The sequence below is a fragment of the Mauremys mutica genome, chromosome 2 (genome assembly GCF_020497125.1).
Source record: "Mauremys mutica isolate MM-2020 ecotype Southern chromosome 2, ASM2049712v1, whole genome shotgun sequence".
NCBI lineage: Eukaryota > Metazoa > Chordata > Testudines > Geoemydidae > Mauremys > Mauremys mutica.
Genome location: NC_059073.1, coordinates 138,255,741 through 138,327,829, shown reverse-complemented (window position 1 = coordinate 138,327,829; position 72,089 = coordinate 138,255,741). Strand labels below are relative to the sequence as shown.

At 43.0% G+C, this 72,089-nt stretch overlaps 1 protein-coding gene across 1 annotated transcript; it reads right to left on the bottom strand.

Annotated features, from left to right (window-relative positions):
- Positions 1-20,683: 20,683 nt before the first annotated feature.
- On the bottom strand, positions 20,684-65,039 carry LOC123365104 (zinc metalloproteinase-disintegrin-like NaMP). The gene is made up of 25 exons (XM_045007746.1): positions 64,912-65,039; positions 57,241-57,353; positions 55,998-56,074; positions 53,801-53,879; positions 51,615-51,691; positions 50,251-50,443; positions 48,834-48,896; positions 44,342-44,413; positions 42,374-42,543; positions 41,358-41,442; positions 39,740-39,870; positions 38,036-38,213; positions 36,367-36,456; positions 34,838-35,033; positions 32,416-32,518; positions 31,690-31,846; positions 30,325-30,405; positions 29,372-29,450; positions 27,674-27,776; positions 27,216-27,306; positions 26,633-26,698; positions 25,363-25,419; positions 25,089-25,166; positions 23,917-23,979; positions 20,684-22,966 (listed from the first exon to the last, which is right to left on the bottom strand). Exons 1-25 carry the CDS (start codon positions 64,961-64,963, stop codon positions 22,934-22,936), a joined length of 2,487 nt encoding a protein of 828 aa, XP_044863681.1. The 5' UTR covers positions 64,964-65,039; the 3' UTR covers positions 20,684-22,933.
- Positions 65,040-72,089: the final 7,050 nt, after the last annotated feature.

Here is a 72,089-nt window from a genome sequence, read left to right as displayed (position 1 = left end):
TTTTTGGGCAAATTTACTATCCATTGAAAAATTTTGCCCAGCTTTAATGAGAGCATGTAGCTTTAAAAAAAAAAACCAACAACCCACCACTTTGTTTTTTGTTTTGTTTTTTAAATTCAAGAGTCTTTCAGGGGATACAAGTCCTCATGCTTGAAGTCATGAGCCAAGCTTTAACTAATGCAAGTTAGGAAGAAACTTCCTCTGGGAGCAGCTTACTCCACCACTGCCCACTACAGACTTTCTTGCATCTTTTGCTGAAGAAACTGGCACTGTCCACTGCAAAAGGCAGGATACAGGACATGATGTTCTGATCCAGTATGGCAATTCCTATGTTACATCCCATAGTGTCACTCAATGAAATGAATGGATGGGAAAGCTTAGATCAGATGAAAGCAACTATTGCCTTGCAGAGTATAGAGTTAACCTGTGGAATTCATTTCTGCATGAAGATAAGTACAATACTGACTAATTTTAAGATCCTTAGAAACTCTTCTTATGCATTCTAAGATGAGGATAAGCTCATTTCATGCTTCAGTTAACATCCTTATCACAAGCAAGGATCAGAAAGTGATCCCTCATCCCCTTCAGGAACAGCATTGCACAGATGGCCAGGTGCATTATTTTTTGATACCTTCCTCTCAATTATTGTGTATTGGCTACTTTTGGCTGTAGCATCCTGGACTTGAGGGACCAAAGCTCTAATCTATGGCAAATCTTGTATTGCTAAACCATCTGTTAAGGGTCATTTCCCTCCCTTCTTTGACTTGCATGCAATTTCTGTAAAGCTCTAAATCTCTGCCAACATAGAAATGAGAGCTTGACTGTGTGACCTCTATGTTCAGGTCTCAACGAACAAAGTGCTTTTGGTAGACCAACCTACTCATTCTAAGTTTGTTCAGCTACCAATACTCCTCTTTATGATCTTGTCAATAAAGGGGTGGGATGAAGTCATTAGAGCTAGTCAAAAATTTTCTGGGGGATCTCTTTTTCCCATTGCAGATGCTAATTCTACAGAATCAAAACTTTCTATGGGAATATGCCAGTTTTGTCAAAATGTTTATCAGAAACCAGGCATTTACCTGGCTGCCTGACTCTTCAGGGGACTGGCTGCCTGTGGGGTCAGGCAGCTGCTCAAGGAGCCAGACAGTCAGGAGCAAGTCAAAAAATTGCATATCAGATTTCCCCAAAATGGATTTTTTTGGAATTTTTCTTCTAGTGAAAATTTGTTTTTTTTACTTTGTCCCAAATCAGATTATTTCCTCCAAAAGTATTGTAATTTTTCATGGGATGGAAATTCCATTTTCCAGCTGTTGGAATTCCCTCTGACCTATTCCAGTCTTTAATCCAGAACACTTTATCCAGTTCTCTGGAATACAAAAACTCTGTTCAAATCTGACCTTATCACTGAGGTTTCTTTATTGGCATTTCAATAAAGCTACACCTGTGGCTCAGGTGGGGGGTGGGTTAGGGTGTGCCTCAACTCCAAAATACATAATTATAAAGCAAATTGTATACACGTTCTAAAACAAACGAACATATGTGCATTACATTCAGTGCCTATATAGATAATGAGCTGTCCACGCACTACAGTGTGCTAGTAAACAAAGCTGTAGTTGCAAGCTTATCTCCTATTACTCTTTATCTATTAGCTACATATTATTTACAAGATCACTTATGAATTCATGCTTTATCCATTGCTCATGTCTTGTCTGTCTTCTGTTTTCTTGTTTATGCAAGGCCTACACCAGCTAGCTCTAGAAGTAATCTCCAATCATGCTTTAATAGAATAATGTTGAACAAGCTGTGAAGCAGATTAATGGAACCCTTCAGAAGAAAGTGTCCTGTCGTGCAAAATAGGATTGCCTGCCTGGTGCTGGAGCCACTCATTAGAATCCAGGATGGCACGTAACTCAGGGGGAGTTTGGTTTTTGTCAAGCAAGGGCTGGTCTATACTAAAAGCTAAGTTGGCTTAACTACATCACTCAGGCCTGTGAAAATTTAAATTGATTTTAAGCCCCAGTGTAGACACTGCTAGGTTGATGGAAGGATTCTTCCAGGGGCCTAGCTCCCGCCCCTTAGAGAGGCTGATTTTCTACAGTGGTAGAAGAACCTCTCCTGTTGCTCTAGCAAGTGTTTACGATACAGTGCTGCAACTGTAACATTCATACTATAGACATACCCTAACAAACAATGCAAACTGTACTGCGTGTTAATCGAGAACTACCTCAGTATTAGGTTTATGCTTGTGAGCACTTACCTGAAAGAAATGAATGGCTCTGTTTCTTAAAGCGCTCACCAATGTGAATACAGATAGACAATCTAGTGCTATGTAAACAATAATTTATGTCCATTCAGCAAAGCATTTATACACGTGCGCAAGTGCATCCCTATATTGCTAAACACTTAAGCATGTGCTTAAACTCCACTGAAGTCAAAGTTGAGCAAATGCTTGACTGCTTTGCTGAATATACCTGGTTTGCTTGAAGGGGCCATTGGTAGGTCTGATATTCTTAAATCCGTTCTAATCCCAAACACGTAAGAAGACTTTTTAGGTGTGTGTCTTCCAATCAGGGCTGGTGCTACCATTTAGGCCAACTAGGCAATTGTCTAGGGTGCCAACATTTTGGGGTGCCAAAAAGCAGCGCCCCCAATTTTTTTTAAAGCCTTTCAGCGGCCGCTGCTCTGAGAGGGAGTCTGAGCCGCCGGCAGGCTGCCCAGGGGTTCCCCTGGGTCAGCGCGCCGCCGCGGGCGGGGAACCCCTGGCTGCCTGCCGGCGGCTCAGACTTTCTCTCCCTCCCAGCGCAGCGGCTGCTCCATCCCATGTAATTCTTCTTCTCATTGCCAGCAGTGGTGCCGGTGGCTGGGCAGAGCTCTGCAGCTCTGCTTAGCACACGTGACACGAGCCCGGCGACGGGCGCAACAGCAGGGCTTCTGGAGCAGAGGGGAGCTGGGGTGGGAAGGTGCCGGATGGCTCCCCAGGAAGGGGCGCCTCAGGGTGGGGGGGGAGCTGCCACAGGGGGGCGCCTCAGGGCGGAGCTGCCACAGGGCTTGGGGTGGGGGCGCAAGGTGGCAATTTCGCCTAGGGCGCAAAACTTCCTTGCACCAGCCCTGCTCCCAATAAAGTGTTGAGTGCTGTTCACTTAAAATTGTATCCACAGGGTACAAGGCAATAGTTTTATTCTTGTAATTCCGTGTATGGATGCTTTGATTCAAAATGACTTAATTGAAAGGGCATGCAGCAGGATCAGACTTAGAATGCATGTTCATTTGTTTGAAGGTGGACAGTATTTGAAATCAGGTTCTCCGAAATCATCTTTAACTTGCAATATTTTCTGTGTGATTTGGAATAAGGAACTAAATTCAGAATGTACCAGTTCTATTTGCTACCCAGACTGTAACTAGATTATAAAAGACAAAGCTCTGTATTCAAATATAAAGCTGGCTCCAAAGTCCACTGAAGGAAATGGGAGTCTTTCCATTCAATTCAAAGCCATTGGTCACGCCCATGTAGAGGCACATTTTTCCCCCCACTGTCAAGAAAACTCTGCTGACATCATCTTGAAAACTAATGTCACCGAAAGAGCCCCATAATTGACATCACAGACAGCTTGGATATTTAATTACTGGTTTGAAAGCTCGTGCTAGTGCTATTCTGTAACTCAGCATTTCTTCTGACAGCTGACCTTTCTGAAAAACACCCTCCCGTCCTATGAACACAGAGGTGGTGAACACACAACTCGGCATTTCTGCACTGCAAAGCCGGGAGATAATGCTGTAACTATAAACACCAAGATAAACATAAGCAAAAAGCCAGAGCAACAGAAAATTCCACCAGCTTGGGGTTCAGTCCAGTTAATATGCTCCTGGGTGTGGAGATTTACCCCCAGACAGGAGTGCCTTGGTGTAGGAATTGCCTATGTAAGAGGAGAGGAAGCAGTACAGTCTGGCAGCATAAGCCACTTTAATTTACACAGTTTAGGGTGAAATTCACTGCAAAGCGGAGTGCTGGCCTCATGGCCTACACCTCTAATTGTTTGGATTTAAGCAGTGTATGCTCCTTATGATGTGTGCACAGGACTTGGAAACATAAACACCTGGATTTTAATATTGGCTCTAAGACTAACCTATGCTAGCTAGATTTAAACTATCCATGCTACAATCATGCTTTCACTTGCAATGTAGACATACCCTGAGTGTGTATGTGTGTCCCAGCAAGCACTGATTGAAAGAGATTGCAAGTGAGTGACAGTCCAAGGCTGCACAATAAATGTTTGTCCTGAGCTTGTGCAGAAACATATTAGAGACCAGCCAGGGACAGAATCCCAGATCTGAGTGCCCCTTGTAAGGGATCCAGGTGCTGCAGACAGCATGGACAAGTATACAAACCACAGCACAGAGGGTAAGAACAGAAGAACGGCCATACTGGGTCAGACCAAAGGTCTATTTAGCCCAGTATCCTGTCTTCCAACAGTGGCCAGTGTCAGGTGCCCCAGAGGGAATGAACAGAACAGTTAATCATAAAGTGATCCATCCCCTGTCACCCATTCCCAGCTTCTGGCAAACAGAAGCTAGGGACACCATCCCTGCCCATCCAGGCTAATAGCCATTGATGGAAATTCTCCATTAACTTACCTAGTTCTTTTTTTGAACTCTGTTATAATCTTGGTCTTCACAACATCCTCTGGCAAGGAATTCCACAGGTTGACTGGGCGTTGTATGAAGAAATACTTCCTCTTGTTTGTTTTTAAACCTGCTGCCTATTAATTTCATTCGGGTGGAGTTCTTCCTTCTGCAGCGGCCAGTGCATTGTCTATGCACCACCAATCTCCCACTTAAACCCTCACCACAGGAACTAGAAGTCCTCTCCTTTAGCTCCAGAAGTATAGTCCTCTACCAGGCTTTTAGCTACACTAACAGTGTGGCCCGTGATTAGAACTGCATGAAAATTTTCCACTGAAACTTTTTCCTGCAGAAAACAACTTTTCAACCAAATAGAATTTTTCATGGGAAAATGTCAATTTTCATTGAAAAGTTGGGTTCCCTCACCCCCATGAAACCCAAAACAACCCAAATTTGTGAGGGTCTTATTTGTTTTGGAGGGTTCACTGGTGTCTCTTTTGTTTTTTTGTGTGTTCTTCAGCACCACCACAGTCGGATCTTTGGATTTCAGTTGTTCAGATGAAACCCTAAAAAATTTAAAAGAAAATTTGAGGAAAACAAACAAAAAATGATGTTGACATGTTTTGTGGGGTTAAAATGAGTTCACTGACTCTGCCATGATCTCTTTGTAGGCCCAGCTGCAGGAAGGCAGAATTCATCACTTACACATGCATGATAAACTTGACTTTGGGGCTTTTCGGAGCTGGAACCAAACTTTGTCCCAGGCTCATCTCTTTGCAGATATTGTCCCAGACCTGGACAATACACGCAGCTCCTGCATGCTAGCTATGTCGGGGAATGTAAAGAAGGTGGAAAAGGCCACCTTGGAATCTGCTGGCTTCTCTGGGCTAGGTAAGGCTGGCAGAGCAGTCCTGTCCCACCCCAGTGTAGGGATGTGGCAGGGTCATGGCTAGTGGAGGAGAAGGAATAAGGCTATTGTGGGCGGCTGCCTTGACTTGTGACAGCTGCCATAAGTTAGAGCAGTTCATGAGGCTGCTCTACTGCATGTGCTCAGAGAAAAGGTGGCGCTGCACGTTCTCCACTTTTAGGGCTGGCTCCTTCTTGGCTTACCCAGTCAGTGGGAGTCCTTGCGTGAGACCAGCCAGCAGCATTCCATTTCTGTCCTGCCCTGCTTTTTGAAACGTGCTTTGCCACGTTATGCTGCTAACACCGCATCAAGTTGCGGCAAGTCTTCATGCAAGGCTGTGCCTCCTGACAACAGGGGCCACAGCACATGTGAATGGAACGTGACAAGCTGGCTCAGACTGAAAGGAAAGCTTTCCTACAACAAGGTGACAGCTTGTATTCTATTACAGGGAAGAGTTAGATCAGGTGATTGCATAGGGGACAGTACCTTGCATTCATGAAAAGCAGCTGTTTAAATTCTAGTTAAAGTTACGGAGCCCATTTAAAGCAATTTGAAAGGAAAAAATAACACCATGCTGTGATATAGCAATGTACTTCCCAGGGTCTGAAAATATCTAATAGGAATTAATTGATGAAAACCCAGATTGTCCCTGATCAGGGTAGCTGGGGATGTGCTGTGTGGGGAAGGGCAGGGATCTAAGGCTATAAGGAGCCTGTCTTGGTGTCCCTCTGACAATAGGGAAGGGAGGAAGCAGAGCTGAGTCTAAGGCCTGGTCTACACTTGGGGGGGGTCGAACTAAGGTACGCAAGTTCAGCTATGCGAATAGCGTAGCTGAAGTCGAACTACCTTAGTTCGAACTACTTACAGCGCGGGATCCTCACAGCGCGGGATCGACGTCCGCGGCTCCCCCGTCAACTCCGCCACCGCCGTTCGCGGTGGTGTAGTTCCGGAGTCGACAGGAGTGCGTTCGGAGTTCGAGATATCACGTCTAGATGAGACGCGAACTGATGATATATCGAACTCCGAGAAGTCGATTGCTACCCGCCGACCCGGCGGGTAGTATGGACGTACCCTAAGGGAAATGCACACTTCCCCTGCCTACTGAAACAGGAGCATAACCCCTTCCTGGGGTGGCTCTGTGCTGCCCCCTGTACTCAGGACAGTGCAGAAATGGCACAAGCCCCCCTAGGAGGCATGTATTATCCCTATTTAGCTGATGGGGGAAGCTGAGGCATGTAGAAATTTAGACCTAAATTTCCAAAAACAGCCATTGATTTTTGCGTGTCTCCATTTTTGAGTGCTCAGCTTGGGTCTGACTTCTAGAGAGGAGTATCCGCAGCTCCAGCTGAAGGGTTTGGGAGCTATGAGGGCTCGGCAACTCTGAAAATCAGAATCATGGGCGCCTTAAGTTGAACACCCCAAAATGGAGGGTCTCGAAGCTAGTGGACACTCTCACTATCCTTGTAAGGTAGGATAGTGTTATAACCTCCTCACCTACCGACGAATAAGCTGAGGTACAGAGAGGTTAAGTGGGAAGTGTATCTTCCATATGGGAAAAGCTACTGAGGGTCCTAGGACTGTGCATGAGAGAGAACTGCCTAGTGCCTCTTTTTATTCATAACTGGGCCATGAGCCTGCAAACTGATCCAGGCCAGTGGCCCCTGACACATGCCAAGAGTTCCATAAAAGTCAATGGGGGCTCTGCATAGGTTCAAGGAGTCTTACGTGTGCATATTAGCTTGCAGTATCTTGGCCTAAATTTGTCATATGTGCCAATGGTCTTTCATTTTAGAACCAAACCTTTATTGGAAGTGGCTCATTTGCAGCCAGTATTTGCAAAGTAAATCTCCAAACTTGATTTAATCTCCCCCATTTTGCCTTCCCTAAATTGATTCTTCCCGAAGTGGGGCCTTTAAAACAAAAATCCCAAATCTTATGCACCCATTATGAATTTACTGTCTCTTTGCCAATTGCATTATGCAGCCTGGCATCATGGACTTCTTAATACAGTGAATATTGGACAGACAGGGTTGATAAAAGACCTGCCACATCTAATTATGGTTAATGAAGGTGAAAGCTCTTGGTTTTGGTGTCCTGCCCATGCCTTAAGTGCAATCCATATGTATTCTCCATCAGTCATGAAGTCCGCACCAGCTTGGTGATAAAATTAAGTTTTGGTCGTACAGCAACAAAAAGAGAGAGAATGCAGGGCCAATGGTTTATAGGCAAAACAAACTGAATGTATTAATTCTTTCTGTGCAAGAAAGTTCTGGTCCAATGCCTGTTGAAATCAGTGCTAAAACTACCATTGACTTCAATAGAAATAGGATTAGGCTTTACGTTTGCAAATTTCAAAAATGGGGCAAAGAGGTGTGTGGTTGTGTGTGACGCTGTGATGGAGTTATTTTTTTCTAAAGCTGAATATGAGTCATCTGTGTGCCCTTTATGCCATTAGCCTTCTTGGCAACTTGGGCTGCACTAGTAGGAGCATTGCCAGCAGATCGAGGGAAGTGATTATTCCCCTCTATTCGGCACTGGTGAGGCCACATCTAAGTATTGCATCCAGTTTTGGGCCCCGCCGCTACAGAAAGGATGCCGAGACATTGGAGAGAGTCCAGTGGAGGGCAACAAAAATGATTAGGGGGCTGGGGCACATGACTTGTGAGGATAGGCTAAGGGAACTGGGCTTATTTAGTCTGCGGAAGAGAAGAGGGGGCGGGATTTGATAGCAGCCTTCAACTACCTGAAGGGGGGTTCCAGAGAGGATGGAGCTCAGCTGTTCTCAGTGGTGGTAGATGACAGAACAAGGACAAATGGTCTCTAGTTGCAGTAGGGGAGCTCTAGGATGGATATTAGGAAACACTATTTCTTTAGGAGGCTGGTGAAGCACTGGAATAGGTTACCTAGGGTGGTGGTGGAATCTCCATCCTTAGAGGTTTTTAAGGCCCGGCTTGACAAAGCCCTGGATAGGATGATTTAGTTGGGGTTGGTCCTGCTTTGAGCAGGGGGTTGGACTAGATGACCTCCTGAGGTCTCTTCCAACCCCAATCTTCTATGATTTTATGAAATAAAATAAATGAATGAGTGTAATAAAAATGAAGGGAAGGAAATAATGACCCAAAGTATAATCAAACAAAAATTAAGATTATCGGGTCATGTTGTACATCATCTTCCATACATGTATGCAGTATTCTCTGTATCTGCTGTGTATATTTATGTATGCAGTATTACATATATTGTATAGACATGTATACAGTACATATAGGAATCATAAACTATCCGAGATCTATGAAACCTGAAGTTTGTGTTCGATGGCCCTTGATTTTTGTCTCAGGTTCATAAAAATGACTACTTTTTTAAATGTGGCATAGGTGGTATCTTCATGTCTCAATAGAATATAGTCTACAGTCTTGAATGGCATGGGGCCTGTCTACTTGAGAGATGGCCTCTCTCCCCGTGCCATACCGCCACAACCAGCAGACTCTGCAATGCCTCATCTCTGCTCTATGCCTGATACACATCCCTACTAAACCAGCAGAAAGATTTCCATTGACTTCAACAGGCTTTCCATTATGCCCTGTAAGAGGGTCTGATCCTGCACCCACTGAAATCAATGATAAAGTTCCAATTGACTTAAGTGATGCAGAATTAGATCCAGAGAGGTGACTGGAGGTAGTATGTTCCTGGGGAAAGCCCCGTGGCTCTGAAGTAGCCTGAACTGACTGACCTTTATGGCATATTGGAGAAATGATCTATCTGGGAGGAGGACTTCTGGGGAGAGCTGATGGGCTGGGGATAGAATTTACTGCTTTATTTGCTAGCTCACATTTGCTGTGTCATGATGTGAATGACATTTCGATGTGGTTTGCAAGTGTAACTGTTATGGTGCTTACTGCTTGTGTATAGGAGAATCTGGCTTTGAGTCTTTTAAATTTCTTGAAAAGAACTCTCAAGAAAGTTATAATAAGGCTGTATTATTATTTTTTTATTCCACCAGTACAGACAGCAGCAATTCTTTTCAGTCGGGGGACAACATTTACAGTGTTTGCATCTATACTGCATTTGTACTAGCTGCTTGGAACCACATGCTGAAGTGCAGTTTCCTGACTCCATCCAGTGGCAAAGAGAAGGAAATTCAAATGGGTTCTTCAGCAGCTTTTAGGAACTAAAGACACCCAACTTGATTCCGTGTGCAGTTCACATGACCAGCATACAATATGTACGTGTCTTTTGTCTGTCTCAGTGTGATTTTTTGTTTGTGCTCTACAGTGGAACACGGGATTTATTACATTGGTTCATTAAGTCTGATATCCTTCCCTCTGGCAGTAGTCCAATACTTCATCCTTTAGAGCATGGGTAGGCAACCTATGGCACACGTGCCAAAGGCGGCAAGCGATCTGATTTTTTCAGTAGCATTCCCACTGCCCGGGTCCTGGCCACCAGTCCAGGGGGCTCTGCATTTTAATTTAATTTTAAATGAAGCTTCTTAAACATTTTTAAAACCTTCTTTACTTTACATACAACAATAGTTTAGTTATATATTATAGACTTATAGAAAGAGACCTTCTAAAAACATTAAACATGTATTAATTGGTACGTGAAACCTTAAATTAGCGACTAAATGAAGACTCAGCATGCCGCTTCCGAAAGGTTGCTGACCCCTGCTTTAGAGGCAGGCGGTGGTTTGACTGTAGATAGGCAGAGCATTCTTTCCTCACCCTTGGGGAGGTTTGAAATCCAAACGCAGATCCCAACCCACATCTTGCACCTTGAGCCCATCCCCAATGAGATTTATTTACCCTTGGCTTGGCAGGTCTGAGTCTACTATGATTCCACAAGGACAGAATATGCTACAGAACCCATGCCGCAGACTCGTGCTGCAGAATCTTTCACTTCTTAAAAACAAGAGCAAGATCCTCAGCTACTGTCAGCTGGCCTTAGCAACCCTCACCTGCCTCCCACTTAAAGGGCTTTTAAAATTCCTCCAGATTTGTTGCCCTTGACCACCTCTGGCCCTGCTGAGGTATGTGCTAGCTCCTTGCACTATGTAGGACTACTTCTGATGAATGCCGCGTGCTAAGTACAAGAAGGCAGGCTTGTAGCATGGCTGAGGGATAAGCAGACTCTCCCTTGTCATGGTAACACGGGTGTAAAAATGGAAATGGGGGTAAGGCTAGCAGTTAATACTGGTTGACTCAGCTTAGAAGGATTTTTTTTAGTAAATGTCAATAAACTACAGTCTATGGTGCGTAGCGGCTTACTCATGAGAAGAACCTTACTCCAGGAATAGCCTTGTTAGAATGAAGGAGACCACTGTCCCTTAACTTTTAAAAAGCCAGCATTCTCTCCATATTGCTCTGACATGCTTCTGGATATTTTGCAGATATTTGAATGGTGCATATGAATGTGACCCTTTCCCTTGGGGATCTTTTGGCCAGCAGATGGACTATGCTTCTCAAAAATCCATACTGGTTTGCATTTTTTAAATAATGAGCAGTCAATATTTCCCTGATAGCCGCATTCCCAAGAAGCGAGGCAATTGGATAAAACACACTAACCTTCTAAAGCAGGAAACTGGCAAGGTAAATGAAGAGTAAGAGTAAAATACTTAAGTACAAAAAGCTGAGAGGCAGAAGAAATTCAGGATGATACCAATTAAAGCTCGCATTCATTTCTAGGTAATGATATATGGGACTGACCCAAAGTCCACTGAAGTCAATGGAAAGACTTCCATTGGCTTCAAAAGGTTTTGGATCAGGCCCTATTTAAGGGTGGTGTGTGGGGGGGGAGTTATCTGCCAGTTCAGGCTAAGCAACTGGAAAGCTATATTGGGTGCACCAATAGTCTATGCAAAAGCATCCTTGTGTTGCTGTTACCTCTTCACTCTTGTTGGTTGTTTTAATCCACCTCTTGTTTCAAGCCATTAGCCAAGACTGTAAGCATGAGACTGTCTTGTTACTAAATATTAGGGCTGGCCAGAAAACAAATCTGTTTTTCAAAAAATACAGAAGTTTTCAGATTTGTTTGCATTCTGACGTGGAATGAAAGCTAGACCTCTTTAAAAATTGTCATGGAAAACCAGAGACACACCTCCCAGAATAGCGGTGGTTTAGACCAAGGGTTCTCAAATTTCTAACAAAAATTACTACCTGACCACAGGAGCGGGGACTGAAGCCTGAGCTCAAGGGCTTCAGCCCCAGGCAGTGGGCTTTGGCCTGGGCAGTGGGACTTGGGCTTCGGCTTTAGCCCTGGCCCCCAGAAAGTCTAAGCCAGCCCTGGAAACCCCATTAAAATGGGGTCGTGATCCACATTTTGAGAACCACTGGTTTAGAGCATTCACCTGGGATGTGAGAGAATCAGCTTCAAGTTCCTGCTCTGCCCGATTCATGCTATAAAGACTGTCTGCGCCTCCCTCTCTCTTGCAAAATGAATAAGAACATGAGTGTGGCCATGCTAGGTCAGACCATTGGTCCATCTAGCCCAGTATTGTGTCTTCTGACAGTGGACAATGCCGGGTGCTTCAGAGACAATGAACAGAATCCTAGAGTGATCTGTCCTCTCTTGTCCAGTCCCAGCTTCTGGTAGTTACTTGTTTAGGGGCATCCAGAGAATGGGGTTGTGTCGCTGACCATCTTGGCTAATAGCCATTGATGGACCTGTCCTCTATGAACTTACCTAATTCTTTTTTTAAACCCCATTATGCTTTTGGCCTTGACAACGTGCCCTGGCAACAAGTTCCACAGGTTGACTATGCGTTGTGTGAAGAAGTACCACCTTTTGTTTGTTTTTAAACCTGCTGCTTGTTAATGTCATTGGGTCACCCTGGGTTCTCCTGTTATGTGAAGGGGTAAATAACACTTCCCTATTCCTTCCTCCACACCACTCGTGATTTTATAGACCTCTATCCTAACCCCCCTTTATATAGGTAATTATTGATACAAAGTGGAACAGCTCCAACAGGAGGGATTGAGAGACTGACTCCATAGCCCAATGGTTAGATACTTCCCTGGGATGTCAGGCAGAGCAGCAAAGTAAACTGAGGTCTTCCACTTTGATGTAAATGCCCTAACCAGCGAGCTATAGAGTTAGTCTCAAGCTATCCTGTTGGAGAGTCTCTCTCTCTCTCTGGCCCAATTAATATTTAACTATTTTTATACTAGTGGAACAGCTCCAAAAGGTGAGGCTAAGCAAGAGAGAGAGGGACTGTATAGCTTAGTTTTTAGACATTCATCAGGGATGTAGGTGATCCAGATTTAAGTCCTCACAGGGACTTGGCTGTCTCTCATATATCCCAGATGAGTGGACTGTAGACTATTCTTGGTCTTTCTCTCACTCTCCATGACCAGAAATTCTATCATTGTCCTGAGACCCTTTCAATGAATGGACATTTTCCAACAAAAAAAGTTAAGTCAAGAAATTCTCTACTAAATGTGTATACAGCTCCTAGCACAGTTGGGTCAGGCCTGGCTGGGTAATACTAGTGACAATGGTTTTGGCTCAGATGGATTCATACCCCCAGTGCAGAGATGGATAAAAGCTGTAAAATGTATGGATTATGAACATCCTACAATCCTGGCACCAGGGTCTGTCTTTGTTAGGAATGGTTCAACCCTCGGTCATGGTGCAAATCAGGGGAGAAAGGTGGGATCTTATCTCTTGTAACAAGCACAGCTTGGCTGGACTCAGGGATCTGGCCCTTTATATGCGCTAATAGGGACTGATCATCAAAGATATTTTAATTTTTAGGGGCGTCCAACTTGAGACACCTCCTAGAGACCAATGTGCTTTGCACCTGCAATTCCCTTAGACTTCGATAGGAGCAGTGGGTACTCAGCACCTCTGCAAACCACACTATAAAGACCAGGTATGTGAGTTGCAACTAGGGTTGCCAACCCTCCTGGATTGTCCTGGAGTCTCCAGCAATTAAAGATTAATCTTTAATTAAAGATTTGTCATGGGGTGAAACCTCCAGGAATTCATCCAACCAAAATTGGCAACCCTAGTTGCAACCAGTTGTTTAGCCTGCCTTTGGACAAAAAGGGAACAATTTCTCCCAATGTCTATATATTCCTTGTCCTCAGTTATCTCCTTTCTCTGTATTCTGCCTGCCCTCTGATAGATGTCATTAATATTTCAGGTTTGTTTTCCATTCTGATCCATGCCTGCAGTGCACAGCTGACTCTGGCATGAAAAATTCACAGCGAATTACAGCTATCCGGAGATCTGGTGATCGTCAGGAGGTTCGGACATGTGGGTCCTGCTGCACTACATTTCCCTTTTTAGGACAACCTCCTGCTCTGTGCTGTACCCGGTGGAGTGTAAGTTTATTTGCTTTCCGTTTCAAGATTTCGCTGTTCTCAACAGGGGCGGCTCCAGGCCCCAGCACACCAAGCGCGTGCTTGGGGTGGCATGCTGTGGGGGGCGCTTTGCCGGCCACCGGGAGGGCAGCAGGCAGCTCCGGTGGACCTCTCGCAGGCATGCCTGCAGAGGGTCCGCTGGTCCCGCGGCTTTGGAAGAGCATCCGCAGACACGCCTGCAGGAGGTCCACCGGAGCCGCGGGACCGGCAGAGCGCCCCCTGCGGTGTGCCACTGTGCTTGGGGCAGCAAAATGGCTAGAGCCGCCCCTGGTTCTCAAATAGTTACAGCGCAAAGATCAATTTAGGTGGAGTGCTGCTTTCGATATCTAACACAGCAGACCTATCCACTTCAATTTTTTGGATGTATTGTGGCAACGTTATTTGCATTAATTACTGTGGTGCATAGAGGCCCCAGCCAACATCAAGGCCCCAGTGCCCTATGTGCTGTACAAACAGAATAAGGGATAGTTCCTACTCCAGAGCTCTTGTGGTTTTAATAGCCAGGACAGACGTGTGAAAGAAAGGGAGCATAATAGATGAGGAGCTGAAGCATAGGGAGCAAGTGCTTAGCATCCACAACTGAGGGCAGATTTTCCAGAGAGGTCAGCATGCTAAGTGCACATCTTGGTGCTAAGCTTGTCTGAGAATCCAGACCCTGAGGATGCTGAGCTCTAGAAAATCAAGGCCTAAGTGACTTGCGGAAGGTAACACACAGTCTGTGGTGGACCCAAGAACTGAATCCAGATCTCCTGAGTCCCATCCCTCTACACCAGGGGTTCTCAAACTGGGGGTCGGGGGACATGGGGTTATTGCATGGGCGGGGGGGCACGAGCTGTCAGCCTCCAGCCCAAACCTCACTCTTCCGCCAGCATTTATAATGGTGTTAAATTAAAAACACATTTTTATATATTTATCAGGGGGGTCGCACTCAGAGGCTTGCTATATGAAATGGGTCACCAGTACAAAAGTTTGAGAACCACTGCTCTAGACTATCCCTCCTCTTTGTTGTTGTTCCTGTGCGAGTCTCACGTCTTACTGCTACAAAGCCTCATCATCTGGATACTGTCTTGTATGTCAGGGATTCTCTGAATCAGCTGGTGTGTATAGAATGTTTAGCAAATCCATACAGCACTAGACCATAAAATGCCAGTAAACTGGGATTAGGAACACGTTCCCCTGTAATATTTTTAAAGAGTAAGGTGGAAAATGCATCACGCTGGTGCATTTTAGGACAGAACAAAATGGGTCCAGCATGCTGAAAAGGGAGTTGTTATCCATCTGCATTCAGTAAAAGATCCAAAGATAAAACCTTTTCCCCAGCTGCAGTATACATTAAATCCAAATAAAACCTACGTGGACAGGGCCCATTAATTAAGAACACTTAAGTCCTTGGCTGGGGCTTCTGGGCTGTTGAAGTGCAGATGCCCTCCCTGAAGTCTTCTGATGCTATGTTGCTCTCTACTGGAATGAGTACTGCATCCATTTACCTACCTATCTACCATATAATGCATCCATCGTCGTGTTGTCTGATAGTCTTGGAGAAGTTAACTTTCCTTGGGTCCTTTATCTGGTAACACTGAAGTGTTTCAGAAGAAAGGGGATCTGGATCCAAACTACCCCTGCTTTGTAAACCTAAAATCTCCCCTTTATCAAAGTTGTGACCATGAGAAATTGGAATTAAGGTACATTTCTTTTGCCTCCTTCTGATTGTGTGTTGTAGTTTTTACTTAGTGGGGCAGTGCTTTAGGTAATCCCAATGGGGAAACCACCACTGTACTTAGCTAAATAGTTGCAATGCCAATCGAGGAGTCCATTTTAGATTTACAAAGCAGGGGTAATAGTTTGGATCCATGTCTCATTTCTTGGAGATTGGGAAGGTTGGATACTTGGCTCTGGTTCATGTTTGGCTGGAGTGAAGCAAATCTCTCCACTGTACACTAAGTCACTTGTCCTGGTGGGCTTTGATTTCTCCTGTTTGAAATAGATGATCCAGGTTCCTTCTCTTTCTTTGTAAAGAGACATTGACAGATCGCAGGGAAATCACTTCCACTCTTTTGATAGCTGCTATAGAGGCATCTATCAATACTCCAGCCTCCATTTTTTCCCTCTAGACCCTTTGAAGGCTGGGGTCATGTACTGTGCAGAATTATTTATGGATCTAATACCAATTATAGCATGCTGATAGCCATGCCACTCTTCCAACGTTTGATCTAAAGTAACCTGGTGGCCATGGCAATTGCTGGCAGCTCTACAGATAGCACTGTGCCTCACTGGGGCCTTCAGTTTTACAATCGCCTAGAGGAAGATTAAAGGCATCCAATTATGCAATACTTGGGAAGCTTTCAAGAAGCCGAAGATGGATAAGTAGCTAATAAGTAGCTAGTTGCTGAGGCTCACATATGGAAATGTACCAGTATACAGCAAACTACCCTGCTGCAAGAGCTGTTTCCGTCCCATAGGAAATGTGAGCCATTAGGCCCAGTTGGATATTGGGTAGTGGACAGTAGCTTTTAGGGTCTGGATCTTCAGCTACTGTCAGCTGGACTATCTCCATTGATTTCAATGGACGGTGGCACCAGCGCTGAGTAGAATTTTTTTTCAGGCACATAGTTTAGTCACAAATTTGACAGACACATTTCTGGCCATTCACAAAACGGCCAGAGCTGCTGGTGCTGCCACCACCCATTCTCCCCTCAATCCTTTATAACCTTTTGCCTAGTGATTAGGGCACTCACGTGCAATGCGGGAGACTCAGGTTCGAATCCTAGCTCTGGAACAGACCTGCAATAGACTCTTGCAGTCACTGAAAAAATTCAGATTCTTGTTTGTCCCAATCTGATTTTTCTTTCTTTCTAAAATCAGTTATTTGCTCAGCTCTAATTCACACCAGCTAAGGATCTGACTTTCAGTCCTTCATTTGCCTTGAGATAAGTATGGATGCAATGTTGTAAGGCACCCATGTTTATTGGCTGGGTTGAGACTGCTGGAGAGTTTGTTAAAAAAGGGGGGGCACTTAATCTCAAGCTAAAAGAAGTGATGCATCTTTTAGCCATCTGATTTGGTGCTGAATAAGTGTAAGCCTTAGGTTAGCTTTATGGTCAATAGGGCTTTAGAAAGCCAGGGCTTCCTCCAAACCTGAATATCCTTGAGCATGTACTTTCCATGGTATTCCATTTGGAGAGTGGGTTTAGCCTATTGATTAGTTGGCTGGTGCCTGTTTGAGGCTCTCATGCGGCCTTTACCCTCCTGCTCTGTCACTGTTAATGCAGTTGAATCTATAACTGAAGGCCAAGGGGCATGCAACTCACTGAAATTCATATTTAATTTGAAATGATGGCTACCAAGCAAGCTCTGAATGATCAAAAGAGCCTGCCTGCAGAAGGTAGCAGATGTTAGTGGATCCAGGCTGCAGTGGTAATTCTGCAGTATGCACTGACCTTCCCTTGACACCAGGAAGTTGCTCTGCAAGAACTTTGTGGGTATGCAGGGGAAAGGGAGTGGCCACTTTTTGCAGCAAAATTTCTTGGGGACTTGGGAGGGTGAGCGCAGGGTTTTAAAGTCAATAAAAACAGTAGGAGGTGCTCTCACAACACCAGCCCTGGAGGGGAGACAACTGTAGGAGGAGCACTTATCCAAGCCAAGGAGGGGATTAGAAGTTCTCCCTTTTTGTTTGTAGTAGTGGAAGGGGTGATGCATTTCCCCCACAATTCCCCCTTACTTGAATCCCTGCATCTATGAAATCTGACCCTGTCCCTGTTAACTACAGCGGGGAAGGAAGCTGTTTTCCTGGGTCCGGAACAACTTTGGGAGAGTGAAGAAAAATGTTCCAAGTTGGGACAAAAAATAAAAATTTCAAACTTTTACAAACTGGAAATTTGAATTGCAACATTTCATTTAGAGAAGTTCAAATTTTGGTCAATTTTTTCAATTTCAACCTTGTTTTTAACCTCTTTAGACTAAAATTTCAAAATGAAAGGTCATTTCAGCTCGGAAAAACAAAACTTTCCGGTTAAAAATGTTGAAGTGGGACATTTCTGACAATTTTGGAACTTTTTCACCACTGTTTTTTTGGAGTCGGGATGCACTGGAACTGCACCTGTTTCACAAACTGTTTTGGTTGCAACAAATTTTTGCACCCCCCCCCCCAAAATTCACTGAAATTCCCAACCAGCCCGAGTATTTATTCACTGATCCCACTAGGCCAAGATCTTTTACACCCGTAACGGTAAAATGTTGCACAGTGGTCATGATGCCAGAAGCTGGGAATGGGCAACGGGATGGATCACTTGATGATGACCTGTTCTGTTCATTCCCTCTGGGGCACCTGGCATTGGCCACTGTCAGAAGACAGGACACTGGGCTGGATGGATCTTTGGTCTGACCCAGTATGGTCTTTATGATGCTGCCCAGTGCATGTGTGGAATGAACCAGGCGCACAGGGTGGCTTGGCCCTATGCACGTTGAGCACATGGCTGGGGAGCTCCCTAGTAGTAGGATTGAAACCACAGATGGGAGCAAAATGGCATGATGAGGGTCTCACCTAAGAGATAAGAGTATGTCTACACTGCAATCATAGGGTGTGTCTGGGACCCACAGTGGAATGCACTTCCAGCTCATTGCACTCAGTTGATTCAAGTTAATGAACCTGACCTTCTGACAGGCTGAAGACTCTAGCAGTCAAATTCTTAAGCCCTGCAGTCTCCCAGGTTGCTGACTGCTCTGTAGTGTTCCTTGCACGCAGCTGTGTTTCTGGTTCCACATCCTGTTCCTGTTTTTCGGCTCCCTCCTCACACCTGGCACTTGCTCCTGCCTCTGTCCCCAGTTCCCACACCTGGTCTCTAGCTCCCAGTTCTTGGTTCCTGCTTCAGCTGATATTCTGGTTCCGACCTCTGACTTCTGGCTCTCAGCTCCATCTCACTCCCAGGACTTGGTATTGGTATCTGACTCTGGCTCTGACCTGGACTTGATATTCAGCTCCTAATCTCAGCCTGGTCCCCTGGTTCCTCCCCACCACCCCAGTTCTGGCTTGCTCTCTGGACTTGGTAACTTTCTCCTGAGCTGGGTTCTGGCTGCTATGCCCAGTCACTCAATTCCACCCATTAGGCAAGGCTGTGCACAGACCATTTCTTAACAGGATACAATTACAGCTTGAGCTGACTGTGATGAAGCAGGAGAGTGAGAGATGGGATGATCAGAGCCTTGTTCCCTGTGGACTAAGGAGAGGTTAATTAGAGTACATGGAGCCAATTAAGGCCAGACCAGAGACCTAATAACCCCCTGCTTCAGTCAGAGAGGAGGTGGGAAGGAGAGGTGACTGTAGTCTGGAGAGGTACAGTTATTGACCGGAGAACCAGAGTACCAGGGGAAGGGAAACCCTGCCCAAGCAGAGGGACTCCCCCCAGCACAGAAGACCAAGAGAAACTCTGTCCAAGGGCAAAGGGGGTAAGAAGTCTGCTAAACTGAAGGGGATGAGACCTGGATTAGGGGGCAGACCCTGGTCCCTTCTCCCACTCTACTTCTCTCCCCGACCAGGGCACTAGCAGAGCCATTGATACCCAAGAATAGGGGCAGGGGCAGCACCCTGACCCACTACACTAAGAAAAAGCACGGGACCCCCCCACTGTAGTGTTGGCCATTTGCCACATAAAGTAGCTGAGCTAGCTTTAATCAAGCTAGGCCAGGTCCCAGAACTTCAGTGCAACCTAGCCACGTGAGTAACTACCCAGGGTTGCAGACAGGTTTGTAAAAGCCACACTGAAGCTTGTACTGCTGTCTCCATTGATCTGGGTCCTGAGCTTAAACCTAGCTAGCTATCTCAAGTACATCAGCTCAAACTGCAGTTGCACCCTGTGACTGCAGTATAGACATACCTATGTTTCCAAAGATGCACCTGTTCTCTGGCCATGCCCCCTTTTCAGCCTGAACTCTGGTGAGAACACAAGAGTTTGAGACTTGTCAAACGCTCAGCCCTACCAGCCCTCCAGCATAGCCTTCATTTGCAACTGCGCATTATGTAATCTGTCGCCAGATCAAAGATAGCAAATATTTGGGGGCAGAGCCTCAGGTGGCATAAATCAGTGCAACTCTATTGGCTTTTAATGGAGCTTTGCTGGTTTACACCAGCTGCGGGGAGCAGATCAGGCCCTGGAAGTTTTGACATCTGAAAATGTCCTAAGTATTCTTCTATCCTGTATATTATTGGCTCAGATTTGGGCTGCTTTCTGCTTGCAGTTTAGGCTCTCTAACAGCAGATGTCATGTTTGTATAACAGAACAATGGGGATGTACAAATATACTCTGGAGTTTATATGCTATGGCTGGCAGGAGTCTATGCTAGAGTGAAGATAGATAGTGATACGTTGTTGCTGCATACATGCGCTATTGTCTGGAAGACTGGTCCAGTTGAGAAGCAACTTTTGAGCATTGGGCGTTTGAAATGAGTAAAGCAAAGTGCTCAGATACTTGTGATTGTGGTCATATAATTATCTATATAGCCACCAGCTGGATAAATTAGCTGGATAGACAAATTGAAAGAAGGTGGATTTTTACATCAAGTATTTAGGATTTTGCTGCTCTGTTTTAGAGCAATTGGGCCATTCCCTCAGCTAATATAAACTGAATTCAATGGAACTATGCCAATTTACATCAGCTGAAGATGTATCCCATTGCATTAATACAAAACTTTGCTGGGCACTTAGAGCAAAATTTGAAGTCCCGTGGATTGTATAGGATTATAAAGTATCCCACTCCTCTTTCATATGTATGTGCAATGGATAATCTACAAAAAAAATACTGTTAGAACATTTTAATACAGAAATCTTTGTAAATACATTATTTATAGGTAATAAAAATAACATTTTAAAATCTCCATACACCATGTTTAAACTTTCTTATATTAAATACATCTCTGAATACAAATAGAGACGAAATGATCCACAGTGGGAGACACAAATGTTCTCACAATAAAGTTGAATCTAAAAAAAAAAATGTACACCCAAAACTGACAGCTTACAAGGCAAGTAACAGAATATTATTATTTCATAGCATTGTTCTTTATTTTATAGTGCTTGATTGATAGCCCAAAGGAAATCACAGCATAAAAGAAGGAATGGATATTTTTCACATTTTTGTTTTTGTTTCAGAGAAACAGTGCTCAGGTCAATACTTCTACTTTTTTTTTTTAAATGTAGCTGTTGACTATCAAAATAAGACTTTGTAAGCCAGAATTTCAACTCGTGCAAATTGGCACAACTTTGTTAACATCTATGCAGCTTAGATTTACACCAGCTGAGGATATGGCTCATTTGAAAGAGCAGGCCAAACAGGGAATGCTCAGGACCTGATATGAGTTTGAGTTAGGATGTGATTCCAAATTTCACGTGGAGGCTAATTCAAGGCTATGACTCCACTTCGGTGGTTCTGCAGCAGGGAGAAGCTCTCCCTTAGCGACACTTGTGTGCTCAGGTGGTGGAAATCTGCCCTCCTGAGCCACATCCTAACCAGTTCTGAAAATGAAAGGACCATTCTGCTTTTGAATCTGACCTAGAACCAAACCTGGTTCAAACTGGAACCTCTATAAAATTTTGGGTGCTTTGGATACAAGGTTCATTGTCTTATTTTTTGTAACATATTTTTTCTTGACACATACTCCCATCTGCTTTAACCTAAATATATTGATGCTAGCAACATCAATCATATCAATGCCACGAGTATCAATAACAGCAGTGCCAGCAGCCCAGAACTAATGAACAACCCTCTAGTAACATTCTAGTGTGCAAAGCCCCATACCCAGGAGCAGTCTTACAATAATAAATCAATGTGTCCAGCCTAGTACTCATTAGCAAATTTACAATAATACAGCAGAGTGCAAAGAGTAATCCTACAATTAAGAAAATACCAGTGTGTGTCTGCTGGAATGGGGTGGGCGAAGTAGGTATTTCTGGAACTAAGTGGTCATAAAAGAAATTTAAGGGATATTTTTTCATTGCCCTTGGAGTTCAATTATGAAACCTGAAGTTCCATGTCAGGTTGGCAAAGCATGCTTTCCAGGAGACCTGTGATCCAAGCAACTAGCTGGTTGACTCTCATACAGTCTCTGATCACGTCTCCAATCTTCCCAGCTCGAAATAGCTCTTTGTGGGGCCTTTAAAGCGATTGAGATTAAAGGGGTACTATAATCCCAAAGGATCTTTTCCGAACCAAAATACTTCTCAGATCTCAAGCGTTGCCGGTCAGTGCAAGAGCTAATGAACTGACCAACAGGAAGGTAATCCAGCCTCATGCTTCAATGATACAAGCTGACTTCCTCCAAGGGTCAGGAAGGAATTTTGTTCTACCATGGACAGCTTTGCACATCCTTTTGAAGCATCAGGAATTGTTCACTACAAAAGGCAATGTTGGGTCAATGATCCAGCCACTTTGATGGTTCTTTAACTTTACATGTACAGTAGTTTGCAATTTACAGACAGAATCCAGTGCACCAGACTTTCCTAAATCTTAAACTATATAGAATCCTAGGACTGGAAGGGACCTGGAGAGGGCATTTAGTCCAGTCCCCTGCACTTATGGTAGGATTTATTATTATAATATAAGGTATTATCTAGACCATCCCTGCTGTTTGTCTAACTTGCTCTTAATCTCCAATGACAGAGATTCTACAACCTCCCTAGGCAATTTATTCCAGGGCTTAACCACCCTGACAGGATGGGGTTGGTTTTTTTTGGTGTTTTTTTTTTTTAAGTGTCCAACCAAAAACACATACTGAGCTGGTTTTAAAAACTCACATATGGTCTACCCCTCAGGGCAGTTTGCTATTCCCCTGGCTTTTCCTCAGGAAAGCCAGGAATGGCAGGCTGATGTCACTATCCAAGGACTACAACATTATTTGAAAAAACACATTTTCTTTCAAGGAAATTGCCTGTCCATTTACAAAAAAAATAAAGTTATTGGGACTGTCATTTCCTTGGCAAAGGCAGGAACCACAAGGTGAACAGAGAGGGAAACAGTCCCTCAGAATGTCAGGAATCTCGATCAATTCTTCTTCAGTAGCTTCATACTCTGGGTTTGACTGGTGGTTTTAAAGCCTAAGTGAAAAACAAATGAACAAATCAAGTGACTGGCACAAGATTTTCCACAAATTCTATTCAGCATTGCACGATGTGGTGACATGCATTGTGGGGTTTTCATATCACTGTAGCCTCAGAGAATAACTATTGCTGTAGATTCCACACTTGATGGACAAATGGTTTGATCCTATATTCCAGCAACCCTATTAAGAGCCAGATCTGATACCCTTACTCATTCTGAATGACACCTTACTCTGAGAATGGTCCCGCTGAATCACATGTTGTATGAAATGCTACTCAACATGAGTAAAGGTCATTGAAATCTGGCCCACAGTTGTTCTACAGAATATTTTTTGTATTGCAGTAGTACATAGAGGCCCATTATGCTAGGCATTGTTTTTGTATAAAGCAATATGATCATCCCTGAATGAAAGAGGTCTCATTCAAAGGCACCAACTCTGCAAAGACCTGTGCCATGCTGAGACAAGTCAAATGCTTAAAGTTAAGCATACTCTGCAGGGTCAGAGTCTAGATCGCATGCAGAGTAGTGCTCCCGAGATTCTGTATTTTTAATCACAGGATTCAAACACTGCACTGTAATGCAAACAAGGGAAGAAAATTAGAAAGTAAAAGCATTTTAAATACCAACTACTGGACTGTGCTAATAACAGTATTGACAGCTCTGTGTCTCCAAAAATCTTGGCTCTGAGCTGCTCCTCCATTTCTCTCCCCAAAGTAACCAGACTGGATTCTCTTTGTCTTAAAATTTTGAGCCTTTAAGGAGTCATGTTTTTTTATCTTTTCTCCACAGCCAGGAGTGCTAAAAACTTACTGGTTTTGAGTTTGTTGAAACATGACTCCAGGACGCCCTTTGGGGCGGGGGGAACCCAAGAATCCTGCAGCTCACACTGAAATCCTGAATTGGCAGCATCTTGATCTCTATCTTGTGTATGGTGCACTTGACTTACCTGTGGTGGGGGTGCAGGTTTGCCCTTAGGGACTGGTGAAGGAGTGGACTTCGTCTGTGCTACCTGTGACAAAAATATAGTTGTTTCCCTTTTAAAGTGAGTACAGAGCTGAGCTGCTATTGGGGTTCTCTCTCATATTTACCAAGACATTTCCAGAGACAAAAAGTAGATCAAGTAGCATTGTGATCCTAAATATCTTTTCCCCTACACACACAACAAATGTAAACAGAAATACAGCTCTTGATTCTGGAAAGCACTTAATTATATGCTTAACTTTACTCATGGGATATAAATTCATCTCTATCAGCAAAGAGTGTTCAGTAGGGCTGCTCAGCTGCTTAAAGCCAGGCATGTGTTTGAGGCAATGACCGAGGAAAGCATCTCTATTCTGGATAGCACTTAAGCACATGCTGAATTTTAAGCATGTGCTTAAGTCCCATTTGAAGTCAATGGGACTTGCACTTAAGTTTAAACACATGCTTGTGCTTTGCTGAATCAAAACCTTAATGAAAAATCCTTGCTCGTGCAAGCAGTAGCATTGACTGACTGTGATGGGATTACTAGCAGGAGTAGAACTCGCTAGTCTGAATAAGGACGGGAGGCTCAATCCCTGTGACAGCAAGAGTTTGAGTGGTGGTTTGGTTGGGTATTTTGCTTTTTAGGCAAACTTTCTGGCCTTTTTTCTCATTTACACCAATGGTGCTTTCTATAACTCTGTTAGTGTGATGTGGCCTTAGTGTAAATGCAAACCAGGCCCTCTGTGTTTTAAAATTATTTTCCTCTCAATTTTATTAAATTATCAATGACCTACTCTCCTGGTACGGCCTTTTAAGTACATCTGAGGCCATTTTAGTGATTACTCAACCTGCTATACATAGGAACGCTGCAAAAATAGGACATACAAAATCTATTAATTATTTGCATCACTAGCCGTTTCAGTCACGGATCAGGACCCCACTGTGCTAGGTGCTTTACAAACACAGAACAGAACAAAAAGATGGTCCTGTCCCCAAAGAGTTTACAATCGAATTAGCTTCCATCAGTTTTAACCATAAAACCAGAAACTGAAACTACTGGCTAGTGTCCACTACATCATGATTATATCATATGTGTCATTTGGTTAGATAAGATAATGAGAAAAGAATGGACCGGAATTATGGAAGTCTACTTACAGAATTACCCATGACAGGAGAAAAGGCTGGTTTGGCAGTAGGAACGGGAGGTGGTGGATTGGTTGGCTTTACGATAGGCTGAAAAAGAAGACAATAAAATGTTTATTCTGAGAGCTTGTGCGTGAGAGAGAGAAAAAACATAAAGGCCTCTGTCCCTAATTCAGAATTGTCCCAACCTTACAAGTCTAGAGATGAAATCCTGGCTTCATTGAAGTCAAGGGGAGTTTGGCCATTGATTTCAGTGGGACCAGTATTTCACTTATGGGGTTCTTACCATTTTTGTATTTTGGTGGATGGCTGGGCTGCCACTGGATCTCTCCTCTGGGATAGTCTAGGGAGCAACAGTAAGTTACAATATATTAGTGTTACAGAACAAAAAGGCAGCTTACAGTTTTCTGGCAGATAAGATGCTGAACTATTAACATCAAACAGCTGAATACAGCACAGATTGTAGTATTTGATATCTAGGACACTACTGATAAAAACCTATCTGTTCCCCCAGGCTTTTACCAGAGGGGATGTGGTTGCAAATTGAAGTTGGAGTTTTTGCCTTGGTCTTCTCTTTAATCCTTTGGAGATGACATTGTATCAGTTTAACTATTTGTGGTTTTAATTGCTTTAATGATCTTCTACTCTGAGGCCTATTCTTCCATGATATGCACATGCAAGTCCCCTGTTAGCATTAATGGGAGTTGGACACCCATCATCAAGGAGGAAAGAGATGTCCAAAAATTATTGAAGTATGTTAGAGCTAAGCAAAACTGGTAGCAATTTTTGCACAAAGTATATTTGTGTTTGTTTCTGGTGACTTCACACCCATTACATTTTTCTTTCCAGCAAAATGTAAAGAAATTACTATCTTTGCATCAAAAGCTTAAGATTTCCATGTTACCCTTTTTGAATTTTGAAAGGGTCCGTTTTCCTGTGAAAACTTTGAAACCTGGCAAACTTTTCTGTGAAATGGGCTCCATTCTTCAGCAAAATGAGTGGAACACTAAAAGGTTGAGAGCATTTTCACCTTTTCTTGTGCATATATCACCTACTTCTGATGTACATCCACTGCTGCTAGCAATTAAAGGCCAAATAGGAGCTCACAAGCTTACGCTATTGGGCAGCTATTCAATTATTTTCTCAGTTGCAAGTTCTTTATGTTCCTGACTGAGCAAATCCTTTAGGTATATGCTTAACTTTAAGCCTATGAATTCTCATTGAATAAGCAGATAATGAACAGATTGTCCAAGTAGGTACTTGAGTGCTTTGCTAGACTGGGATCTATAATCCTTGGATGAGTTGCCAATGCCCATTTTGTAAGGAATCTGTTTGGATATTATTCCCTCTTTCTAGCCATCTATGTTAGCCCTGAAAGAACACGGAGAGGCCTGATCCAATGTCCACTTCTATCAATGGAAGTCATTCCCCTTTCCATGGACTTGGGATCTGGCCCCCACTGTGGCTGACCATTACATCCCTTTGAATGCTGTGTGCGGCCTTGTCAAAAAATAAAATCAGTTTTTAAAAAGAAAAGAGTCTCCAGTTGTGCTTACAACATAGACTTGTGGGTTGTTTGCCTGGCGTGGAGGAGTGGGAAGGAGGAATCTTGTGTCATGGACCTGAAAAAAGAAAAAGAGAAGAAACTTGACATGTCTTACTTTAAAATCTTTATCTTGCTTATTGATTTTGCTCACAGCCCCCCACTCCAGACTGACAAGGCACAGAAATTAGACTCTAAGCCAACTGGTCTAATCACTAAGCTGCGCTCCCACCCTACCAAAGCCAGGAACGGAACCCAGGAGTCCTGATTCCAAGCACTCTGCTCTAATCACTAAATTAATCTTTAAACTCGGCCCTTATTAATCATAAAAGATTAGGGTTGGAAGAGATCTCAGGAGGTATCTAGTTCAATCCCCTGCTCAAAGCAGGACCAACGCCAACTAAATCATCCCAGACAGGGCTTTGTCAAACTGGGCCTTAAAAACCTCTAAGGATGGAGATTGTACCATCTCCCTAGGTAACCTATTATTCAGTAACTGCAGGTAAGTTTTGAAATTTAAGCCACTCTGTTACAGTGGAAGAATATATGTGGTGCATCAAGCAGTCTGTGACTCAGCCATACATCCAGATTCTCACCTCCTGGATGGGTGCAATGTTCGGTCTTCTCTTCTGTTCTTGCCCTGAGAAGCCTGGGTTTGTCTCTCCAGATACACCTTTGCTCTGGCCACTACAAAGACATTCCATGTGACTTATAATTTGCACTTCAGTTTGTATGTGTTATCTCAATTGTCTTAAAAAAAGAGACATTATACTATGGAAAGCTTTCCACATGTTGAGTTTAAATAGCTGACTTACTACTGTTTACTTAGCACTTATATAGCAGTTTACTTTTTTAAAGAGCAATGTATGGACACTAATTCGTCCTGAGAGGTCAGGGTAAGACCATGGCACTTTCAGGTCCCTGGTTGACATCTCACATCCATCCTGCACAGTTCAGAGAAGCCTGTAGGAGCCAGGAGCCCATCCCCTACTGAAGAGCTCCAGCCTAAATTCCTTCAAGATTTTTTTTTATTCCAAAAAGATAAACATTGTACCTCTGAGCTTGCTTCTTCTTAGCGTTTCGGTAGCGGATGATTAAAGCAGCGACTATCACAATGACAGCAAGGGCAGCTAGCACACCGGCAACGATGGCGAAATCTGCAGGGATGATACATTGCAATATGTGACTATTTCTCAACACTGAGAGGTAGCAGAGGCATGTAGATATGGCCTCCTCATTTTCCTACGGTAAGGGCTTTCTTAAGTCTAAATTGTGTTTCTGTCACAAGCAGCCACATGAGGGAGACAGACTCCACTCCATTCTTCTGTAAGACTAATCAGTGCTGTGTCTAGCTGGATCCTGGGTCTGAGCATGTAAGGGGAGAACAAGAATTGCATGTCTGCTCAATATTCACTCATCACCTCACAGGGGAGATGGGCAGAAGGTTAAGGAGTAGATCAGGACATTGTGTCAGCCAAAGGGCTTCCAGGGGGAGGAGGATGTGTCACAGAAAAGGCTGACTCCGCATATTTCTCTATCCGATGAAAGATGGAAGTCCAGAGAAATAGTGATTTGGAGTGGTGTCTCTGAGACACAATTTCCCGTCTCCCCAGTACCGCTCCTGAGGATGTGTAATATCAGATTGTTGGTACTCAGAGCTCAGCCTTCAAGCTCAATCTCGCACATAATGATCTTAAGTTTCCTATTCAATAACACAAGTTGGGGCAAGGGCAGGTGAGGACTTAATAAAATTCAGTATGTTTGGGTGCTTTCTGTCTTCAAAGCATTTCGCACGTACTCACTAATTCTCATAGTGCCTCTGTGGGACTCTGGACCAAATTCAGAATTGGTGTAGGCGGCTTTCCTCTAACCAACCACAATGGGTTTGCAGCTGCATACACCAGTTCTGCATGTGACCCCCTCTGACTGCAATTTAGCTTTTTATTTTGTTGTAGATACTTTAAAGCAGGAATGAGTCTGGGGCTTCGTCTTCACTGCTTAAAATGGTGTTTCTACCATGGAGTAACATATTAGCTATCCTGCTGTAAAGTTCTAGTGGAGAAAATGCACCTTAGTTTTACCACGAGGCAAAATTTATGAGAAGTCAACCATGGGCAAGCAGTTTAGCGTTGTCCTCACTCTGTGGTAAAAACTACAGGAAGATGGTCTCTACCAGGCTTTTACAGGTGTAAACACATTTTAAGCAGTGAAGACCGAACTCCCCTTCTCCCCCCCCTCCCCCGAGATGTGCCAGTTCTTTAGGGCTATCAGCAGTAACAGATTTTTTTAGTCACTCAAATAAGCAGCTATGACAGACATGCAGAGAGCAGATACGTGGGGAAAAAAGGTGCTGTATCCTGGTCTACACTAGGAACTTAGGTTGGTATAATCGCATCACTTAGGGCTATGAAGAATCCACACCCCTGAGCAACATAGTTAAACCGACTTAACTCCTGGTGTAGATAGCACTAGGTCCATGGGAGAATTCTCCCATCAACCTAGCTACTGTCTCTCTGGAGGTGGACTACCTACCCTGATGGGAGAACCCCTCCCATTGGCGTAGGTAGTGTCTTCACTGAAGCGCTGCTGCAGTGTTTTAAGTGTAGACAAGCCCTTATGGTCATAATTTCAGCTGAGGCAAATCCCTGTTGTTGTCTCACTAAAGTCAGTGGAGCTGTGCGGCTCACACCAGCTCTGTTTGGCCCATAGTTTATAGTCTGACCAGTATCTCGCTTTATCACAGCCTACTCACATTGAACTGTTGTGGAGCTATCGCAGTTGGGCGGTGCCCATCCTTCTTCACACTGACATACCAGTTCGTGGTCACACACCTAAGAAAACAGAGGTCTGATATTAGTCTTTAAATCAGGGTCAAGAGAGTGAAGAAGCTGGCTTAATGCCAGTGGCTAGTGTTAATCCACATTTATACCAGTGTAAGAACAGAATTTGGCCCATTATACATAAGTATATCAGGCCTGATTGAAAGCTCATTGAAGTCAATGGGGATCTTTCCACTGCCTTCAGTGGGCTTTGGATCAGGCTTCCAATGATGGTCCCACTGCAGAGAAGTGTAAAATTCCTATTCAGATGGATGAGAAGTTAACTCACGTAATCATAATACTGACTTCTCACAATGCATGTTCACAGGCCTGATTCTCCACTCTCTTGCACCTCGTACAGTCCCGTACTCCTGTGCAAAGCCAATGTAGAGTGCTCTGTCTGTCTCGGCATTTTACACCAATGTAAATTACTACACAAGGTGTGTGGCAGCAGAGAATCAGATCCCACATGTCTAGACCTCTGAGCACTTTATAAAGGAGGGTAAGGCCTGGTCTACGCTTAAAATTTAGATCGCTCTAACTACATTGCTCAGAAGCGTGAATTTTTCCCAGGGATAGAGCCCAGGTCTCCTGCCTTCCAGTCCAGTTTGCTACTCAAGGACTATGTTCCCTCCTAAAAATCATTTATGCTATCAGTGTATGTGATCTCCTAAGCAAAGGTACTGATATGTTATTGGGTTACACATGCTCCTGTTGAAACCATAGGAAGTTTTGGACTCAGTTCAATTGGATTCTTTCATTTGATCACATGTTCCCAACCCCCTGGACTTAAAAATCCTATAGCTGTTACTGTAACATCATAACTGGACTTTAGTTCACACACGAGCCTTTCTTAGTGTCATTAGCAATAAGACTCCAATCTTACAGCATGGCCATTGCACTTGGCAGAACAGTTGGTTGACTTGTAGGCTCTCTCGATATCAACACATTGTCCCTTGCTGCACACCTGAAATGCAAAGCACATGTGTGATCAACAAGAAGGGACTTTCAGGTTTCATAAATTGCATCACAATATAGTAATTGTCTCAACTATAATGTAGTGAGCAGTGTAAAGGGGCATTAAAGTGTTTGTACAAATGTATTTTACATAGGTGTAAAGGGTCCTTAATAAAACTAAGAATCAGACACTGTATAAAGAAAAACAGTGTGATTTTCAGTTACACCAAGACCACCGTACACTGCTATAGCAGTTTAAAAGGGTGTTAAAGTGGGTGTCAATTATATTAACTCCACATTTCAAGCTACAGCAGCATACAGGGGAGTTCATGTAAATGAAAATTGGGGTCCAAAGCATTATTTCATTGTACCTAGGTTTGGTAGAAATGTTATGAAACCTGGAAATGTTGATGTCATTTTTCATTGAAACTTTGAATTTTGAATAGGTTACTAAAAAGGGAAAATGTGTGTTTATACCAATATCCCCCTTCCCTGTTTTCCAAACCAGCTTTGACTGTACCAAATGCGGCTAAGAGGTGTTACTAAATCTTTGATATATCATGTGCTGTGTTTGTACAGCACCTAGCACAATGGGGTTTTGGTCTATGACTAGGGCACTGAGAAATTACCACAATACAGCAGTCTCCTGTGTATCTGAATAGCCTGGGCAGGGAGGGGGAGCACAGATTTTTATTTGGATAATCAGGTGTTGAGGTAATTAAGAGGGCAGCCTTTCATCCCAGTCCCCTTAGTGCTCTCTCTTGCAGTCAGAACCAGCTGGACAGGGTATAGATTTTGCTGTAATCACTGTGCATGCACCTGGGCTCCTCTGGCAGCCGCTCGGCTCAGTGCATGTGTGCCACAACACTGGCTCCCGCAGGCCACCTGGAGAACAGGGTTGAGGCTGTGCTGAAGAGGGAGCATCTCAGTGCTTCATCAGCCAGAGCTACACTATTGACTAGGGGAAGAGCATCTTCATGCTACAGGTGAGGGAAGGAGGCAGGAGAGGCGATGTGCATGCAGGCAGCAGGTTCTCCATTAGTAACTTTATCCTAATGCAGACTGTAAAATGCAACCAAATCAGAAGGTAGCACTTTTCACTCACTTTGTACAGGAATAAATGATGGCACAAAGAGTGAGGTAGTAGAAAATCAAACTTTACGCAGTTGAGTCACCTTGAATATGACTTTTAAAAGTCCTTTTTGTCTTGTAAGAGTGTCTGTGATTATAAACCAGAAACAACTAACAAAATGAATGGAAAAGAAATGACGGGGGCATAACAACTTTCACTTACCATTCCATTGCCACATTTAGTTCCAGCAGCGACCATGCCTGTGTCTTCATTATTGTCATTAGGAAAACTGCCTTTGCATGAGTCAAAAGATAGTAGGTTTCCAGCTGTAGGCATTCGTGAGCCACCAGTACAGAATAACTTCCCACACTGTGTATCTCTGGGAGAAAAACAATCCTTATCTTCTAGAATAATGTCAGAGCACAGCAAACCTATTGAATTTTGTCTCTTCACCAGATGCCATATCCCTGAGTCCACACAGACTAGAACTGAAGTAACTAAAGATTTAAATTATAACCCATGTTATTTCAGCTCCAGTTTGTGTGTAGACAAGTCCTGGTGCTCAATTCTCACTGACTTCCATGGGGAATTGAGGATGCTCACAGTACTTTGCAGGACAGAATGTTTAATTTATCTGAACCCAGCCTCTGATTCTCTTCAGGTTCATTCTTTCTTACTCAAAAGCTGCTCTCTCTCTGACTAATCTCAGTCTAGTTTATTATGTTCTCTTTATCTGAATCAGAATTGTATTTAGAAACTGTACTTCTCTCTCTCCATCAGAAACTTCCCTGCTTTACTGCAATGTCCAGGTTAAAATGAGAAAAACAAACCAGCCCCAATATGAAAGGAAGAGCTGCTAGAAGAGAGTTCTCCTAGTTTCTTGCCTCTTCATATGGACGTGAATTACCTCTGTTTCCTAGAACCCACAGACTTCAAAGAGGTACTTACTTTTTTGCACAGGGGATGAACGTGCCATTTGCCTTTTTGCAGTGTCCATAATAAACTCCGTTCTGGTTAGTCTTATAACAAGAGTCTGCAGCAACTGTAGCACCTGGGAAGGAGGCAAAAAAGACAGACAAGCGGTGAAGAGCATGGAAAACAGTACGCCATGGGCCAGATCCTCCGCTGATGGAAAAGTGGTGGAACTCCACTGACAGCGCCAACTGAGGAAATGATCTATTCTATTGACATCTCACATACGTCTAATCCGTTTTGCAGTGGCACATCACTCAAATGAATTCTGCACTATAGCAGCACCCATGATCTAACTGCTAGCATATTTCTGTAAGAAATAGATGAGGGATAAAGTACATTCAGATCAGTGAGTGTGTGTATGGCCAGAGGGCATGGCTGGGAGACGCCAATCCCCAGCTTTTCATTTTGATTCCTTGAGGCCAATGGTGTAACTTTAGGTGGCTCTAGATTACGCTGGAGGACCAGGCTAGTTGACCAAGTTTAGGGGAAGGCAAAGGTGAGCTTTATGCAAACCTTTGCCCCTTTGTTCTCTACCTCACCCCCAACCTGCACCGTCTGTTCCTTGCACATAGTGAGGCTCTGGTCCTATGTAAACCTATATAAACGCAGGGGTGCCTGGCTATAAATGAAGGCAACATTTGCAGATGATCCTTTAGTGCCTGAAACTGTGAGGTGGGCATGGTCCAGTGAATAGGGCAGTGGAGTGTAAGTCAGGAGCCTTTACGTCTATTCCCAGCTTGCCACTGACCTGCTGTGTGGCCTTGGTCATATCCCTGCCACTCTCTGTACCTCTGCTGCCCCTGAGTTTGCATTGCCTATATTGACTATAAGCTCAATTCGCCCAGGGCCTTGCACATTGGAGTTGCTAGGTGTGATGAAACTAATAATACCCAGTGAAGAGTAGCTGACGCTTCTGATGGCTGGGTGTTAAGACAACAAGTGCAATATGCTTATTATCGAAAGATTAATTTGAGTTCTTTGTCTTCTAAAACATCGTCAGTAATGAAGACTCTGCAGTTGGAACCTAGTTTAAAATTTGTTGATAACAAGCAAGGGGGAGTAGCATCTTGTTTGCTCTCCCTGCCCTGTAGTGCCCTAAAAACAAATTTTTGATTATTAAGTAAAAAGGGAACATGGTCATCATCATCACATCAATGTGAAAATAGAGAGAGTTCCTTAATTTATCATGTAAATAATTCCCCACTCAGTCCCTGGCTACCTTTTTTCCAACATTGTGCAAAAGAGGAATTACTTTCCAGCTTCCTCTTTTCCACAGAAATGCATATTAAAAAGTGTCTGAAATGGGGCACTGAGCTTATGAACTTGGTAGGGATCGTCTGATGTAGTGGCAGTGTAAAAATACTATTTTAAGCACACACGACACAGCAATCAAAAAAACCCCAACGGAATGAAATCTTTAAAACTTTCTTCCTCCTTTTTGGGGAGAGGAGGGGAGATGTGTGATAGACCAGCTGCAAATACTGAGGGTTTCTCTACAAAGGAGAGTTAGTGGGGAGTGAGCTAGGGTGTGAATTTAAAGCCCAGTAGCTACTCTGCACTAACTGCCTGTGTGGGCACACTTACTCTGCATTGAGGGTGCCTTTGGTACTTATTTACATGGCCCTGCAGTTTGGACTACAGTGCTGTGCTATAGCTCTCCTGTGTGGACACTGTTGGCGCAAACTAAAAGATACCTAGTTTGGGATCCTGGACCTTTTAGTTCACGCTGGAAGTGTCCGGGGCAGTTACAGTACAGCACACTAGCCCATGCTAATACACACTGCAATTCACACCCCGGGAGGCTGAAGCCCAGCCACCATCAACCATTTGATCTACCAATAGAGTGCAAGAAAAACTATGTGGCTTGTACACACAAGCGCTCAAGGAACCTCGGTACTAACAAATCTGCGCTGAGGTATTAAGACAGAAAAGGGAAGATAGTTTCACTACCCGCTCGCTCCCTTTTTTAAGGAAGTATTAACAGATTTTCAAAACGCTTCTGTGGGCTTTGTTTTCTAAATGAATGTGACTATGAGAAAAGGAGATTAACCAGGTTCTCCAATGGAAGAAAGGCTTAAAACTACACACCCCCTCCATGCCTTATACACATGTTTTGCCATGCTGAGAAAGTGGTAATTGAATACTTGCGAAAACCAGTTAATCCTGATGATAAACTGGGCTGACAAAGTAAATACAATGCTGTAAATACAGCCCCCTCCACAACAGGTGGAATGTTAAGACTCTAGGACTATACCTGCATAACTTCATAGCACAATTATATTGATGTATTGGCTCCCGTTCTCAAAATGTACTTGACAAATTGTCTCAAATCTGTCCTAAACTCTCCCCCCTCACCTTAAACAATCTGATTCATTTAAAGACAGCATCCACTCACCTGATCCCCAAAGAGCAATGCATTGGCTCAGCAGGGTGGGGCATTTCCCCATGTAACAGTAACCCTGGCCATCTCTGCAAGGGTAGCCGTTGACTCTGAATCGATCCACTGGGCACTGGTGGGACTGGCCAGTACACAGCTCGGGCAGGTCACAGTCATGCTTTACAGGTCGGCAAAGAGTCCCTGCTCTTTTAAGCTGTAGCAGAGAGAGAGAGCGCGCAGTGGTCTTAGGCATGCCATTCCCCCAAGTCATTTAAAATACCCAGCAATGGACTTACACCAGGGTTGAACAGGACTTAAAAGTCTTTAATGGTCTGAACACCCATGTTACCCATTAAGGGAAAAGGGTGAGTTTGGTGTATCTGAAAACCAGGCCACCTGGAACCAATTGTGCAGTCCTTTCACGCATTTCTTCCTCATTGAAACTAGTAGAACTTCCAATTCCCAGAGAAATCAGTGGGACTTGTGCATATATAATGACTGCATCATTGGGCCCTTTCATTGAGCCTGCTAAGCAATGACGTTAGCAGGCATCCTATAAACTCACTGGTGCTAGCTATAAAATGCTTCTAGCAAGTGCTCTTTCAGTGTCATGTGCCATTGCTCTGAAACACCTAATATAATTTCCAGGGAGAGGATTATTTTAGCTTTGGTGCAGTTCAGTTATTTGCTGGCTACTGTTATTTCCAATGAGATTCAGAGATATCCCTGGTTAAGCAGCAACTGCCATTTTAAAGAAGGCTGGAGAAAAATAAGCTACATCATACTATGAGAATCGGAGATGTGGCAAACCCAGCACAATGGGTGTTAATAATAATGCAAATAAAATACTTTGCAGTTTATAGCAAAAGGTACTCGGCATATCACACAGGGACAGCTATGGGGCTTGCTGGAGTGGCAATGATGCCTTGTGTACCTCCTATGCTCTCCCCGCACACCTTTTCTAAGCACTCCTGGCTGTCTTATGGCTAAGTTAGACTGCAAGCTCTTTGGAGAAGAGCCCTGCGATTGTTTAGTTGTCCTTAACATACCATTGCCACCCATGACTTAGCAGGAAGGATATAAGGGAAATGGATGATCTTGTGGCTAAGAGACAAGCATAAGAGTCAGATGTGGATCTTATTCCCTTCTCTTCCACAGCCACACTGCATGAATCACACAAACTTTCTGGGCCAAAGCCTCAGCGAGTGTAAACTAGGGTGGTCCCACTGACTTCAATGGAGCTATGTCAATTTACACCAGCTGAGAATCTGGTGCTCCATGCATCAGTTTACCCATCTGGAGAGGCGAGGCAAACAGGAATGCTGGGAGGTTACGTTAATTAACATCAGGTTGGATTAATCAATATCAGTGGAGCACTTTGAGGTACTCCTGTGGAAGGTGCTTGAGAAGTGCAAAGTATGATAGTTGTTACAATGCTGCATCAATGATAAATAATAACCATTGTTCCATTTTAAAGGGGTCCTCTGGCTTTGCCCCAAAACACCACCAAAACGTGAAGAAATAGCTGAGAGCAAAAGGGGTCTCACTTGGCAGTTTTCACAGCACTCTCCAAATGCACATTTAGCATTCGGCTTCAGCTTGCACGTTGCAGCTTCACAGCAGCTATTTGTGCATTCCTGTGAAACAATAACAGAGAAAGTTACGGGCACGGTACAGTGCTCTGTATTTCTCTCCCCCCCCCACCCCCCAGTAACACATTTCTGATAGGACAGCCTGTACTTCGCTTAAAGAGAGAGAATGAGACGCATTTGTACACCACGTATCTAAAATGGCTTTACGGCAAAGCAAACTGATACTAATCATTCTTTAGGAGGATTGTGCATGACAACAAAGTGTGCTTGATTATAAAACTGCAGAATCAAGTGGTTCAGGGAATGGCTGATTTTTTTTTCTTCTTCTTCGGCACAGATCACATACAGCTCTTCCTTATTGTAGCTGAATCAGCTTACAATTCAGCTCCGCCTCCCCACTCAGCTTTCTGCTGTCCCCCAACACACACATTCTGCCTTGACAATCAGCTGGAAACGCGGTGTTCCTAGAAATAAGTTTCCGCACTAGCTTCAAGACTGTTTTTGTGGCCCTAATGACTGTACTGTGTGTCTCGTGGCATTTGAATGGATATTCCATGGAAAAATGCTACTGAAGCATATTCTGGCAGAAGTTCATTCTGGGAGCGAGCAAGAAAATTCTTTCATTTGGGCTAATGTACATTTGAGTCGGCCTTGATTCTTCCAGCTATACTTCAGAAGCATGTAAAACTCAACAAGCCATAACACTGGCTTAATTGAAGATTAGGGTTAATTTAAGGTGCGTTCTAAGCTCTCTAAGGCAGCACTGACTGAAGCTCCCCCTTGGCAAGACTGGTAACCTTCCCTCCTGCAGCGTTCCTCTGCTTCTCAGGGTTGAAGACAAAGGGCCTCATTTTCAATTACACTAAGGTTCCTTTGCACAACCCAGGCAGGGGCCTTAATATAGGGGTAGTTGCGAACTGGATGGAAAATGCTACCAAATCAGCACACCTGCCAACATTCCCAGTGGCTAAAGTGGGACAGGTCCTGCCCCCAAAGGTGGGATACTGGGGAGGGGTAGCACCAGGGAGTTGCAAGTTTGCCCTGCACTCACTCAGCACTGGCAGCACCTGCAGTTCCTGTCCTGCAGGGCTGGCTGGGCTTGGCTCCAGTGGTCTGAGCACATGCCTGGTTTACTGAAGGGAGGGTGTGTGAAGGGGCAAAGCTGGGAGTGGGGAGAGTAGGGAGGGGAGAGGCTGCCAGGGAGGAGAAGGGGGACGGGGAGCAGGTCATAATGTTTGCAGCCCAGAATGGGAAGCCAAGCCCAGAGTCGCTTTAACTGGGAACAAGGGCATTTGTGAGTTAAAGTGGAACAGCCCCATGAAACCTGGGACAGTGGGAAGGTATGAATCAGAGTAGTAGCATTTTGTAACCTTGTTGCACTGGGCTAAATGGCTACCCAAAGGGCAGAGAAATAGAGAATCAGGCACCTTCTCTGCAACTTGGAGTTTTCTGCATCCTCAAGTAGCAGAAGGTTTCAGCTGTCTCCCAAGACCTCTGGACAATCAAGCGTTACTTGTAGAAGAGTGAGGTGGACTTAAAAAACAAGGCTACATTCAAAGAGCTAGAAGCTTCTCTAGGGTTTCTGCCTCTCGATTAATATTTTTTCACAACTATTCATAGGTACCTCTGGAGTTCCACAGTCACATTCTTCTCCTGTCTCTACAAAGTTGTTCCCACAAACAGGGGGTGCTACTATGTCTTTCAGGGCAGGCATATTGGTGATGCATACTGGTGTTCGGTCCAAAATGTATTTCTGAAAATCCTGGAGGCTGCATGCAGTAAAATCCTTGGGGATGTTGTAGCTGCATAGATGAATCAACATGATTTCAGTGACAACTAATTACACAACAACACACAACAGTGTATAGGATATGAATTAAAAGAATACCCTCGTCCCAATTAATCAAATACAGTAGTTTCCCCAAATACTCTATAAAAACCTGAAATGTTTAATTTCTGGGCATTTACAGATATTTTTGTTGGGGTGAAAAAGTAAAAAAAAAAAAAATTTTTTTGGAGATACTGACAACATGGAGAGATCATCTTCTTAGATCATAAATTCCTAGCTCTATAAGACCAATGTGATACAGTGGTTACTTCTGGCACCTGAAGTACCCAGTTTCCCCTACTATGGTCCTGTGGCAGGAAGATTAATCAGTGATCTCTATGTCTCAACCACCAACTTCCTAAAGTCTCAAATCAGTGTTGAATAGTTTGTCCTCAAGAAGTTCTCCTCCTCTCTTACTGGAGTTTCACCACATGGACTAAAGTGGCAGGATTTTTTTTTCTTAACCAAAAATATATTGCCTCAACCACTTCAGACGTGAAAAAGGAGGAGAAAAATAACATAACAAAAGGGAAGAGAATAAAGGATGTGTGGTTGTAAGAGAAACACTGGTGAAACAATTGAAGAGAGAGGGGGGGAGGTTTAGACAGAATGAAAAGCCACCTTTCTAGAGGAGTCAAGCTTGCTCTACACAAATTTTAATCAGCTGGGATCTGATTCAAAGCCCATCTACATCAATGCGAGTCTTTATATCGACGTCAGTGGACCCTGGATGAGTTGAGTATAAATGGGATCACTGGCAGAAGTGCGGCAAACCCACATTAACTAAATGCTAAGAAAAGAGCAATTCTGCAGCTAAACACAAACAAAAGGAAGTGAACCATCGTCATGAGTTTAAAGGGAAGTTAATCTTAAGCAAGCCTCTGTGGGAACTGTGAATACAGATGTCTAGGAGAGGTGGATGTTTATCTAAAGGTTACATAAAATTGTACTGGAAACCTCAGGGATGCTTTCAATTGGCTGCTTATTGGAGAGGCAAGTCTCCCTATAAGAGAAATCCACTTAAGTTACAAGCAAGATTTTCAGGATATGAAACAGGATATACAAAGACTGGGTAAATTCTGTCTCACCACAAACGCATGAAGAGTCATGCTTTCTGGGCGCATCGTTTCACATGGTATAGTTATTGTAAGTGTTTGTGGCATAGTTGACAGATCCATTTCAACAGTACACTCTGAGCCTTATCCAAAATGAAGCAAATGGAAAGACCCCCCCAATGAGATTGGGCCCACCTGTATTTTAAAGCACTCATGGGCTTTGTACATCTCTACCTCGATATAACGCTGTCCTTGGGAGCCAGAAAATCTTACCGTGTTATAGGTGAAACCGCGTTATATCGAACTTTCTTTGATCTGCCGGAGCGCGCAACCCCGCCCTCCCAGAGTGCTGCTTTACCGTGTTATAACCAAATTTGTGTATTATCAGATCACGTTATAGCGGGGTAGAGGTGTAGTTCCCTTTTTGCAGATGCAAACGCCTCACCTGAGTTGTGCTGCCATGATACAAGATCCAGAATTGCATTGGCATAAGCTAGTGTCATGATTCATGCCAAAATTATGCCCCATCTCATGTGCCATGGTGGCTCCAATTGAAATTGGATTGGAATTATGGTCCTGCGGTGATGGGAACAATAGAACTGTCAGTTATTCCTATAAGCCTGCAAGCAGGTTTGGAACAGCATAAGAGAACAGCATAAGAGAAATGACATAGCTAAGAAATAGGAATCCCAAAATAAATATCCCCAAATACAGAAGAACTGGCTGTTTTACTTTGTATAAACCTGGAAAGGGATTTTTAAAAAGCATTTAATTAATTGCATCTTAATTAGAAAGCAACAAAATTATTTAGCTCAAAATTCTCTCTCCATCTGTCCCTCTAGACTGGAATTTTCAGAAGAGTCTTAAGACTAGAAACTATACCAATATAGTTAAAGCAGTAAAACTCTGCCTACCTTCAGTGTGGATGCAGTTAAACTGGTATACAAGTGCTTATGCCAGGATAGCTTATTCTGGATCGGGAAGTGAAGCAAACTATAGCAAGACATGGCATCTTCATACCAATATATCTGTATTCAGACTAGGGTTTACACTGGAATACCTATATCGGGGGAAGCGGGAGGGTATCACACCCCCAACTGACCTAAGTATATTGGTAAAACTTCTTAGTGTATAACAGGCCTAAGAGAGAGGCAGATATTTTTTTATTGAATTGTAATAGGAATTAGGCACTTAAATCCCTTAAACTTCTTTGAAAATCCCAGCCTCTCTCCCTCTGTCTATCACATCTAACACTGTAATATGTTTACATGCTATTAAATGATGTGTGGTAGGGAGAAGTGATAAGGGGTAAAGAGAACGACTCTTGCTAGGGACAATTCATGTTTTTTATATCTCTTATGGTTGTGTGCTTTTAAATATATGCCAAGGGCTCCCAGAACTCTGGCTGGCCATCTCTTTGGTAAGAAGTTGCTTTTGGGTGGAAATCTAAATAAATAAGCAGTGTCTGATAATAGAAGGGCATAAAAGTCAAGGTGTGCTGCATTATTCCAAAATCCCCATCAGCCACTGCAGTACATGCTGCTACCTCTTGGCCCCTGTGTGTTGTGTTCTGTCTGGCTTCACATCCAAATCTCAACTGCTTTAAAAATCAGGGGGTATTTGGTTTTAGAGATTTGGCTCGGTCCTTTAAAGCATTTGGCTCAGTCAGTGAACTTTGGGTCCAGAGGTGAATGTTCCCTGCTTTCAGGGAGAGGTTTTGCATCTAATGTTCTGGTTTAGGCCCATATCTGGTAGGTTGTTTTTTTTTTTTGTTTGTTTTTTTTCTCCAAACCAGTTCATCTGTCTCTAATTTAAGATGCTCAGTGTTGTGATTTGGGGCATCCTGGTCAAAACTGATTCCATCGTTTATCACTTTCTTTTAAATTGCGGTATATGGTTCTGCTCTCCCTTATATTAGTTCATAAATAAACAGCTTTGTACGCTCTTCAGCCTGATGCAGCAATGAAATGTACCCCAAATCATGCCACACAGCAAATAGAGATGTTAAAAATTCTAGTGACAGTTGCCTGCTGGTTAAATGTTACCCAAAAAACCAACCAGACCTGAACAATGCCTGAGGAATGAGTAGAACTGCACATGGTTCCCACAAAGGCCAGGCCTACTGTTGGTCCATCAAAGTCAATCGCTCTGTAAGGAAGCAAAAACACACAGCGTGAAGCCCAGCGGTCTGTCACAAGGATGCAAACCTGATGACGTTGCTGGTGATTTTGTTGGTTTAACTGGAGGTTCCCTTAGGCATGGTCCCCTTAGTCAGAACCAGTGTGACAGGGGAGAGATTATCAAGGGCACAAATACTTAGGAGCCTGACTCTCATTGGCCTTCAGTGGGATTTAGGCACTTACCGGTATCTGTCATTTGTGCCCTTGGCTCTCTCCCTGAGAGTCACAAATACGACACTGCAGCTGATTCAGCAAACCACTTAAGTACATTTTTAATGCCAGGTATGTGCTTAAGTTCCACTGATATCAATGGGACATTAGCACATGCTTAAATGTAAACACGTGCTTTGATAAACCAGGCCCAGTGGGCTCGTGCCAGAATACTGAATTGGGCACCTCTCCAAAGTTTGGATTCAGATCAGAATCTGGGTCTGAGCTCTGTATTTCAGGCCCAGATAGCTAGATAGCCAGCTGCAAAATTCATAACCAGCTCCTCATTTGGATATTAAACTTCCCCCCTCCAAAATGCACGGGTGCTTGAGTCCATCTCTATTCATTCATTTTATTTGCATTTATACCAACACTTTGCATTGTACCACATTTTATAGTGTTCCTGTTTTGCCGTAGCTCAGACTAGATGAACATAACAATCTCTTTTGCCCTTAAAAACCTATCGGTGAAATGCTAACCCCGTTGAAGTCAATGGCAAAACTCCTGTTGACTTCAACGGGGCCAGGGCTTCACCCTATCAATCTGTGAATATTACAACCCACTGTTTGAAATGACAAAACTAGGACCCTTATAAACTGCACCTCTGCTTATCTTTTGTAAACAAATTTCTGGGTACAAATTCTTCTAGCATATTTGGAAATACAAGTGGAAAAGGACATGATACGTACGTGAGTAACTGAGCATTGTCATTATTCTTCCGTTTCAGCAGGTCCGTTTGACGCCATGTTGAGAATTTGTCCAACGTGGTGCCGGCTGAAGAATTCACAGTGAACGGATCCCCAGCTGACCAGATTTCTAGACCAATCAAAGCCACATGAATGTTTATGGCTTTATAAACCTGCCATAAGGAGAGATCATGGACAGAAGAATTAAGAAGAAGTAAGTGAATAACGTAGCTGAAGTCAACGTACTTAGATCGACTTACTGTGGTGTCTTCACCACGGTGAGTTGACTGCTGCCACTCCCCCGTCGACTCTGCTTGCTCCTCTTGCGGCACTGGAGTACAGGAGTCGACAGGAGAGGGCTCGGGGGGTCGATTTATCTTGTCTAGACTAGACGCGATAAATCGATCCCCACTGGATCGATTTGCTGCCAGCTGATCCGGCGTGTAGTGTAGACATACCCTAAGTAACTTATAATTTTTTCAGACAGCAGGGACTTATTCTGATAACATTTGATCATTTCTAAAACTAAATGAACTTTTCTGAATTCTGAAATTCCAATGAAGTTTTGAAACTTTAAAAAAAAAAGGCAAAAAATATGATTTTTCTTAATTCCGCCTCTTCCCCCTCCCCCCAATTTTTGGACCATCTGAAGAAATTGTCAAAATAAGTCCCATTTTGAAATTGCAGCAGCATATTTAAAGAAATTACAAACTTAAGAGAGGAAAAAATGTGGAAATTTTTTACACCTTCTTTTTAATGAACTCTAATCAGTTCTTTGTAACAATTGCTTAGACACTGATGCCATAAACCCTTCCTTAAAATATTTGATTTAGTTATGTAATTCTTTCTCCCTCACTTCTGAACATATAGCACGGGATATTATGGACATGTGGCATACAGTTGGGACTAGATCTCTAGCTGCTGTGCTAGTAAGGCTCCTTTACCCTCTAAGGGTATGTCCAGACTACCCTCCGGATCGGTGGGTAGCGATCAATCTATCGGGAATTGATACATCACGTCTCATCTAGACGCAATATATTGATCCCCGAATACGCTCCTGTCGACTCCGGAACTCCGCCAGGGCAAGCAGCGGAAGTAGAATCGACGGGGAAGCCGTGGCTGTCAATCCCGCGCCGTGAGGATGGGAGGTAAGTCGAAATAAGATACGTCGACTTCAGCTACACTATTCCCGTAGCTGAAGTTGCGTATCTTAACATTGAGACCTCCTCTTCCCCCCACAGTGTAGACCAGGCCTTAGAGCAATATAATACATGGGGCTTTAATGTAAATGAGAATCAGGCACATGAAGTTGAATTTGATTGATTTATCATATGCTTAAAGTTAAGCACATGCATAAGCATTTGGAGGATTGGAGCCTAACTGTATAAAAATGCAGTCTATAAGAATCTTGGCATAGAGTTTCCTCTTAAGGAAGAATTTTCTTTGAAAATTTGATGGAAATTGTAAGGTTTTGTGAAGAGCTGGTCTTTTAATTAAAAAAAAAAAGACCTTTGTAGTGTTTATTACAATTTTGCCTTTTACATGAGCATGGATTGCCACTGACTTGACCTTGTGTAGTAAGTTGCTTGAGTGCAAAGATGGTGTAAACCACTATGTTGATTTGGCAGCGTTTCATACCCACTTTTCACTGCTGTGAATAAAATGTGCAAGGCATGGGGCAGTAAAGAATCAGATCCAGTGTCGACAGTTGTTTTCAGCCAAACCATTGTGGACTATGAGGAAAAAATTCATTAGGTTGATATCATGGTTCTGTTGCTTTTATAGATGTGAAGGCACAGATTCTCCTTTCATTTTTTCCATCTGATCCTTTATTTCTGCTTTATTCACTTTCATAAATGCCAGCAGATCCAATTTTCTTCATTCTTTTCTAGGTGTAATTACAGAAAACTCCCAAGACTGCAAAACTTAATCAATTATGTAGCATTTTTAGTTAATAATAACAGGGCTTACCATGTTGATGTAATTGATTATTTCAAAAACCCGTGTTCTTATACTCGTCATGTTGCGATTGTACTTCCTATACTGCAAAAATAAATATGAAAGCATCAGTAACAAGATAAGGGGAAAAAATAAAACAACGATTGGGGAAAAAAGACCTGAAACATTTCAAATAAAAATGCACCACAAATTAGTGGTCTTTGTTAAAGTGAAATGAAGGTATTAGTATAGCAACTGATCTCAGTTTACTATTTATCTCCTATTCATATCATATTGTATATTTCAAATCCCTCACATTGTATGATATTCAGCCCTTGCGCAGAGAGAGAGCACAAGGCCTACTGAAGTCCCCCACCTTATGCTCTATTTTATGCATTTAAGTGAGACTTCAGTGGTGCACAGGGCCGGTGCAAGGATGTTTCGCGCCCTAGGCGAAACTTCCACCTTGCGCCCTCCCCCCCCATGCCCCCGCCCTGAGGCGCTCTCCCCCATCCCGCCCTGAGGCGCCCTCCTTGCGGCCACTCCCCACCCTCCACCCTGAGGCACCCCCCCCGCCCCAGCTCACCCCTGCTCCGAGCACGAGCCCCCCGAGCATGCCATGGATGCTTCACTTCTCCCGCCTCCCAGGCTCGCGGCGTCAATCAGCTTAGGCACCGCAAGCCTGGGAGGCGGGAGAAGTGAAGCAGCCACGGCGTGCTCGGGGAGGAGGAGAAGCAGGGGTGAGCTGGGGTGGGGAGTTCCCCTGCGTGCCACCCCCCACCCCTTTACTTACTGCAGGCGGCCCTCCGCGCGCTCCTCTGCCCCAGCTCCCTCCGCCTAAATGCCGGTGGCGACCGGGGCGGCCGAAGATCCGGCTGCCGCGGTCACTGCCAAAGAAAATGGCACTCCCCAAATCCTAGCGCCCTAGGCGACCGCCTAAGTCGCCTAAATGGTTCAACCGGCCCTGGTGGTGCATAGACCTTGTATTGCCTGTCTGCACAGCAGTGAATTTCACCCCTTAGTCATTAAGAAGTGAATAGCTATTTGAGAGCAGATGGTGATATTAAGAACATAAGAGCTGCCATACTGAGTCAGACCATGGTTCATCTTGTCCAGGAAGGGTAACCAGATTTCCCAATTTTATAGGGACGGTCCTGATTTTTTGGGTCTTTTTCTGATATAGGCTCCTATTACCCCCCACCCTCATGCCAATTTTTCACACTTGCTATCTGGTCACCCTATGTCCAGGACCCTGTCTCCAACAGTGGCCTGTAGCAGAGCTTCAGTGGGAGTGTACAAAACAGGGCAATTATGAAGTGATCCACCTGTGTCTTCAACTCCCAGCTTCTGGCAGTCAGAGGTTTAGGGTCACTGTGAGCCTGGGGTTATGTCTCTGACCATCTTGGCTAATAACCATTGATGGACCTATCTGCCAGGAACTTATCCAGTTCTTTGTTGAATCCAGTTATACTTTTGGCCATCACAACATCCCATGGCAGCGAGTTCCACAGGGTAAATGTTCATTTTGTGGAAAAAATACTTCCTCTCAGTTTTATTAAACCTGCTGCCTATTCATTTAACCAGGTTACCCCTAGTTTTTGTATCATGTGAAAGAGTAAACAGCACTTTTCCATTCACTTTTTTCGCACCATTCATGATTTTGTAGACCTCAATCATATTCCCCCTTATTTGTCTCTTTTGTACATACAACTACACACTGCACTATAGGTACTGCAGCCCGCAACACCTACTGTACTGCAATCACAATGGTGTAGGTTGAGAATTTAAGGCTCGGGGACTAGGCCCCAAATCCTGTCCCCCTATTCTTGTTTTTCTTTGTCAAATAACAGCCGTTCTAGATATTAAGCCAGGTCTTCAGCTAATGTAAATCTGCATAGTGTCATTGAAATCAATGCTGAGTTACACCAGCTATGGATCTGACCTATTATTTTTAATGCACAGTGCCTAGAGACTAGGATGACCAGCACCTGTAAATATCTAATGTTACGTCAACACTGAAGCTGGGAGCAAGTCTCCCAGCCCAGGCAGACAGAACAGTGCTAGTGGAGTTTGAGCTAAATATCAGTGTGGACTTTGTGGTTTGGACTGCAGCTTAGGCTCTCAAGCCTAGGCGGTCTGGTGGGCTTAGCCTAAGGGGCCTGCAAACACTTACTATCAGGTGTAGCATTACCATAAGTGTTTATTAATATGAAATCATTGGCACTAGTTCTCATAATAAACACGAAGGGCTTGATTCAAAGCCTATTAAAGTCAGTGGAAAGACTTTCCTTGATTTCAATAGGTTTTGGATTGGGCTTTACATCTGGTAGAGTTTTTGTGTGCTAAAATAGAAGGTACACACCTCAGGCCTGATTCCGATCACAACCGAAATCCACTTTTCACCACGGATTTCTGTTGGTTTAATCCTGATTGACACAAGTGCAAGTGAGGAAGAATCAGATTTGTAGAGTGTTAGAGGATGCGGTACAAAGGTGACAAAGTAGCCTAAGCTCATACAGATCTGAGTTTCTTCCTGTCCTTTTAGGGTCTGGTTTACGTTAAAGCCCCTTTACACTGTTCTGACAGAATAAGGAGTAAAGTAAAGTTCCACTCACTCTAAGGCCCCTTTTCACTGTGTAAAGGGGCTGTAGTACAAATGAGGCCCTTAGAATCTTAAATTAAAAAAAAAGGCAATAGCCGGTTTTATGAAAATTAGTTTAAAAGAGATTGCTCCTGGGCTGATGTCAAGTTTCTGCCTTTGGCAAATATTTAAGGCTGAGTAAACTTCCCCCTGAAAACTGGGACATATGATGGAAGTGTCCTACTTTCACAACACCAAATATAGTAATGTTCTTAGAAAATATGCTGATAGGGGGGAAAAGAAAGAAGAAGAAACAACAACGATTTGGAAAAAAAATTGTTCTAGTTTTTGTTCATTATTTTTCATGCCAAGATGATTCGCCTTTCCTGGTACTGCACTGTTTTAGTTAATGGAAACACATTCATTCGTGATGTAACTTCCGAGTGTTGGGTCCAGTGGATGAGAGGAGCATGAATCAGTAAGCATGAAAGTGTCTATCAGAAATATGATCAGCTGTGGACCTGATCCTGCAAACACAGGTTGCTTAACTTTAAGCCCATTGGTTACAATTGAGACTACTCTTGTGCTTGAAGTTTAGCAGGTATTTGTTTGCAGGATCAGGGCCTTTTTATAATATCCATATTTTACCTACACAGCAGGTTGTATAACTGATCAGCTACAATAGCTCAGTGGTTTGAGCATTGGCCTGCTAACCCCAGGGTTGTGAGTTCAATCCTTGAGGGGTCCACTTAGGGACCTGGGGCAAAATCAGTACTTGGTCCTGCTAGTGAAGCCAGGGGGCTGGACTCAATGACCCTTCAGGGTCCCTTCCAGTTCTAGGAGATTGGTATATCTCCATTAATTTATTTATTTACGATTCTCTTGTATTCAAAATCTCCGTCTTTATTTGCAAACCTCTCCTGGCTCATAAATACTTTTGGTGGCCATAACTCTCTCTGCTCCTCTCCATATTCCCTCTGGTCAGGTGAGCCCCAAATCCTTGAAATGCTGCTGAAAATACTTGTTAAAGGTATTGGGGACGAGATGGTGGTCAAGATCACACAGGCTAATGAGCTGATCCTACACGCTATTCTGCACATACTATCCCCTGCGCTTCTGCAGAGTCCCACTGAGATAGTTGGGGGTTCCACCTGGGCACAGTGATTTGCTTGTGTGGAGCAGCTTGTGGGATCAGGGTCAAAGTGTGTCATGTGGCTAGTCCACATTGAGGGTGACAGCCTCCTGCTACTACCAGTTAGCTCATATGATATCCTGTCCTGAGCCTCTTAAAGGCACAGCACAGAACCTGCAGCCCAGAGGGACGGAGAAGACTATGGTGGCTAAGTCACCTTTGGGTCCTGCCCGCTCCAGGATGCCTGATATAATGTAGATAGCCCTGGGGGTCTGTCTCAGTTATGGCAGCCTTGCCTGGGATTCTGCAGCCCTGCCCCAGCATGCCCCATAAGCCAGGGCTTAAGAAGGATCTTCAGAGGACAGCTTTACAGCTGTCTTTCTCAGTGCCTGCTCTAGGGGAATCTTCCCATAGCTAGAACTGGGGATTTTAGGTTTCCTTCACTTCATTATAGCTCTATGTGGTGCAACTGGGGAAGGCATGTGGGATAGGCTCTCACACTAGTTGCAGGGTAACAGAGAACCAGGCCATACACGTATATTGTCATACAAAAAATGTCAGTGTGTTGACGAACATTTTCCAATCAGTCTTACTTGAGATCTGTATTTGGCTGTCCATTGTGAATTTCAAATCTTCATAGGGCAGGATCTTCCTTGCTCAAAGTTGGCTTAACACTGCCCGCCGCTGAAGTCAAGGATAATATACCCTTTTATCTCAATGGGAGCACAGTTAGACCAGTGCTGAGTGCTTTGAAAAATCAAATCCATAGTTGTTGTAAAGGTAAAGTGAAAAATGTTTATCTGAATACTCACCGCAGCATTGTCTACAACTATGTAGACTTCAACATACTTCTTTGCTTTCAGGTATTCCTGTTTCTAAGAAAAACATTTTGCAAAAGATTGTTAGGACCTGTTCCAATCTGCCCCCTTTAGATTCAAGAAGAATATTTTATAATCATATAATCTCTCTCTCTAAATTACTGAGAGTGGAAATGCTGTCATCCCAATTTTACACTTGAGAAGCTCAGGGTCAGACTTTCAAAGGTATTTAGGTGCCTAAAGATGCAGACAGGCACCTAGTAGAATTTACAAAAGCACCTAAGTCAGTTAGGTGCATAACTTCCATTGATATTGTTTGGCACCTAAGTCCCATTGACTAAGCCTAAATACCTTTGTAAATCCAGCCTATAGTTCTTTTTTTAATTTAAATTAATTAAATTTTGGCCTTAGATCAGTGCGCAACTCGTATTGACCAATAATATTCAAAACTGTAGTGGGTGAACTCAATCCATTGATTCCCCATTGGCAATTGCATGCTTGTATCTGCAGGCAGAATTTGCCTTTATTTGTGTTTAAAGCTGCCTGCTACTATGTTAATTAACATTGCACAATACTAATGAAAGATAAATTGGGTTCCCTTCAGCTGTGTACAGGTTTCAACAGCTTGAGTCACATTTCAGATCTATGATTTCATATTAAAAATGTATACCTGTCAAGGCCACATTTTCAAAATGCCTCCAAAAATGTGTGTGCAAACTGTGCCATTTCCATGTGCAAAAAGTGCATTTGCAGATGCAATATTTGCACATTAAATTTGAGCCATTTCAGGTGTAATTTGGATGGATGTGCGCATTTTTCATGCACAGGGACTGATTCTGATGTAAAGGAGCTGTAACTGAGGATCAGGCCCATGGTTACAGAAGCTGACTTTAGGATTGTATCTGTACTGATTTAAAACTAAATTAACTGAAAACGGATAATATTTTCCTCCCTTTCTAAGCTGTGGTTCCCAATTAAAACAACAAGTTATACAGTGTAGCAACCTGCATGGAATTTGGAGGGAGAAGCACAGGCTGCAGGAGAGAAGCATTCTGAGCAGGCACCAGGAGTCAGTCTGTGTACACATGGCTAGAATGCTAGTCACAGTTGCAGAATCTCTATAAATAGGTGCTTTAATGAAGAACCCATTTAGTTTTACAAGCATGTAATTCTCTCGTGGAGTTACCCAGCGCACACAACATGAAGCACGGATTGCCTCTATTCCAGCAATAGCATGGTGAATCCCTAACTACTACACCTAAGATCCTGTCTCACATTGCCCTTCTGGGTAGGAATAATTGATTGATTATTTTCAAAATATGGTGTAATTCACCCCTTTATGCCTGAATCACAAAAACTAATTCTCAGAAATGTTCTTAATGATTTAGTTTATCTTCAGGTTGGTACTCACTTCCAAACTGGTGCTGGATCTAGAGGACTTTTTGATAGGATCTTCTGATTCCCAGGTAGTGTTGGTTACGCCGCAAGTTTTTGGGCCTTCAACATCTTCCAGGTTTTCATATTTAAAGACTGCATGTTCCTCGCTGTCTGTGAGCTTCAGGGGTTGGATAAGGTATCTTTGACCATGGGTCTTGAAATATCCTCTGTGAAACATTTTTTTAAACCCCTCAGATTAGAATGAAGGTGAGATCTTTGAGAATCCATAGGATTTTATCAGAATAATAAGGACTCACGTTTGTGGAGTACTTTTCTCCCCTAGTATAAGGATCACACTACACACCGGTGTAATGGTACATAGTAGAATTTTAACAGCCCTCAAATACAGTACACAACAGGAAGTAAAAAATGCCATGAAAAACTGAAATTCTAGGGGAAATTAGGTTAGAAAAGTAAAACTACTCAAACTGGAATTAAGCCAGTGGAACAGAATTCTGTTCATGACTTTTATACAGATGAGCTCTGACCGGAAAATGGAATTTTGATTCCATGGGAAATTTGATATTTTGGCATTTGTGTTCATCCTAATTCAAGAAGAAAAGATTAAAATTGTGCAGAACTTTTCATTTCAATATTTTAATTGGAAATGTCAAAATGTTTTGTTTTGACATTTGTGATCAAAACAAAATTTTGTCACATTCCGAAATCAGAAGGTTTCATTTCTGTGTGTTAACCTGAAACAAAACATTCTGACAGAGAATTCTGCTGAAATCAATCTTTCCCCCTAGAAAATTTCTGTGTGGATGAAACCTCATTTTCTGATGGAACAATATTCCTTTTAAAATTGTTTGACTAATGTTCCCAGCCCTTCAAATTGAATGGAATCTTTAATAGTTACAAAAGGATAGATTTTTGAATTGATTGTCTTGTGCAAAAGACTGAATCTCCATCAACACAGCTCCATATTCAAGCACTGGTTTAGCATTGAATGAGAAGATTCAGCACGTCCTGCTGAATCATCAACATAACTTCCTACAGCACATCGGTGTTCCTTTAGTTTCCTATCTAGTATTAGAACCAGAGTGAAAATATGCAGTTGTACTCCCTCCAAACAATTGCTGATACCCTCTGGCTTTTTCTTTTCTTTTTCCCTTTTCTTTATAAACAGTTTTCTTCAGGAGATCTGTAGGATAACTACTCAGACCCATTCTCATAGTGATTTCACCCTTATAAAGCTAAACTTTTGAGATCTTACTGATTCATAGCACTGGCTGCAACTGTGACTGTAAATAAAGAGCAAGTGAACAAAAAGTCTTGTAGATTAAAAAGTACATTCATGTATCATTTCACCATGAAGACCATTAGCTACAATCTTACTTCAAACCACTGCAGGCACTGATGCTTGCTTCTGAGTCATTATCGTTTTGGATGTGACCGTCATAAAAACAGTGGTCCTGTTAGGAAGCAATGATAAATTGTCATATTGGGCCAGATCTTCAGCTGGTGTGAACTGGCTTAGCTCCAATTACATCTGTAGCATTATGTCATATTACATTATCGGTGGATATGTCCCATTTGGAGAAGATTTTTCTCCGAATATTGTAGTTTTTGTTTTATATCAAATCTGAGTTATGGTGTTCTGGTCAGAAAGGAGACTGGTACCCTCTCCACCATCCACTTTAATTGTCTATGCTTTCAAAAGGAAATTATGACCTGTGGTACCTCCTGCTTGAAATGGAAATGGAGGGTGACAATTCCCAGGTCAGTTACAGCAGCTCTGTTGTTGGTCTGTTGGCACAAAGATGCCCTAACTTTGGCAAGTCTAACCAGCATAGGCTTTCTCCTCCATAGAAGAATCTTCCAGTGGATTACAGCTGCCAAGTTTATTTGCCTTCTGTTGCCCTGATTCAGCAAAGCACTTTTTCATGTACTTGACTATAAACATGTGTTTCTCATGTTCTCAAAGTTAAGCATGTGCTTAAATGTGGAATAGGGTAGGATTACCCCTGTATTTAAAGTTAAGCACATGCATAAGTGCTTTGCAGAATCAGGGGTTATGTTCTTTCAGTATGATGCCAATGCAGGAAACCACTTAATTATGTGCTTAACTTTAACATGACTAAGTCCTGTCAAGTCCCATTGAAGCTAAGAATATGCTTAAAAGTGAACATGTGCTTGAGGATAAAATTTTCAGATGTCCAGGTGATTTAAGAACCTAAATTCCAATAGAGCCAAGTGGGTTCAATGGGATGCCTAACTCACTTGGGTGCTTTTGAAAATGTTACCCTAACTACTTTCTTGAATACGGGCTTGTGAAATGGCATTTAAACCCACATACAAATGTACTTCTTTTATTGCTCATGGATGCTGGGTTTCACATTACGGTTTAACAGCCATTCATCACGATATGTCAGCTTCTTTACAATGAAAGAGTCATTGACGAAAGGAACATTATTAGAGAAAATAATAAACAATTGCTGTACACTTCATGCTGATGCAAGGTAAGCTGAAAAATGTTTAACCACAGAGCAGTATGAGCAAAGCTGGAATTCCTCAGTCATAAAGCGTATCAGATGTCTGTGCAGCATGCCTTGTTTGGAATAATCTTTAACCAAATGCAAACTTCCATTTGGTGAGAGAAATAAATAGAACAATGAGGCATGGCCTCTGTAATATTTGAAATGCAGAAATAAATATTCTTTGTCCTGGAGAAGGCAAGAGTAACAATAGAAATTTGGATGGGTAAAATCTGTGTAAGGACTTCAGGATTTAAGAAGAGGAATCCTGAAGTCCTTACACAGATTTTACCCATCCAAATTTCTATTGTTACTCTTGCCTTCTCCAGGACAAAGAATATTTATTTCTGCATTTCAAATTGTAATTGTTTAAAAAAAATACAATGAACAATGGCTTAAAATAGGGGAGTTTTGTAGTTCAGTGGGTTAAGACCCACAGACATACAGTTAATTAAAAAAAAACAGAACTTGTACAGTGACTGCCTTTGTGCTTATAACTGAGTAACTGATTGGTCATGGTCCAAGGAAGCCATCCGGTATAACCTGTAATACATTTTAATGCATCTGCTGTGTGGGTGGGAGGCAGGGTAAGTGTGTGAGTGAAGGTGTGTTTATCTGAGTTCATGATCTCACTGAGATTAGGCTCGTTAAATGAATAACATTACTCCTTTTGTGAAACTAAGTTATGCATACAGAGCCATAGAATGTTTAGTCTCAATGGGCCCCATTCCCTTTCCTCTGGGAATTCTACCAGGTTGGGAGATGTGTTCATAAGCTATAGACATGAAAAATGTTTTCTTTGTTATAAAGAAAGCTATGGTTCGGATTCTCAAGTGGTGTAAATCAGTGCAGTTCCATTGAGGTCAAGAAACACAACCTCATTCACTCATTCATGAAGGCGAGTGAAGCTATGTCAATTTATACAAGTTTAGGATCTGGACCTATATCTTCCATTAAAGAGTGGATTGTGCTGTTGCTAATATGCCGGTGAATCCCCCATGGAACACCATGTGATTACAGATTTGTAGAAGAGCCTTCGTATGTTACCTTGATCTGAGGACTTGTTGTCACTTCTCGACCCTCATGTGAGTAATGAGTTTCAGAGTAGTCCTTGGCAAATAGATCCCTGGAAAGAATACAATGGGCCTGTTATTCCAGCTAATAATGATGCTAGAGTAATCAAGGGAAGAAGTAATTACATAATGAGCTTCAAACCATTTTTTAAACACTAGTATGCATAGTGTTGTTATTTTTAGCATCAAAAGCCTAGAGAATTAAGGCCGCTGAACAGTTAGGCCTCTTCACAACCCTTATCCAAACAAAGAGAGACTTCTAAAGTCAAACCAAAGCCTATTCATTGTATTAATATAAAATAACTTCCTGAGAGTACAAGACTATACCATTTTTAAATACATACACAGGCCTGATTCTTTCTTGGGTAGTCATTTGTGCCAGTTCGAAGTGAATGTGAAACGCTACTATTCTGATGTGTTAGTGCTTTCCACCCACTTTGACTAACATGCAGAGCAATGGAAGATCTGGCTCATCTATGTACAACACACACACACATATATAGAGATTGATCAATACTTTCCATTATTACCCTCTGTTTCCAGTTATTTACAACTTTGTCAAACTTTCCCCAGTGGGGATGAAATTGTCCATACTTGGTTTGTAGTTGAGGCTGATTTTTTTTTTCACTGTAAGTCTATCTACATTTAGAAAGACATACATATAGGTGTAGATACTGAAATAGTAAAACACTAAATATGTGGACATGATATCCCTGGAATACGTTCTTTTAATTCAGCAACCACTGAATACACTGCATTCATTTTGCATTCTGCCTTGCTTGCATGCACGCTGATCACCAGTGGCTCAATCTTGCAAGTTTCTGAGCGCTCTGGTCCCAATCCACAAAAGCACTGAAACAGATGCTTAATTTAAAGCAACCAGAGCAGTCCCACAGAAGTCAGTCATGAATTGGGGCCCAATTCACTTCAGCTAGTACTAATGTTCCAAACCTCTATGAGCAAGTTCGATGGGTCACCATATTTTTAAAGAAAGGAAGCTAACACAGAAAGGCTTCCCAATTCCTCTTCCTCTGCTCCCTTCAAATAGTTTGATTAGATTAAAACAGGGACTAACATTTGTTTCTGTTTCTGTTTCTATTTCTGATTGATTGCCACTTTAAGAAATAGTTACACAATCTTTAAAAACACGCCACTTAAAACGTACCTAAATTGACACAACATCAAACATAAAGAATTCAAAAGACACACCCAGCCAATGCAAAATAATGATTACACGTTATTTCATGTTTGCGCTGAATGGTCCGATAGTGTTCTGCTATTCTCTGTTTTGTATTATAGCCTCTTCTCTATGTACCTTGCATATACTATATGTATAGACTAAGCTCCTTAGGCCAGGATGCGTTTCTTATTTTGCAATATTAATTGAGAACCCAGTAAGATTTAGAAGTCTGATCACTTGTAAAATGTCAGGATGACTTCTTCTTATTACTATTAAAATATTTTCCAATGTGAGAGCGCCTACACACCTGCAAACAGGAATCAAAGCTCCACTGCATTAGGCAAAGAACAAACATAACACAAAGACAACCCCGACACACAAATCTTATAATCTAGGATTTAGACAATAAACAACAGGTTAATTTAGACCAATAAGTAGGAGTGAGAGAGCAAAGTTAACAGTAAAGGCAGGTATGATTTCATAAATGGGCAGTAATAGTCTGTCTATCTACCTATCGCATTTTAATAATTTCTTCCTTATGAGGATCTCAGGATTCTTTACAAATGTAAATACACAATATCCCTGAAAGTCAGTCAGTATTATTATCGCCAATTTACATATAAGGAAACTGAGGCATGGACAGGTGATCACAAGTCATATTTGCTGCAGCCAAAGTTTTCAAATCCAACAGAAAGCAGCAGGAGCTGCAGGAATGTCATTACAATCACAGCAAATGTCATATATCTGTTTTGGAGTTGTGGCATGCTAGCCAGGCTCTGCTATAGTGCCACTGATTCTATTCTATTCTATTAAGGCTCTTATTCTGCTGCCATCACTATGATATCTGAGAGTTAAAATTTCAAATACACCTATCTCTTAGGACCCTAAGTCCCATTTGCTTTTAGAAACTGTATCCTGAGTGCTTTATAGTACCTTTTTCCAGTGACATGGGTGATAGTGATTATGTTATAAGAAAAGAAAGTGAACTTACTTATTTTTTTCTAGATGAAGTATCACTTTCTCGCCGTTGACTTTAATTTCATATTGCATCCTGTCGTCATATCTTGCCTGCAAATATTTGAGTGTTATAATGTCGATAGCAGTAAGCACCAGCCTCACTGTGAATTTACTGGTCTTGAGATGCCAACACCAACTCCCCCACGACAATAAACTCGCTGGCAGTTCTAGACTAAGCATCAGTTTTTAAATGACGTTAATAAATTGAACTCTAAAATCTAAAGTCTGCTCTCAAAGGTACATGTACAGCTCTGCTGACTTCCATAGGAGACTCTACTTCACTTAAGACCCAATTCTGGAAAGCACTCGAGCACATGCTTAACTTGAAGCATGTGAATAATCCTATCCCTATTCATCTATGCACCTAAGCATGATCTTAACTTTAAGCATTTGAATTGTCTTAGCTGAACTCAGTGGTATGTTATATCCCTTTCCCCTACCCTTTGTCTGTCTTGTCTATTTAGATTGTAAACTTTTCAGGGCAGGGACCATCTATTACTCAGTTTATGCAGTGCCTAACACAATAGGCACTTGGTGGATCACTAGGCTCTATCTCAATAATAGTAATAATTATTAAAGTGCTTAAAGTTAAGCATGTGCTTATGCTCTCCTGTGTTGGGGCCTTTATCCATAGATCTCAAGGTACTTTATAAAGGACAGCAAGTCTCACTGCCCCATTTGACAGATGGAGAAAGAGAGGCCAAGAGAAGTTAAGTGACTTACTCAACATCCCCCAGCAGGTTGGTGGCAGAGCTAGAAGTAGAACTCTGTCCTGAACCCTACCCACTGATTTGTTCCACCTCCACCCAAAGGTAGATTGAAGGATGTGGCTGTGCTGCATATTTTGGATCTAAAACTCAACACCCCGGAATGCTAGGTGCTTCTGCTCTACTGTTTTCCACTATCCACCGACCTCTACTTTTGAGCAAAAAGTGCCACTAATGCCAACGAATGAGTTGGTTTACACTGTGAATAAACGTATCGTTATGAACTAGGAGGAGACTCACCAATCACATTTAGACTTTGCCACTTACTTTTACTGTGTGATTATCACGGCCTGCCCTTGCAGGGGAATGGATTCAATAGTCTAGTTATTCTGTTCCATTAGTATGATCTGATGTCTGGATCTAACTTATCTTGAAAGTTAAGTACACTCTGACCCAAGACAAAACTATCCCATTCCCATGCTAACAAATAAAAAATGCCTCCTTTATTACCCCATTGTTGGGATTTTGGTTTCCTGCTACATCTCTTTTATGTAACGTGTGTAGTTTGTGTGGATATATCACTTCGTAGTCCTTCACCCCAGGTAATTCCCTTCGTGCAGTCCCTAGGGGAAACAAAAAGATTTGTCAAAACAAATGTATTTATTTTTTTAAATTCCACAGTTTCTAAATGCTGTATCATTTTATTTAATTTTCATGCATTTCATAGAATCATATTCTAGCACTGCACAGTTTTTATACCAACACGTTGGGCCAGATTTTCAAGATGTCACCTTTACTTTTGCATTCACTGTTTTGCAACTGATGCAGGTGAGGTCAGGTGGTTCTGTAGAGTTAATGATCACCAGACTCTATTACAGAAAGTTGTGCAAATTAACAAAGAATTCCTCCTGTATGGTAGGTAAGTAAGTTTACAGTATTCATGGGTAGTTGGGACTGGGAGCAATCTCAGATTAATTCTTTAGAGATATTTTCAACTAGTCTTTTCACAGAAATAGTTCCAGTTAATCCTCCTCCTGTAGCATGTTTCACCTATTATATCTTACTGGGTGTGATTATGTGCATGCGATAGTTGAAAACTTTTCTCTCTCCTGCTTTTTATTGTCTTCTTTTTCTCTCCTTTTGTTCAGTCCTCTCCTACTCCCGCTTTTTATTGGGGTTTTATATAGGAATATGGAATATGTCTAGTTCCTTATGAGAACACTTCATACCAGCTGTTTTGTGATCAATATAGTTGTGTACAAGGACATTTGTAGGAGAAAGAGGGGTTCATAGATTTTAAAGCCAGAAGGGATCATTACAATCAGCTAATCTGGCTTCCTGCATAATACAGTCCAAGTGATGTTGGCCACAGGAAGGAATTGTAAGAGATGGCAGGAGTGATATCAGACCCTTAGACTGAGGGTGTGCCCATCATTGGTTGATTGGATTCATAATCTGTGTTTGTGGTTAGCTCCTCAGCTGCTGCTAGAATATCCAGGGACAGCAACAGCCATATTGGCTTTTTTCTCATCTTCAGCCGGCCAAGAGGTTGCAGCTATCTCTTCTAGAAGCAGAATTGGTGACCACCATGTTTCCTTAGAACTGAGCTTCCATATTGCATTCTTCATGCAGAAACTATACCCAGTCCATAGCATAAGCAGTTGGGCGCCACATGGTGCTGAATCCAAATGCAACACTGGATTGTGCGGCCAAAATGTTCAAAAGTGACTAGTGATTTTTTGGTGCCTTGGATTTTGGGTGTCCAATCTGCAACAACCTTAGAGCGCCTGATTTTCATTAAGGACTAAGCAGACATGCTCTGAAAATCAGGCCCTGCTAAAACATCTGTCTCAAGTTGGGCATTGGACACTAGTCTCTCTTGAAAATTTAGCCAGAACTCATTAATAGCCTGGGCTGAGACTGCACCTTTCACTTGAGGATGTCAAAACACTTTCCATGCATGGTTAATTCTCATAACACCAGAGTGAGACAGGTATTTTTATTAGCTCTATTTTATAGGCATAGAAAGGATAAATAAGTTGCATAGTGAGTCAGTGGCAGAGCTGAGACTAAACCCCAAGAGGCTAGATGGCTAGGCATGTGTTCTAACCATTTTTCTCTGCCCCTCTTCACTTGAGTAAGTTGGAAAATTTCCATCAAAATGTCCTTTTTTCCTATGGAAAATGGCTTGTCAATTAAACAGAAATTTTTGCCAAAAAAGTTCTGGTTTTGTCCAAAAAAAAAAGAGTTTTCACTGAAAACCTGAAAACCTGAATCTTTGTATGCCAAACTCAGAAAAATTTCAGAGGGAACTATCATAGGGAAAAAATTCATTTAAAAGACCACATACAGGTGCTTGCATACTAGAAGTATGAGTTGGCAGAATATGGATATTTTATCCACCAAAGCGTATGTATTAGTATGGCCACTGGATTGGACAAATCTCATTCATTAACTCCTCTTGAGGCTATTTAAATGTTCTACAGATTCACACAAAAGCACTGTAGATATCCAAGACCAAAGTGAGTTAAATGCCAAAAGGCCCTGAGGCTATGAAACTTTGGTAATGACTGACTGACAGCACACTTCACTGTGAACAGATGTGCACAGCACTAATCATCATGCCAGAATACAAGCAAACCAGTTAGGTAACCAGAGAGCCTCATGGTTAGTCAGTACATCAGCATGTGCACATTTTGCAATACCCAGTAGTTGTTTCCTGTGCCATTATTGCGTGGGAGAGCTGCAGTCTGTATTAAGGGTCAGATTGTACCTTGATAGGCACCTGCCCACACTGGGGGCATTTCAGAGCTGCATCAACTCAGCGTTAGCTTGCGGGTGGATAGTTCTTTGGGGCAGGTGCATCCGGCTGTCACAGGGGCTAGTGAGTGGGTGGGGATTGTGTTAAGGAAGGTGCAGCAAGCTACCCTTCTCCCCTCCCTCTTTCCCCCCCCCCCCCAGTGCATCTGGCTATCTTCACTGGTGGGTGTGCAGATGGGAGCAGGACCATAGCTCTTTTTGGGTGGATTACAACCAGATGGATGATAGCAAGGAATTGACCATGGGCTGAGGAGGGCCTGGGGGTTTCAATTGTACCTTCTCTGTGCGGAGCTGGCTCCTCATTCCTTTTCTTGCTCCCCTTGTGCTATCATGATCTGGCCCTAATCATGTTGCCAGTGCTCTTTTGCCAGTGTGTGTCTTCTGTCCAGGGGCGGCTCCAGGCACCAGCATGCCAAGTGCGTGCTTGGGGCGGCAAGCCACTAGGGGCGCTCTGCCGGTTGTCGCCAGCCTGCCTGCTGTCCTTGGGGTGGCAAAATGCCTAGAGCCTCCCCTGCTTCTGTCCTACCTGAAGAGCAAAATTCTTCTCTCAGGGCTCTCAAATCTCTATTGGGTATAATGCTGAGCTTAGGGTAGGAGAGCGAATTGCATTTCAGATGGGCATTGTGGATTTGGCTGTGGGAGCTCAGTCCTTCTTAAATTATTAGCTAAGCCTGTAGCTCTGGCTATATGTGATTTTGCTTCTAGATCCCTCTGTTACATTCGACAAACTCAGACCTAGGAGCAGTGCACAGAAGAAAGACTGGGACAGAGCATCTGTTCCAAGGCGCATGAGTGGTTTTTGAAAAATCTGACCTATTTCATGTTAACAGGCTAATTTTGTGATTGTTTCCGAGTGGGAGGAATATAAATAGAATATACGCTCAGGCTGCAGAGGATATGTGGCACCTGTGTGTCTTTTATAGACTAGTGCCAGCTAATGTCTGTTTACTCTAAATATTATTCCATCATGCTGTACACCGGCCTCTGCTGAGTAACCCCATGATCTTAACCATGGGCGCCCTCCTCCAACCTTCTGTACAACCCCTGTATTGCATTATATCGGAGGCCCCAATGCAAGACAGCACTTAGGCGCATACTTAGCTGTAAGTCCAATGGGACTTAGGCACATGCTTAAGTGTTGTCCTAAATAGAAATGCTTTCCTGAATCCGGGTCTAACTTAGTTTTTAATCTCTTTGCAGCAGAGAACTTGTATATATTGGGTAGCATCTAGCATACCATTAGGTACGATTAACATATTACCTAATAGCTGTAACAGACCAGTTGCATAGGGGTCTTCTGAGATAGTTCCTTCAGGAAGAACTTGATTGTTCTGGATTGCTACTGATTCCTGTGTGATGTTGATCATTACTAGACATATATATGTGGGTATATACACGAGTCCATCTATCTTCCTATCCCAGGTGGCTGCTGTGCATCTGTTACTCCTGTATTATTTCCATCTACCATGATCTCCTCTTTAACAAGCTTTGAGATAGCAGAAGCCATATGACTGATGCACTGGACCAGTGGTTCTCAAACTGTGGGTCGAGACCCCAAAGTGGGTCGGGGCCAGGGCTGGTATTAGACTTGCTGGAGCCAGGGCCAAAGTCTGAGCCCAACCATGCAGGGCCGAAGCCTGAGTGCTTCAGCCCTGGGTGGCGGGGATCAGGTTACAGGCCCCCTGCCTGTGACTGAAGCCTTGGGCTTGGGCTTTGCCCACCTCAGGGTGGCAGGGCTCAGGCTTTGGACCCCCTTCCTGGGATCCGGTCATAATTTTTGTTGTCAGAAGGGGGTTGCAGTGCAATAAAGTTTGAGAACCCCTGGTATAAACTATTCCAGAGAAGATCTAGCTTTGTGTCTTCTGGACACTATTCTATATCCACAGAACAAACAGCTCAGCTAAAACTGCTGACATTTATTCACTTTATGAAGCAATCAGAAATAGCCGCACAATGGAAGGGAAGGCCCCTTTATCATTCCCAGCAGAAAGAGGATGCACCTGGCCCCAGAGTGTTCTGGGCCAATGGGTAATATGTCTCCTAGTTTTTGCATTGCTGCTGCTAGAAGCAGCTGCCAGGCTGAGAAAATATTTAGTAGCCAAAAATGTTCTCTTATGCTGCCTTCTGAGCAATATTAGCCATTGCGTTGCAAAGTGATCCGAATGTAAATGGCTGTACAGTGCCCACTACATCAGGTATGGAACAATGACTAGTACTGGTACCACTGAGGTTCAGTCTATCCTAGCTGCTGGATCTGGATCAGAGTATTATGGTTACTCTGCACCTGTTAGATCTCCATATCCCTATAGCTTCTTTGTCACCAATCCAGAACTGAGTCATGAAATATTATCTAATATCTATGGTAACAGCTGCTCTCGTTTTCCAAGCTGCTCTTGTTCCCTCATCCTCTAATCCAGCGGTTCTCAAACTGTGGGTCAGGACCCCAAAGTGGATCACGACCCCATTTTAATGGGGTTAACAGGTTTGGAGTTAGACTGTCTGGGGCCCAGGGCTGAAGCCCAAGCCCGAATCCCACTGCCTGGGGTCAGACTTCGGCTTCAGCTGTGGGAGGCGGGGCTCAGGTTACAAGCTCCATGCCTGGGGATGAAGCCCTGGGGTTTCAGCTTTGGCCCCCCCGCTTGGGTGGGCTCATGCTTCAGTCCCCCCTCCTGGGGTCATGTAGTAATTTTTGTTGTCAGAATGGGGTTGAAGTTCAATGAAGTTTGAGAACCCCTGCACTGGACTACAGCCACTCTCCTGTTTTGGACAGATCACGCCCAGTGTGGATCATACACTAGTACCAGTGTGATGTGGTGTGCAAGCTCTTGATATCCCTGTCTGGAGCATGGAGACATGTCCAGAATCCATTAGGATCACTAGAGTGAGAGGGCATTAGGATGTGCAGAACTAGAATCTGGGTCTGGGGCTCCTGGGTCCAAATTGGAATGAAAACCAAAAAAAACCAGTTTTCCCCCAAAATGATTGTTGGGGGGGGGGGACGACAGACATTGTTTTGGGCCATTCAGAGCATTTCATTGTGTTTAAAGTTGAAATGTTTTCTTCTGATTTTTGACTTTTTAAAATGTTATACTGTATCATAATTTATAATATAAACTAAAATATATTTTGTAATGAAAAGTCATTTCAATGCATACCTTCAAAATGCTTTGTTCTGAAAAGGTCAAAACGCTTCATTTCAACTTTTGTTTTTGAAAAATGGAAACTTAGTTAAAATTGACACATTCCCATGGAAAGTTTCTATTTCAATGACGTTTTTGACCTGCTGTGGCTGGTGGTATTTGAAATGGACTGGGCAAAGCACTGGAAAATGTGCCGGAGGTAGGGAACATACATGTACATGATGGAGGTGGCAGGAGAGACATCTTAGATGACCCAAATGGCCTTTTTCCATCTTCCCTTGTGCACGTGGATATGTTGTATGTCTGTCTGTATAGTAGTGAAGTATGTGGTAGAGGTATTGTGGTAGTGAAGAGCTTACTAAGTGTAAGAAGAGTTTTTCAACTTCTGCACATGAAGAATATCAGTGTATCACGACCTGATTTTCAGAGGTGCTCGCACATGTGACTTCCCTTGAAGGTGTTCAGAGTCCCTGAAAATCAGATTCTGTCCTATGAGACATAAGCCCCCTTTAATCCTGTTGCATGGGGGTGAATTTCACCCTAAGGGGCAAATTTTCAAGGGTTCAGCACCTACATTTGGGACCAGAATTTCAAAAATAGGTCAGCTCCTATTTTAATCACATAAATAAATGCCAGGTTTTCCTAAGAGCTCAGGACCCAGCATCTCCCATTGTGACACTTGTAGATAGATTTTTCAAAAGAGCTCGGCACTCAACGAATGTTACTTTCTATGGGTCTGATTTTGCAGCTACTCCATTTGAGAAGTACTTCCTTATGTAAATAGTTTCAGTGAAATCAATGGGTCTCTTCAGTGAATAATGTGAGTGAGCACTAATCAGAGAGTATGAGTTCCTGAAACAGCCCCTAGCTTGGCTTTGTCTAGAATAGGAAAAGTGGTTGAGTGTTGTTACTAAAATTAACCTAACCAAAATTTCCTATTGCAGATTCAGGGTAACGCCTTTAGCTTGATTTTTAGCAAGTCAAATTACAGCCTTGGTTGCTCAAGTTAGGTTGGGTTTAGCTAGGTAGCCTGATCTAAACCTGACCTTTTCTCTAGTCAAGACAAGCCTTACAGTTTAATACCTTTGGTATGTATTTCATATGAGGATTTTTATCTACAAGATTCTGGGTGTGTTAAGTAGGCAGTTATATTTTGTTCTGTTTCTAATAGTTTTTCTAGAGTCAGTTCTTCAGAGTGAATGTACGGTCATCTTGTTTTGCTTCAGGCATGATTTTAACTCAGTTTTTTCTGAGCAAGAAATGGATTCTGGATCTGTTACAACAAGTAAAAAATTGGTGATAAAGCATAAATAAATACCTCAATTTCCCAACCATCTTAAATCAGGAATTAACACCGCTAGTTAGTGTGGCTCTACATATAGGAATTAAATCTCTTTGATCAAGATATATAAAGTCTCAAGGGGAAGATTTTCAGAACTCTTCACAAGAAAATGCATATAATTCCATACACAAATGTGTTTAATTCTGTACATAATATGTGTGTGCACTGAAAACAATTACATGTCCAAGTGACCATGAATTGCATGTGCAAATGTGTGTATATTTGTGCATGTCGTGGTCTGAAAATCTGCTCCTGATTCAAATAGCAAGCAAGCAAGAATACACTCAAAAACTAATGTGTGGCACCTCATATAGAATACGGTTAAATAATTATACATACTTAATATTGGGAAGGACTTAATATATAATTATTTAATCATATTCTGGGTGATGTCAAGATATTATCCTGGTGCTGCATAAATATATGTTTATCGTTCTATTTCAATTGCAAGTAGATGACTGTTCCTTTAATTCCAATAAAAAAAAATTATAATTCAAATGTTGTAAAAGCAACAAATTAGCCAAGTTGAATAAATTCTCTCACAATTGTCAAAAAATGGCTTTCTCACTTCCTCAGAACAAACTTGTTCCAAGTCTTGAGTTAATCTGTGTCCAGTTTAGTCAATCGGGTAAATATTTCTTTACTAATCTGCCTTTCTTGAGAATTTTAATGATTACTTTTTAACTTTAGTAGTGAAACAAAAACCTCTATATTCAGCAACGCCATTGTCTTCAAGTGACTTCATCTGGTGTGAGTACAACAAATGCAATCATGGTTCTTCAGTATCAGCCACCTGTTGTTAATTAAAAGCTCACAAAAGCTATAGAAACTTATCAGTCACTACTTGGCAGCGATTTGATAAAAGGGGAAAAAACTTACCTCGATGTTGAGAAAGGAGCAAAACTGTAGAAATCAGAAGTACTTTAATCATGTCAGCTAAGCCAGAAAAGCGGTCTCCTTGATTTGAGAAAGACTGGGCTCTAGCTTCTTCCTACTTTAACCTGCCCTGCCTTCTGCAGTGAAGGAGGGAGACTGGGTCCTTCGGCTTTATTCTTGTTCCTACATGAGGAAGTGTTTACTAAAGGTGTTGCACAATTTTCAAGTTACAGCAATGCCACTGCATGCGGAAGTTACTGCTAGTTAGTTGGTGTCACTTGAATTGTGATATATTGATTGCTTCTTTCAAGTGATTTCACAGAGCTACTGCCTATTGCCAAAGGGACTGGAATTGTCCGAAGGCTCTTTTTGTTTAGCCTGGACCTGGCTGGTAGAAAACAGACATGGCTGCTTACAATGCAGGGAGCTTTTCTTTCTATGCCGTTAGAGTTGGGATTATATGTATGTTCATGCCTTTTACATGTAAATACAGGGTTAGGGAAGAGAGGATCAGAGACTGTGGAATGTTGAGCACCTTATACTTCCATGGAGAATTAAAGATATGCAATGGATTTCAGCACCACAAAGGTTTCAGGTCCTGACTTATCACCATTAAATCAATGTGAATTTCAGTTTGTGCTGATTAACATTTAACTTGTAAGGCAGGGTAGGGCTCTGAGCAATAAGTAAGGGGAAAGTAATGGCCAGTCTGTGAATCATTTCTATTTTTTAAACACTACACTCGTGTCCCCTACCCCATGACGCCTTCATTAGTGATGTTCGCTTTGGGCTGATGATGTAGATTCATAATTACAGAGAAGTGAAAATGGAACTCATGAAATCAATAATGAGAACAACCTGGAAGTCAAAAATCTAGAGGGAAAGAAACAAAGTAAGTTTCTACAACTTAGACCTTGCCTACACTACAAAGTTGTACTTCTTTAACTATACCAGTGTAACTAAAGCAGTACAAACCCGCTAGAGTGGAAGCAGTTAGGTGAATAAAGGGGCTTTATGCCAGTTTAGCATTGAGAAGTGTAATATCTATATTGGTATAAGCCATCTTTATACGATATAACCCTGTCCACACTCGATTTTTCCCCCCCTGTTATACCATATCAGTAAAAATTCCATTTCCTAACAGAAGTAGTTATATCAGAAAAACTTTCAAGTGAAGAACAGGCCTTACTTGGGTATTTAAACATAGTTTTAAGTGTCTATTTCAAAGCATCCCCATTTGGAAATATTGGTATTTAACCTCCATATTTTTCAGTTTTAACCTTTGGTTAAAACAATTTGATAACATATATTTAATCTACAGGGTGCAGTGAAAGTTAGGGGTCTGTCTGTCTGTCTGTCAGTCAATATTGTAAGTCTCAATATACTGAGCTTTCATAAATAGTTTAGATTCACAAGGATTAGTAAGACAAGTCCAAGGCTGATTGCAATATGTGAATCTATCAGTAGAGGTAGCAATTTAATAAAAACTGATTCCAAGATAAGGGCCCAATTCTCTATTGCCTGATACTTTTTGTAGTCATTATACTAAGCTAAAGCTATTGCAAAGTGGGTGTAAAACTCCACCAAATTAGAATGGTAGCATTTTGAAATCACTTTGCATTTACTTTGCACTAGTGTAAATGACTACATAAAGTGCAGGGCAGTGGAGAATCTAGCCCAAGCTTTGGCACAGTGACAGCGTGTTTTGTTTTTTTTTACAGTGTCACGAATGTAAAATCCTTCCTCACAGGAGATCATGTGGGCCAAACACCCTATCTGGGCCCTGGTCCTGCTTTGGGATCTGCTAGTGCAGACCCTGTGGCTTATGAAGAGACCCACTGGCTTCAAGTGAAGTCTGTGCTAATAGAACCTGCCACAGAATTGAGGCCTAAAAGAGTTGAACTGCACATATTTGTACCCAATATCTTTGTTGCCTTTTCATAGAGGTTTAAAAAAAACATTATTTAATTAAGCCTCCCAACACCCTATGCAGTGTGTCCATTTCCCAGATGGGTAACACAGAGGCATTTAATTGAGGGAAATTAAGTAAGTTGCCCAAGGCCACACAGTGGCAGAACATGGAAGAAAACACATGGAACAGTCCTGATCTCCAGTACTGGTGACTAGGTCTTTGCCCCTCCTATATTCAAAGAATGGAACCCAGGCATTTTGACAAGCCACAATTGTATTCTTAGGTTATTATTGATGCCAATAATAATCTCTAATTCTATTTGTTTCTGCTGATGTGACCTGTCTTAATTTCAGGCTGTATGTTGCCCACGCAAAGAACACCACGATGGACGGTTCCCTCCCATCTCCATTAACTTCAGGCCTCTTGCGATAGGTCTGTAAGGAGCGAAACCTCATTGAGACAAAGTTGTAATGCAACACCCCTGAGATAGAAAGGATCTTTGGAGGTAAGTACTTTGGGGCACTCCAGCTTGGTGACACAGAATGTTTACTTTCTGCAAGACAGCTGCCTCCAATTAAAGCAAGAGGTGTTATCAGTCACGGTTGCGCCACATAGGGCAAGAGCCATCAACACTAGTACCTCAAGAGGCCTCATTGCAAAGGGTGTGTGCACACACAATGTAAGTGTATTTTAATAACGGCAAACCTCGCAGAGGGGTTGCATAGTTTAATTTGTGTTTGCAAGGTGTCTAGCTGATGTAAGATATTTGAGAGGTCTTATGCAAGTGAGAAAATATGTATCACTATAAGTAAAGACAGTGTTGCCTACTGCATAGACCATTGAGTTGGGACTCAGGAGACCTGGAATGTATTGCCACTGGCCTGCTGGGTGTCTGTTGCAAGCCACTCTGCCCCTCTGTGCCTTGATTTCCCCATCTGTAAAATGGGGATAATGATACTGACCTCCTTGAAAACATTTTGAAATCTGTGGATGAAGAATGCTATAGATGAGCTAGGTATTTACTTGTTTGTTTGTTTGCTTGCTTGTTTATTGTAGATGTACATAGAAATCTGGAAACATTTTTGTTTAAAACAATACTAATAAAGTAAATCTACTGGACCATATCCTCAGTTAGTATAATATGGCTGCACTTGATTGCCAAAAAAAATTACCTTCATCTGAACAATTTTGCTTACAATTGTATGGCTTGTTCCCAAGCATTCCTCCCAAGGCATGAACTCAATACAATGCCTTTGAACATCATCCGTGTCCATAGTGATCTCATAAATTAATTGTTTTTAAACAAACTGCACTTTCAAAATCTAAATGAATACAAATTAATCCTGAAGAAGGTTACGGCATGCCAAGAAGCTGACAATATTAGCACCAGACCATGTGATGATGCACGAAGTCCCTGGATGGAGTAGAAAGGGCCTTGGATGTAACTTTAAATGGTTATCCTCTTGTTTCAGGGATTCCTTAATGGCCTAATACTTTCTAGCGTCTCTCTAGGTAGGGGATCAGAAATATATCCATACAGTATGATCTGATTGGCAGGTGAGCTATCATTTGCTTTTTCGGTGTCATTCATCCTCACTGTAATGGCCAGGCAAGTAGATTTTTGTTCCTGGGCTGGTAAAATTTTATTACAGTTTTTGCAAGTTTGGTTCATTCCACCTTTAATTTCAATAACTAACATCTTTGCATCTCACTGCTAGTTAGTTTACCTTAAATATGCACCACATGCTTTGTTTAATGAAACGAGGAAAAAACCAGATGTGTTATCAAAATCCCCCAATAATCTATCATCTCTAAGGGTGAAATTCAGCCTTGTGCAGAGGCCCAACACAGCCTTATGCTCCATTTACATCCTTAGAATAGGAATTCAGTGGGGATTAAATGCAGAAGTATGGTCCAATGGTTAGGATGCTAGGCTGGGACTCAGGAAAACAGGGTGCCATTCTCAGCTCTGCTACTGACTCTCTGTATGACCTAGGGCAAGTCAATTAGGAATCGATATCGAAGATTTTGAGATGCCTAAAGATCCAGATGAAGCACCTAACTCCCATTAATTTCAATAGAAGTTGGATCTCCAGCATTTTACTCGTGGGGAACTGAGGCCTGATTATGGCACTTCCCTATCTCACAGGAAGGAGTTCTGTGAGGTTCATGACATTAGCAGCTGTGAAGTGCTCAGGTACTTTGGTAATGAGGGCCATGTAACTACCATAGCAGAGAGACTTCATGCTGGCCCCCTGCACAATTTCAGTTTAAGTGAGTGGTTCAACTTCTAGTTGTCAGCAAATGGGGACTGTTAATAAGTTAGTCCCCACTGGTACGTTTTCAGTGAGCACGTGACTTCAGAGACCCAATTGCCATCCCAGAACATTCCTTCGGTGATGGGCAAACTGATTTGGACGAAATAATAATGCCCATCTTCCCCTTGCCTTCTCTGCATTTCCTTTCCCAGAACTCAAACCCAAGCCACATCCAAAAAAAATATTTTCTGCGATACAAACAAAACCATTAAGCTTTTGCATGGTCTCTAAGCATCTGGGTTCGAGGCCGACTGTCCTCCCGGTTTGTTTCTTTTCTCTGTTCTCAGGTACATTCTAACCTGGCTTTAACCCCTGCAGTTCTGGGCAAGAGCAGCCCCATCAGCCTGGGGTGCCCCAGTGCCAGCAGCTCAGCCCTGTGGTTGGCGGAATTCGATCCTGACCCGCAGCCTGGGAGGAACCAGGGCACAGCCTGGGGGGGCTGAGACAAAGCCCTGCGTGGGATGGAGTAGACCCTGACCCACAGCCAGGGAGGAATCCCAATACACAGCCCTGGGGGCTGCTGGACACCTGGGGCCAGAGCTGATGCCCCAAACCAGGACAGAGCTTCCCCCTGCCCCAGCAGGGCCCCACAGGGAGGGGCTGCTCACCCCTGCCGGGCTGCCCCCTTCCCAGGGGCGCGCACACCTCCAGGGGCTGGGAGCCTCCCTCCCAGCACCGAGTCCAGGGTTGCCAACAGCAAATCCCCCCCACCCCATAGCGCCCCCATGGGCAGCACTGCTCCCACCTCCTGTGATCGCCTGCCCCAGCAATGGGTCCCGGGGGGCTGGGAAGGGACCAGGGCTCCCCTTGCATCTATGTGGGGCCCCAGGCTGAGCCCCCTGCAGTGTATGGAGGGTCATAGTCCCCCAACATATTGCTGCTTCTTGCAAGCCTAGCATCTCCTCCCTCCTCTACAGCTAATCTGTAGCCCAATTAAGTCAGTGCAAGTCTTGCTATTCTTTTCAAGGGACTTTGGCTCTGTCCCTCAAATCCCTCCTTAAAACCTACTTCTTCCATGAAGCCTTCCCCTCTCTTGGTCTCCCTGCATTTCCCTAGATTACCCTGTTTGGTCTTACTTGTAATAAGGGCCAATCTCACAAGGTGCAGAGTCCCTCCAGTGTGATACTGAGTCCCCTCACTTCTCACTCAGGTCCATTTAGAATCTAAGGAAGGGCCTTAGATCACAAACTCTTTGTGGCTGGGCCCATGTCACACTTTCTGTCTTGTGCAACAGCATATGCATAATATAAATAGATGATAATGAAAACTCTGTCCTAGGTCCCTCCCTCTATTCCTTCCTTCCCCTTTTATTTTAAAGGAATTCATTTATTATTACAGCTTCCTGCCCGATTCCGCTATGTCTACTGTGTTTTGCTTACCGCATCCTTCCACTGCATCAGTACTTACAAGGAATAAGACTGGCATAGCACATGTTGCAGGAGGAAGCATGGCAGAAGAGGGCGTAACTCAAGAAACACTATAAAAGTAGCAAAGAGTTCTGTGGCACCTTATAGACTAACAAATGTATTGGAGCATGAGCTTTCGTGGGTGCATACCCACTTTGTCGGTGTGGGTATTCTACCGACGAAGTGGGTATTCACCCACGAAAGCTCATGCTCCAATATGTTTGTTAGTCTATAAGGTACCACAGAACTCTTTGCCGCTTTTACAGATCCAGACTAACATGGCTACCCCTCTGATACTCAAGAAACACTAACTTTTCTTAACAATTTGTCTTAATAGGGGCCTGATTCCTCATTGCCCTGCATCCCAAGCCATCATTCGCACCCGTGCAAAGTGTGCAGTGTAAACGATGAGGCAAAGCAATGGAGGATCAGGCCCTATTATCATCAAACTCGTCTTTTAGAAGACATTCCTTTCTCCTTTAAAATCAAATCAAGGTGTGGCTTTGCAAAGGGGCAGCAAGTCATTATGCTGGCTTCAGAGCAGAGAAGGAAGCAAGTCTGTGACTCGGGGCTTGTCTACACTACCAAGTTTTGTTGACAAAACTGAGGTTGACACCCAAAAGTCGACAGAACAAAAATCACCAAAAGGGTGTTCACGTTTGCTCCCTCTGTCAACAGATCATGTCCACGCTGGGGACACCATCATCAACAGGGTGAGAAATGCACTGTGCAGTGTTGTGGGAAGGAAGAGCTGATCACTGCACATCTTGGGATTCTCTCCGAGTTCTTCCACCGCCCCCTCAGCTGCTGAGAGCAGCATCGTGAGCAGCTCTGTGAGCTCTCCGTGCTGAGGAATTGCAAAGCAGCTCAGCAGTCTGTCCCCCTCCCCCCTGCAGTAGCAGTCTGCCTGCTGTTGTGTTCCTAGTGCCGGGCAGAACAGGAGCATTCCAATGATTTGCTCTTTTTGTTCCCCAAAGGGAGCAGCACACAGATACTTCCCGGAGCTTTGAAAGGGGAGGGCAGCAGAGCAATCAGGGCAGGCAGTGTGGGATACTGGCGGAAGCCAGTTCTGTCGACAAAACAATCAGCAGCGTCTACACTGGCTCTTTGTTGACAATAAACGAAGGGGAAGAGACAAAAGTCTCTCATAGGAGTGGAAGCTTTTTGTCGCCAAAACTGGGCGCTCTTCACGATAAAAGTCCCATTGATAGTGTGTACACTCTTGCTGTTCTGCCACAAAAGGCAGTTTTTGGCGACAAAACTTGGTAGTGTAGACAAGGCCTCAGTCTCAAAACCTATATGCTGGTCTTCCCATGCTCCACCGAGGAAGCACCCTACTCCAGGACTATATCTAGGGCAGCGTACTCGCCTCTCTGGCCCAGCATATCAGTGCAGCCATTCTAGCCAGTGCACTGGGGGAATGGAGCAAAGGCTAACTCCACTCCATCCCACCTGTGGAGTCTGCTGTCCATGCTTCAAACACTGGTATAGTTAGCCAGTACAAACACGTTAAAGGGCCGGTTACACCTTTTTGGTCCTATGTGT

What these genes read in the sequence shown, in the direction of transcription:
- LOC123365104 (XM_045007746.1), bottom strand. Translation starts at nt 64,963, where the DNA reads ATGATTAAAGTACTTCTGATTTCTACAGTTTTGCTCCTTTCTCAACAT. An exon ending in CCAAGTGCAATGGCCATGCT is followed by an intron (nt 29,451 to 30,324) that starts GTAAGATTGGAG and finishes CTGTTTTCTTAG; the next exon opens with GTGTGTGACCACGAACTGGT. An exon ending in TAGCTCCACAACAGTTCAAT is followed by an intron (nt 27,777 to 29,371) that starts GTGAGTAGGCTG and finishes TCATCCCTGCAG; the next exon opens with ATTTCGCCATCGTTGCCGGT.